Here is a 72089-nt window from a genome sequence, read left to right on the forward strand (position 1 = left end):
CATTTCTTAGCCCAGAATCACTCACTAGCATCATCTTAAGCTAACTTGAACAACTGTTGAAGTTTGAAACCACCTGCAACCTTCTACTCGATTTTACCATTGTTGACCTTCGAAGCTACAACTGAAAAGGTAGTTGCGAGTTAAATTTCTGAGAAAATGAGTTACCACACTCTATGTCTTAGTTCATTGATTAAAAGCCCTCTCTTACCTAAAATCCCTCTCCAATTACTTAGAATATTTCTGATTTTCTCAAATTTTCTTGGAAATTTATTTGATATTTTGATGCTTATTTTGAATTTTCCATTTAATTTCCATTTTAAATCATTTTTAATACCTTTGATAAGTGATAAGTTTATCCCATTGTGTTATAAGTTTGAATGATTGAAATTGATGATAGATGATCCCTTGTTATATTTTTAGTGTGCTTGATCATTTCTCCTTCTCCATCTACTCCTTTTTGTTTTAATCACTATGTTACATTGTTTTAGGAGGACGATTTTGTATCATTCCTCTAACATGTATAATAAATAAATTTCTATTAACCGACCTCATATGGGTATGACTTTACATAAGTCCACTTACAATTGCTTAACATAGCGCTAAATTGTCTCGACTTGATTGATTTTTCATTAACACTAACTCTAACATTTAATTGTATTAACTTCTAAATTTTATTTGTATGCTCTTTATTTTTAATGCCATTTAATTTCATGTCATTTACATTCATGCCTTTACATTCTTGCCATTTTATTTTTCATTTACTTTATGCTTCTTATTATTTTATTCTCTTGCTTTATTAATTCAAAAAGAACAAAAACATGATAAAAATGGATAAAACCCTAAAGAAACATTCATCTAATCTTGTGGACTTTATGTTACTATCCCTTGCTTAAGGAGTATTTTGGACCTTAGGAGTTAGTGATTTCCTTTGATTGGAGTAGTTGTATTTGAGACTTTGTGATCCATCTGGACTTTCAACTTCAATTCAAGATTTGGCTCTGCTTTGGGAAACTTTTGATCTTTATTTGAAGACTTGGGATTTCCTTTGTGGCTCTGGGACCTTGTTACTTCTCTGGGACTTAATATTCATCTGATTATATGCTTGCTTGATTTGCTTATCTTGTGGCTTAATCCAAAGAGAAAGGAATACTCATTTTGACCAATGTCAAATGCATGCTCCATCTTGTGGTTAGTACACTTGCACACACTAAGGCTTTCTCCTGGGCTACCTTACAATAAGACCTTTTATTTCATGTCATTTACTTTATGGTTTAGAATAGTCTCTTCATCTCCTGCCAACTTTTTCAATTTTCAAAACTTCTCCCTATTTTCAAAACTTCTTCCTTCAAACTTCAAATCTTTTTTCAATGAACCTTGGCTTTGTCAAGTGATCTCAAAAATATTTTTCTTCATAAATGCTAAGACACTTAAGCATACTCAAACTCCTTTGAAAAGACCTCTAAAAAATACAAACCACGTCAAATTTTTTGTGTGTCTTTGTGCACTTTTCTTTTAAAACCTTTTTTTTTTAAGATTGGATATTAGTCTATTCTTTGTAGTGATGTAAACCACTATGCTTATAAAAATTAAGGGACCAAACTAGACCCTGGGTCAAATATAAGAGACGAAAAAGAGTATTAAGCCTATTATATGTTCTCTTTGTAATCCTTATTTTTACAAGTTATATTATTTAATTATTGAAATCATAGTATCTTTATTTATCTCTTATTTTGTCATCTCACTTTTTAATATGGTATCAAGGAATAACACATTTCTTTTCTCTTTGTTATGATTTGTTTATTTTCCTATTCAATTTATTGGTCTCATTGATTTGTGTGTTGCAATTTGTTTCTCTCCAATAAAATTTTTTTGATAGTAGTTCTTTTTGGTCATGCTGTTTAATTCTATTTGTGTTTTGAAGTCTTAAAAGAGTAGTAATGTCCAATGAAAAGAATTATTCTCTTCAATCTATTAGTGTTCATCTTAATGGATAAAATTATGATTAATGGAGCTACGTAATGAAAAAAAATTGAAAGGAAAAAAGGATTTGGAGTTATGTTGATGGAACTTCAGTTAAGTCCATCTATAAAAAAAGATAAAGTTACATATGCAAAAAAGTTGAAAACCTGGAATGTTAGTAATTCTAAGATCCTTACTTTGATCATTACTTTTGTTTCTCAATCAATAAGTGTGCAACTAGAAAAATATGATGTTGTCAAGGAGGTTTTGAATCAATCTAATTTTTCAAAACAATACCAACTAGAGATTGATATTAGGGTTCTTAAAAAAATAGTATGAACATTCAAAAAATCATTTGGCCGTGATTAATTTATGGTTTTAATGGGCTCACATGGAATAGCAGAATTAAATGTCGTTAAAACATATATCGACCAAAGAGAAAAGCAATGTGTTATTCTATTTCTGATGGCTTTTCGAGATGATTTGAGAATTTTCGTTGAAGTATTCTTCATCGTGCTCATTTTCCCATTGTTGATTCAATTGTTAATGAGTCGTTGGAAGAAAAATAAGACTCAAGTCTCACTTCAATCAAATTTCAAATAAAGGAACTATGAACACTCCTTCATCTGGTTTTGTTGTTCCTATTCACAAAGGAAAATCTCAAGGGATAATTGGAGTTGGCATTAATTAATGTGCTTTTTGCAAGAAAAAATGTCATTGGAAGTCACATTGTCTCAAATTGTTAAGAGAAATAGGAAGAATTGTAATATTTTATCATCTTAATTGTTAGAGGATTGTATTAGCCTCTTGTTAACGGGGTGAATCAGTATAAACTTATTGTATTTGATCTTCTATCCTTATTCTCTTTACCATTTTGCAATACTATTTATTCTCGAGAATATTTTAAAAATTGTAAATCCAACACAATTCAACCCCCTCCCTCTCTGATTTCTTGTGTTTTTCTTACCTTCAATATGATGGTGCAAGTTCTTGTTTTGTAATTAGTGCACTAAGATTTGGTTTAGGAATCGCAACTAAATATTTTTAAAAAAGAACTGAATATCTCATCAAAGCACGTCATGAAGTACACTAAGGCATTAAAAAATTCATCCAAGACCAAAGTAATCACCAAAATGAAAGGGATGTAAATGGAAAACAAGATATCCAAGACTTTCTGAATTTTCAGACTACGAGTATAGATTTTTTTTTGAAACTCATTAAAATCATGAGTAGGAATCTAGTCCTAATGGAATTGACTTAGAGTTTGTAAGTTTTGAAATGTTTATAATGTAGAAGTTACAACAAATCTTGCCAGTAATGTGTTATGATCAAAACTCTGAGTGTATAAGTTTAAGGAGTTTTTTAAATAGATAAATGAAGAAGTTTTGTTAGCACTGCATTGCCCAAGGGATTTAGCTTGTTTAGATTTGAACTTTCTTAGGTATAGCCCTAAACAATTAGGATACTTAGAAGAGTGTGATCTAACCTCATTTTCATATAACGTGAGAGCGAGAAATAAAATATGGCTATATTTATAGATGCCAAAAAGCCTTACGCGACAAAGATCCATTAGTTAAAGAAATAGAGAGGATCTTTACTCTTTTACATGACCCCTTGTTTTAGGTCTTGTATTGAATGAGTATTTTTTTTTTTACTCTATTCTCTTAATATTATTAATTTTTAGGTGTCTTAAGGCTTTATTTTTAAAAATATTTGATAGAAACAAAAGATTTTAGTTTTTAAGATATAATTTTGAAAATAATATTTAATAAAATAAAATAAAAAATATTTTTTTCTAGAAATAAAAAAATGATCGTGGATTTTTTTTGAAAATTTTTAAAAAATGTATTTTATAATATAAAAAAATTAACTGAAAAATTAAGGTCTTAATGCCTAACTTTGATTTTGGAGGTCTTAACCTTAGGGGTTTTACTTATTTTGAGATGATTTATTTTGAAAATTTTAGACACATAAATTTTGGAAGCCTTTTAATTAAGATAAATTTCAATTTTAAAAGATCTTATAAATTGATAGCTCTAGCTACATATGGTAGGATGACCTAAATTCGTGGGTCTATCCGTACCTGAATCCGAATCAACCGGTGAAAATTCGAGTTGATTGGGTTCGGATGTGGGTTTGGGTAATGTGAAACTCACATCTGAAACCCGAAACCACGCCCATTTAAATTTGAAATTTCATAAGTGCCTTTGAATAAATATAATTCTACGTTGTATTTTAATGTTGTTGTTGTATTTTATGCCCCTAAATATATTTTAATTCTACGGTGTTTTTCCACCCGTTTGGATTGATGGAAAATTTCAATGTCGCTGTTGTATTTTATATGTTTTGCTGTGGGTTCGGGTGGAAAAATCCAAACCCAACGGATATGGGCGTTGGTGTTATTTTACCATCCAAATAACCTTTAAATTGTTAGAAATTATTAATATTTAATAATATTTAATCACCATGGGTGTGTTCCAAAATGACAAGAAAATATCTATGTGAAGTTTGAATTTTGAATATGAAAATAGGCAACACTTTGTGAAGTGTTGCAATAGGTTGTTTGTAGTTTGAATCAGAAATAGGCAACACTTCGTGAAGTGTTGCAGAATGAAAACATGCAACTCTTGGTAAATGTTGCAATAGGCCAAGCATTGTAACTTTTGGAAAAAGGAATTGTTTCGCCAAGGGTCGCTACCTTATGAAACAATATTAAAGTGGCCTATATAAATCTCATTCTGGATTCAGAAATTAATAACAAAATTGTATATCTAACAAGCCTATCATATTCACTAAAATTCCAGACAATCTTCGCTACATCCGAGTTTTCGTCGGTCTTACGCAAACTCGATAAAAGGCTGAATTATCCTGGGTATTCATGCGTTCCAACTCTAAGACATATCGAGAGTGCTTGAAATACTTATAAGGAAAGTGATTTCGTTCACGATTTAGCCTCGAACCATTTGATTGAAATTGATTTTTCCAACAATCTTATAAGTATTTTAAATAATGGCTATTGAGGCTTCAGTTTCAAGCATCAAAGAAAGAAAATCACTTTTTTTTAAAGAAGAATCGGTATTATGAATCCGGATTGCGATGTAAGTACCTATTTATATTGATATATATTTGAATTATACGAAAAAGGTACGTTGCTTAATTCAACTTGATTTGTGTCTATATGTTCTCCCATTAAGATAAATTTGGAATTAAATATTTTCTCCAATAAATATTTTCTGCCATTATGTTTATTAATGTGTAAATTTGATTATGGGTGTTACGAGCATTTAAATTCATGGTTTGCTGCAATATCATTAATATATAATTAATTTATGCATGGTCTATGTAAATTGGTCCATATACATGGAATTGTAATTGTTTTACTTAATTAACATATATACATATGATATGAGACGAGGTTTCTTGTTGCACCCTTCTGTTTATGGAGCATTGTAGTTATCACCTGAACCATTGTAACATTTGATAAATAAATTGAACGTTATTGGAATATAATGATTCAGTGTCAAGATGCAGAATTTAATACAAAAGGTACGCAATTAAATTATATTTTAAATTATGATTTTGTGATTAATTAGTAGATGTAATTTTGGTGGAGAAATAAACATATATGTTTGTTTATTCATACCCATGGTGAAACGTACAAATTAACATCTTTTATGCAAATAATTTTTATTGATTATTAGTTATTTTTATGCAATTGAATTATGATCTATATGCTATGTAAATCGTTTGTATTCGATTAAATTTATCATCATAAGGCATATAGAGATCATCTGAAAATGAATCGTGACTTATATAGACTTATGAATTTGGAGTCTAATGTGATTATTGAATCCCGGGACGTGGGATTTTGAAAACTTATCACGATAGATAAGGAATTCGAGATTTCCACGAATGAAGAACATCATGAGGAAGGCTCTATACGGATAATTGAAACACATCCCGAACTAAGGATGAGTTAGTTAGAGAGTCCAAAAGGCTAAGGATCTAGGATCGAACAAAATTAATTCTCGACTTATTTCTCTTTTTTAATAGAAGGAAATAGTGAGAATTTTGTTCGTAAGATTCCAATTATTCTTCAAGTGAAAGATGGTCCTAAAATTTAAAATGAAGAAGTATATGCAAGGGACTTCTTTTGGAAGGATATTATCCAAGACAAAATGGATTCAACAATGTCAAAGCATACCTGGGAGCTTGTCAATCAAGACTCATTGGATGCAAGTGGGTGTTTAGAAGGAAGTATCATAGTGATGGTACACTAAACACCTACAAGGACAAATTAGTAAACAAGGTTTTTAGAAAGAAAAAAAAATGTTCATTATTTCAACACATATGCACTAGTAGCAAGGATGGCGATAGTTAAAGTATTATTTACATTAATTTCTTTGCATGACCTTATAGTTCATAAAATGGGTGTTAAGACGAAATTCCTAAATAGAGATCTCAATGAGGAGATTTACATGGAGCAACCGAAAGGTTATGTGATTCCTAGTAATGAACATAAGGTGTGCAAGTTTTTTAAATCCTTGTATGGATTAAAATATGCACTAAAACAATGGCACCAAAAGTTTAATTCTATCATTGCAAGATTTACAAATTAAAAGGGAGACACCTAAGTTAGGAGGGGACTTCTAAAAAAAAGAATTCAAAAAGTTTGTCATCATCAAAAAGGGGGAGATTGTGAAGAATATATCTTATATATAGTTTTGATGAAGACAAAGGTTATCAAAGAAGAAAAAGGATCAAACGTGTCATGCACGTCAATGATGAAGTTGACCAAGAAGGTTTAACATATAAATTCAAGTGAAGATTTGAGAGAAGTGAACATAACTAAGGTACTCATTGCAATTTCTATTATACTATTTTAAATTGCTCATAATTGCATCTCTCAATTCATCTAAAAACCTTCTTGCATCATCATGCGTGATTATCTAAAAACCTTCTTCATCTAATTCTTATGATAAGTGTTTGTACACAAAGTTGTGTAAAATATTGTGATATTCCTTTGTCTCTATGTTGATTACATGTTGATCATTATCAACGAAATGAATGGAATCTTAGAAACAAAGAGGTTTCTAGCTTCCACACTCAAGATGAAAAATCTTGAAATAATGGACACTCTTTTCGATCAAAGTAAAGCGAAAGAGTGGGGGTTTAAAACATAGTCAAACACACTATATTGAGAAAACTTCCACATTCAAGATGAAAGATCTTGGACTAGTTGACACTCTTTTGGGTATCAAAGTAATGTGAAAATAGTGGGGGTTATGAACTTAGTCAAATACACTTTATTGAGAAAGTTCTTGATAAGTTCAAATTGTCACGTTTCAAGAAACTGAATATTCAATTTGATCTTAATGTCAAAATAAAGATGGAAGAGTTGTGTTTATATTATAATACACAAGTGAAATCGGTTTTCTAGTGCAATGTACTATATCCGACATAGCTTGTGCAATTAGTAAATGAGTAGATTTACTAGCAATCCAAATGGTGAGCATTGGAAGGCCATCACAGGGATTTTTTTTATCACAAGGAATTTGATTATCTTTTAAAAACTAAAATCTTGACCTCCATTATGGTGGGCTTCCTGCCATATTAGAAGGATATACCAATATGAGTTGGATATCGAGTGTTGGAGACCATAAATTTAACAACTAAATGGATATTTACACTAGTTGGGGTGATATTTCTTGGGAGAGCAAGAAATAAACATGCATCATTCTCTTGACCATGGAGCCATAGTGTATGGATCTCGCTCTCATTGGTCAAAGAAGTTAAAATGGATGAGGGAACTTCTGCCGGAAGCTCCAATGGCTAAATACAGTGTTTCAAAGGTGTTAACACAATGTGTTAGTCAAGCCAACTTATCAAGAGAATTCTGATAAGTGTAAAATGGAAAGTATGGGCACTGAGGCCTTACACATTCGTGAGAAAGATGATTAAAGATGTAATCATTTACTCGCATATATACGATCGATCTATAATTTGGGAAATTCATTTACTAAGCCATTGGCCAGAGACTTAGTAAAAGACAACCTCGAGAGGCATGGGGTTGAAACTCCTTGAGTAAGAGTTCCGACAGCTGCGACAACTCAATCTTACGTTAACAGAACATTAACCTCAAGATTTTTAATGGGTAACAACAAGTCGTTGATTTGGATAATTGTCAAACATTTCGTGGTAATGTTGGCCTTAAAACGAGGGTTGAGTTTTATTTCAAACTCTTAATGAAGTTCAATACCGAGGGTACGTGTCTCGTGGAAAAAGACACAATATGAACTTCACCTATGTGAATTTCGAGATGGTGCTGTCTCAAAGTGAGAGTTGGAGTTTCTCTCATGAAAAATTCATGAAACAGGATAGCATATGGCCATAAATAAGTGCTAGGCGAGAAATGTGGGCGAAGAAACCTCAAAGAATGTGTGTAAGGCAACGCCGGTCTATTCACATGGATTAATGGTTTAAAAGCATTGCTACCTAATATTCCGATTAGACTTTTCGTTATCCTTACTAAGATTAAGTTTAAAATCGAAAGATACTTAATTGTAATAATATTCTTTGTTTCCCTTTTTCTGGAATTGATCTTGTCATTATTAGAACAAGTGGGGGATTGTTGGAAATTATTAATATTTAATAATATTTAATCACCATGGGGGTGTTCCAAAATGACAAGAAAATATCTATGTGAAGTTTGAATTTTGAATATGAAAATAGGCAACACTTTGTGAAGTGTTGCAATAAGTTGTTTGTAGTTTGAATCTGAAATAGACAACACATCGTGAAGTGTTGCAGAATGAAAACATGTAACTCTTGGTAAATGTTGCAATAGGCCAAACATTGTAACTTTTGGAAAAAGGAATTGTTTCGTCAAGGGTCGCTACCTTATGAAACAATATTAAAGTGGCCTATATAAACCTCATTCTGGATTCATAAATTAACAACAAAATTATATATCTAACAAGCCTATCATATTCACTAAAATTCCAGACAATCTTCGCTACATCCGAGTTTTCGTCGATCTTACGCAAACTCGATAAAAGGCTAAATTATCCTGGGTATTCATGCGTTCCAACTCTAAGACATATCGAGAGTGCTTGAAATACTTATAAGAAAAGTGATTTCGTTCACGATTTAGCCTCGAACCATTTGATTGAAATTGATTTTTCCAACATAAATTTGAGTTCGGGTTCAGGTGGTGATTTCAAGTGCAGATTTAGATAATATGAACGCACCCGACGATATCCGATGTCATCCCTATACACGGCTAATGTCACAATTGAAGTCCCACGTATATTAACTGAGGAATAAAAATAAAAATAAAAATTGTAATAAATATAATAGTTGACAAATAAAAAAAATTAAAATAGAAAAATATTTTTAAATATAATAGTAAATAATAAAATAAAAATTTTAATTAAACAGATTATAAGTGGTTGCAGCTAAGAAATATGAGAAATAAAATTAAGAAAAGGTTGAAGCCACGGAATTGAATTTGATGTAGTTAATTTGCACTTATGATGATAATGATAATGATAATGATAATGATGATGATTTGAATAAGTTGCGTCCTTATACACATAGAGGTTAATTGCAAGTTGTTGCAAAATTGCTTAGCTGTGAGGATTAAGACGGTGAGAGAGAGATAGAAAGAAATAATAAATCAAAGTGAAGAAAAAATAAAAACATATGAACTGAAGATGCCCGTTTACTTCAAATTGATTAATCTAAATTTTAAAAATTATTTTTAATTGTGAATAATCGCAATAAAGGAGGAAAAGTGGTAGTCAACAACAGTCGTGGTTTGGTCAATGCTCTCATAAAATTGATCATTAAAATTATGTTTAAAGTGTGTTTGGTTCCACGTAAATGGAGAGGAGGTGATATTTATAGAGATGTTATAAAATTTCTAAATGATAAAGTTCTAACATTTAGGTCCTTTAAATGAACTTCTTATTTTACGCTCCATACATAATGAATAATTTCTGGTAATTTCTTTTACATCCATATACTTTCTTACAAATCCGCGGTAAAATTCTTAAAATACTCTTATATTTTGGAAGTGCACATTCGAATGCACTTTTTTCTTAAAAAAAAAAGTGATTTCAGATGTGCATATCCGAAGACACATTTTTTTTTAAAAAATAAGGTGACTTCGGATGTGCACTTCCGAAATAACTTCATTTTTAGAAAAAAAAAGTATACGGAGATGTATATCCAGAATAATGTCTGATGCAGAACACAAAACAGAGCAATAAAGCATCCATTTATCATAAATAATCGAAATTACAAAGATAGTTCAACATAAAATTAAAGTTGCATATTGTTAAACACAAGTAGTTGGGGACGGCACAACATTTTGATAACGTCTTCTCCCGATCTTTGAAGTTTCGCATCCAACTCGATCGGATCCTTCGAAGAGTATCGTTCAAAAGTTGTCCATATAACCTTTAAATCGTCGTCGTTCTTGAGCTCAAAAGGGGTGAACTTGACATTTTCTTCAGCGTCCAGTGAAGGTAAACGGTATCGAAGCTTAACCATCTTCCGATTTTCTGGATAATGCAAAAGAGAGTTCAGAGTCGAAATCAACTCCGTGAACGGCGTGTCGCGTGATAATCTAAATTGAAGCGACATCGGGTAACCACTGCTGAAGTAGACAAAAGCAAGGTGGGGGTAGGTTTGAGTCATTTGTGATTATGGCTTGAGATGTTGATGAAAATGTATAGAAGCATTATTTATAGACTTTTTGGAGTAATATGGACGCAAGAAATCTTATCCTGCTATCAGAGGATGTTTCGGAAATGCATTTTCGAAATAAGCCCTGAAGCATTAAATTTTAGAAATGCACTTCCGAATTATGCAAAAACAGAAAGACAACATTCTGTTTTGTCCAATTCTAGCCTCAAACCAATTAAAACAATTAAATCGGAATAGGATAAACCTTGACAACATTAAATATAGATATATTATATATGTATTGAATCAATTTGGTTTTACATTCGTCACGACAATACATACAAAAAAATGTCACACACCCGGTCAATACATACAAAAAAATGATCTGGTATAATCTAGAATGCGCCGAACGAACCCTCGCCACTTAATTCTAAAACCGGTAAATTCCTCGACTTCTCTCTATTTTCTTCCCTCTCTTGCTTCATCATTTCTTCGAACTCCACCATTCTTTCAAAAAAAGATTCGGCCAAGTGTCCGCCTCTTTTGTATGATGCGCCGTCCACTCACACGACGTGGCTGAAATAGGACACTCCGGTTTCAAAAAAGACTCGTACAAAGTGGTGCAATCTTAGATGCCCGATACAAATGATGCGGCCAGACGCGTCTAAAAGTGGGCGACTATGAAGTGGAAAAAATGTCTCTGAAAATCTAACAAAGATGACACTAGGCATATTATTTTGATCAACCAACAAAGTCTTACATATTCCCAAAGCCCATGTAAAGTTATTTTCTTTCTCACATTACAAAAAAGTGAATCCATTATAAGGACGTTTGGAAATGTGTTGAACAAGTTGATACTTTCGAGATGAGTCCAAAATATGTCACGAACATTAACTTTTTCCTCACAAGCTCTGAAACTTAAAACGTATTTTCGCAGTGCTAAGATTGTAACGTTCATTGTATACCTGCTTGATATTTAAAACACTATCTGGTATTTTTCGCTTCAAATCGGCATGTATGTTTCTCGGCGCAACTTTGATTATCGATAATTCTGAAATAGAATCCTTCTCTTCGCGATTTAGCCGACACACAATTGGATGGCCGTGTAGCTTGGTCTTCAATGCGTGATTATGAATTCCGGAGATGACGCTAAAATGCCACAAACCATCAACCCTACAAGATACACACAACTTAAATGGACATGCATACTTTATCAGTCCCGTGTCATCATGTTTTAACTTCCGATTTGTTGGAACATACTTCCCATCCCTCTCGCATCTCATCACAACAAATGCTTGCCTTCTACTAGTGTCGTTGTCGGACCTTGCTATCACAACGCCAAATCCAAGTTTACTTGCTTCACTTCGGACCCACTATAGCAAATGTTCACGACAAGTGAAAGCCATTTCATTTGTAAATTATGGTCGAACATCCACCGCAACGAAAATTGTTTTAACATCGTTAATCGGCTCTTTAGACTTAGCATCTACGTTGACCTCTTCCGAAACTTCTAACTCATCTCTGACAATGTTGTCGGGATGCGCCATACATAACGTATGCACAAAATAAACATTCTATCAAAATTGTTTTTTGAATTCTGTAATAGACCTTATTTCGGAAATGCATTTTCAAAATAAGTTTGGTGGATTTCTGAAGTACATTTCCGAGCTGACGCTGTTTCTTCTTCAACAAATCAGAATCAATGCAGTAAAATGAGAGATGCATTTACCTCAAATTGTAGCTTTCTATGCTCTTCTTGATATGATGAACCACATGAAACTTGGATTGGAGACAAAAAAAATGATTGAAATTGGTTGAGGTTTTGGAGAGGGTTTGTGTTTTGTTTGGAAGAAAATGAATGAAATAGTCAAAGAGGAAAAAAGTATATGAAGGGTTTTTTCGGATATGCATTTTTGAAAAAACACCTGACATATTAAATCCAACGTTTAAATGGATAAATGGTGATTTCGGATATGCATCTCTGAAATAGTTGATATGGGTTATTTCGGATATACATTTCCAAAATCAGTAAAAACGTGCCTTCAGATATGCATATTCGAAAGGCATTTCAAAAATATTAGGGGTATTTTACACCCTATATGAGTGCGTAAATTTTTTTCTAATTTCTTGGCTTAAACCCTTCATATTTTTGTTTTTTAAGGGGCCTAAGTAAGGGGTTAAAAATGAGATTTATTTGAAATAAAATACTTTAGTTCTTTTACAATTAAGTATTTAAAAAAATAATTTTTTGAAAATTACAAAAAATATTTTAAAATAATATATTTTTTATACAAAATAAAAAATTGACTTTATTTTTTTTTTTTTAAAAAGGAGAATTTTGTAAGGAAAATGCAAAGAATTTTCGCACATTTTATGCAAATGAATTGTTAATTGGTTTCGATGTGTTGTTTGATGAAGAAAAAAAATGTCGGTGATATAAAAAATAATATATTTTGTAGTTGTAGTGCTTTTGTTTATAAATTGAACAATGATGAGATTTTTCTCCAAGTGGTTTAGCCTATATTTATATTTATTTTACTGTAGTATAAACTAAATATTATAATCACAATTATGAGTGCAAAATTTCTAACCTAAACATGTTGGTGCAAATGACACGAAAAATCTTCTCGTGCTATATACCATTGCTCCTTTTCAAATTAAAATAGTGGATTTTTTTGAAAAAAAATAAAAAAGTCGATTTTTTTCTGAAAATAATTTTTTATTAAAGAAAACATTTTTTCCAAAAAAATTAAAAAGTCAATTTTTTTTGTAAAATACAAAATTCGATTTTTTTCGAATATATGAAAAGTCAATTTTGTACAAAAAATAAAAAAAGTAAATTTTTTCCAAAAATAAAAACGTCGATTTTTATCCCAAAAAAATTGATTTTTTTTCGAAAAAAAAAAGTCAATTTTTTCCTGAAAATAAGAAAAGTCGATTTTTTTCAAAAATCAAAATATCGATTTCAAAAAAATAAATAAAAAGTCAATATTTTTCGAAAACAAATATATCGACTTTTCCCAAAATTAAAAAAAGTTGATTTTTTTCAAAAATAAAATAAAATCGATTTTTTCAAAAATAAGAAAAATCGGATTTTTTTCAAAAATAAAAAAGTCGGTTTTTCATGAAAATGAGAAAAATCAATTTTTTTTCAGAAATAAAAATGCTGATTTTTGTCGAAAAATAAAAAAGTTAATTTTTTAGAAAATAAATAAATCAACTTTTTTCGAAAGAATCAACTGCAAGCGGGAAACGTGTTTTTTCAAATAAAAATATTTCTCAAGTTAGGTTTAGTCTTGGCATAACAACTACAAACGAGAAACGTGTTTTTTCAACTATAAGAATGTAAAGAATCAACTATGTAACCAAATGAGTGATTGATGGTTACATTATCTTCTAGTAACTTTTATAAAAAGAGATGCTCTTAGAACAATTATCAGTAATATTATTTTAACTTATTTTAAAAAAATAAACGATAGTTTCTTTAATGTTTAGCCTCGTCAATGTGTAATATCCGGATCCGCCATTCTAGATTTCAATGTTGTTTTAATGTGATTTTTCAAAAGCTAGAAGTTAAAGCAACGTGATATATGCACGTTTTAATGAATCTAACGTAAAAAGAAATATGCACTTAGTTTCTTAATTGTAAAGTATCATAAGTGAGGCGTACGCTATACTCAATGGTACAAAAATAAAGTAAAATAAAGAACCCATAATTTTGTCAATAAAAAAAAGGAAATAACCCATTAACTCTTTTAGTAAGAGCAATTAAACAAGTTTTATAGACTAAGATATTTATAGCTATTCTTTGTATTGAACACGTTTTATCTTATGTGACAAATTGAGTTATAGAATAATAAAACACGCGTTATTTAAAATATTTTATTATTACAATTTAAACTTAATTTTAATTTTAATTTTAAATCAAATCACCAACAAATTTAAAATTAACTATATTTTTATTTAAGGTATCGTCTCAAATTTAATATTTTTATCATTAAACTGAATTGTGTATAAGTATGATTCCATTGTAGAGACATTTGATAGTAATGTATAGAATTTAAACTAAAATTTGAAAGAAAAAAAATAAAAATAATAATTGAACATGCTATAAAAGTGCTCTAGTTTCTTTTCAAATTGAAAATCATAAGATTTTTTATACAAATTATTCGAAACTTTTGAGAATATATGGTTCATTACAGTTCGTAAAACATATATAATTTAACTCAATTGAATGTTTTTCTTTCTAGAGAGTTACTATTCAAAATTATATCTACAATCCAAATAAAACTCAAGTTGCATTCATATCATAGTCGAGCAAATTTTACCACAAATTGCACCTAATTTTGAACCGGGAAGTTAACGTATTTGAACCACAAATTGTACCTAACTTTCTTTTGGCAAGTTTACCCTTCTATGTTATAGATTCCAAAATTACTAGCGAAACTTGTTTTCAAGCTTCATTAACAATAGGGAAATAACTATTTTATTCTTTAAACTAGTAGAAGACCCGTGCGTCCGCACGGGTAAATCAAATCTTAAGATGAATAATGTATTACAAACGCAAAAAAAAATTAAAAATTTGAATGAGAAATGTTAAATTAAGATTCATAAAACAAAATATAGATAATATAGATGTAATGAAATTATATATAGTAGCTATTTTAAAAAAAAATGGAAATGCAATAGGCAAGAAGTTGAAAATGTTAAATTAGGTATTATGGTGATAGCGACCCGTGAAAGTAGTGAATTTCAATGATAAAATTCACATAAGAAAGATATTATGGTAATAGTGACCCGTAAAAATAATGAATATCTTAATAAAATGAATTAATGTCTAAAGAACTTGATTCCTTTAGCGCTACATGTAATTCATGTAGCCCAACTCCTATTAAAAGAGTTTCAATTGTTTTATAACTTATTTGTTGATTAGATTCAATTGAAATTACTTCAACCATTAAAAGATTAAAAACCTTTTAATTCTTAAAATATACATGAGGTCATTATATAAATGTATTACTAAATTAAATATGTTGCATCCGATGAATTGTATTAGAATGGAATCATTAAATAAATGTATTACTAAATTATATAAGTAAGTATTCATAGGCTGATTGGCTGTATTTTCTTTTAGATTTATGTTTTCTAATTTTAAAGTTCTTTTTGACCATTATCATATAAAGATACAACGAAACTAAATACTAATCTATGCTCCAAGCAAACTTGTGAAGTGGAGCTATTAATCTAAGCTCTAAATTGGTTAAGTCTAAATAATTTAATAAGTCAGACAAAAGGAATTTAGACATTTAAATAGTAGGAAAATGATTTTACATATTAGATTGAGATCCAATTCCATTGGATTCTATAAGCTTTTTCTTTTGACTGTCAAAGAATCCAACACACAAATTTTATGGCTTTTCCACTAATGAGCATCATGTTTATCACACTCTTCACAACTTAGGGAATAACCAACACCATATTTCAAAATAAAAACACAAATGATACTACATCTTTGCTTTCAATGAAGTGCTTGCTTCCTATAATTGCTTTGGCAGGAAGACTGATTTCCTATAATTGCTTTCACTGCAAGTAGTATATGTTTAGTAAAAGAGACACGAAATATGTTTAAAGCAAGAATATATGTTGTATTGAAAATATGAAGCAATCATGATTTATCTTTGAATTAGTTGTTTATTTCAGCAAGAATATATTATGTATCGAAATATCGCAGCAAGAGTTGAATATGTTTGTAGTAGTTATTATCTGATGAAGAAAGATTTAATCTGATATGTCAGATTTGTTACTGATGCATTGAAGTGGAAAAATTTTCATGCTCGGGTTGTGTTATATATGCACATATGCCTTAAAAGCATGGAAATAACACACCACAAGAATTATATGCACTCATTTGAAAGTGGTAATAGATGAACAGACAAGTGCAAAATATGCTTCTCATATCTTTGTAAGCTATAAAGATATAAAAATATAATTGAGACATTAAAAAAATACAGACCATTTATTCTTGGGTCAAAATCATTCTCCATGTCAATGTTCGAAGAGCCTTTGGTTCGACTTCAGCTTCTTTTTGTTGTTCCTCTGCTGCTCCAACATCATCTTTTAGGTTCTGAACAAAGAAAATAGAAGCTATAACTTGTATAGAATACAAAAAAAGGTAAAGAAAAAGGTAAACCTCCAATCAAAGTTAGGAACACGTTGGTTATACATACATTATACTAATGGTGGCATGTGTTCTCACAAGGGTAAGGACAATCTATGTCCTTAACACCAGCTCGGTCAAAATACCAGTCTCCCACGGCCAGAGCAATTGCCTACATATTTCCAATGCATATCGGTTAGAGATAAGACACAAAAATAATAAGATCTTAAACTTGAATCACCACTTCTGCGTAACGCTAAAACTTGAATATTTTAACAAAAACTGCATAGGCATATGTGAGAGTCACCTTGTTTCCAATGACAGGAGAGTTGTCAACAAACCATGTGTCTGGTCTCTCAGATTGGCAGTGAGCAAAGCATGAATGTATGAACAATCCATTTTAATTTGATATTGAGAACCCTCTAACAACATTCAACATGTGATTCCTGAATCCTGTATTAAGAATGAATAGAGGGGTTCTAATCAAGCGGGGTTCTGATTTACCGAGTTGTGAAATAAACAGGTCTTAAACAAATTCAAAGATGAATGGACTTACTTCAGTTAGAGTGATCATATCCGCAATGCTTTTGACATCCTTTGTGAAGGAGAAAACCCTGTCGTCGAAACCTCCCTAGGAACATGAGTTGAGAGATAATGATTGGGAAGGAGTGTGATCATGATTACCCTCCAAAAATCTGTAATGGTCAGAGCAAAATAATAATAAATTTTTTACACAATATAAGCAACATTCCAGAAATTATAAAATCCAATCATGTAGGTTTGCATTTCCTGCAAGGTCTTCTTCCAAACATCAAAGTCACGGGAGCGGGTTACAACATAGATTTGATCAGTCTGTAGTAGAAAAAAATTGAACAACGTATAAATAATGGAAATGGAAGATGATAAATCATATGATATAAACATAAAACACAACCTTTGCATCTTGAATAATAGCTTCAACATGCTGCTGGCCTTTGTGTCCCTTGACGTCCCATACATCGACACAAATAGCTATCTTCCAAACATTTTGTTCGGGTTTTAAGTCGCAAATCATAATAGGTTGTCTAGACTTGGTTGCTCAAAAATCTGAAACATAAACCACTTGTTTAGATATTCATAAAAATAACTACTTTATAAAAATCAAATCTTTAAGAATCAAAACTCACAATAACTGTATGTGTTTTGAACATCAGTACACCAAATTTGTAAAAATAAAATCAAAACATCAACCAGCATGAACAACACAAACATCAATTAGCAAAGTTATAAGAATCTCAACTTTAAGATACTTTAGCGAAATAACAAAAAAGATCAGTATAAAAATCACTATATCAGATCTTTTATAATCTTTATAAACATCACTATATTAGTAAAGATTAAAATCAGTCTAAAAATTAAAAAATCAGAAAATCAGATAAAAGATCAGTATAAAAATCACAACTTTAACAAAATTCATCAAAATCAGAAAAAGATCACTATAAAAAATACTACTTTATAAAATCATATCTTTAAGTATCTTCATAAACATCAATATATCAGTAAAATATTATAATCAGTATACAAATCACAAATGTAACCCATGAAAATCAAAACTTTAAAGCTACAAATCACAAATCATAGATGTATGAAACTATAATGTTACACAATATTTGGGAAGATAGTGAAAAAACCCATTTTGGTATAACCCATGAAAATGCAAAAACAAAATGTCACAAAAATGATGAAGAACCGAAGTATGAAGATGAAGAAAACATAACAACAAAACATGATGAAGGAGAGACAAGGAAGAAACATTGATTTAGGCGCCTTTACCTGTGGAATGCTAAGAAGAGAGAAGGGAATATCGGAGGCTTAGTGTGGAGAGAGAAGGAGGAAGCTAAATGAATTTGAAAAAGAGAATGAGAGGGAAATATTGAAATTGGGTTTGGTCTTGTCTACCGTGTAAAAACCTAAATCAAGATATCAACTATTACACAATGGTTAATTTGTTGTTATGAAAAAAACAAAAGCAAAATTGAGAATGGGGTGCCACTTGGAATAATGGATAGATATGATTGGTCCATTTAAAGTTTGATTTAGCAAATTACTAAAATGGGCAAAGTTTAGTGCAAAATTTAAAAAGCAAAAGGGCAATTAAGGGTGTTAATAGGTATATTATAATCTTAGTTAGGTAGTTGACTTATAATAATTGGTTTGCTTAACAAATAAAATGCAACTAATATAGAAATACAAAATATTTACATCTAAAAAACTAGATCGGATCTAAAAACATAATAAGCCAAACCAAAAAAAAGAAGAAACCTGAACCAAATTGCAATATCTCAAATTCTTGAAATTCAAAGTCAAACAAATTTGAAATTCGGCAAAATCCCACATTTTCTTGAAAACACCTCCCTAATGAACACTGGTAACATATCCCACCACTATAAATTTAAAATCCCAAGACCTTAATTAGCAAAGGTTATCTGGACACATGTTACTTTCTTTGTAAAATTAGCTGCTTGATAAAGCACAAAATGGTTATGATTAAACTCCATCACTATACATTGATTTTTTTTTTATGCGAAACATAACTGATATATTAGCAAACGGCTGAAACAGCCAAAGGGGATACAACATCCTCCATACAAGGAATTAAACTAGACCAGGTTCTGGATCCAACAATCTTGCCAATTCCCACCATCTGGTGGACATCAGTATTCAAGGATCTATTAACATACATAATAGTAGCAGAATTAAAAGTACATAACAAAGTTTTACAATCACAAATCAACGGGTCCAAAGCTGCGAGAAAATCTTGGCCATTTATGCAGTCTACTAGCACCATCGCGTCCGACTGGAAGACAACATTGGTTAGTTTGAAATCCTTTGCTAAGTGCATAGCCCATAGGATTCCTTGCAGTTCAGCTGAGAGAATATCTGTTACGCTTGGAAAACTTTTGCAAGTCGCCACATAAACCATGCCACACGGATCTTTGATGATACAGCCTAAGGACACTGTTCCATCGGCAAAACACCCTGCGTCAGATTGAACCGTTCAATGGCTGGAACAAAAACTCATCTGTTGTGAGTCTCCCATCTGCATAGTTCCTTTTTTCCGCTGTCCCGACACCTCACTGCAAGCATACCATATGTCTTGCGCTATCCAATGCGGTTTCACCTTCTTGTGATTATGTACCAGCTCATTTCTGGCCTGCCAGATCTTCCAGAGACCAATACAAACAACTTGACACAGGAAATAATCCTTACTCTTGAATACACCAGTCAACCACTCACCAATGTCATCTGTCATAGGGATTCTAATTCCTAAGGGAGAAGAAAAGAAAATTGCCTTGGAGACATGACACTGCAGAAATAGATGAGATGAATCTTCTACATGGGATTGACACAATGGGCAAGTAACATCCAGTGAGATGCCTTTTTTTGCTAGATTGCTTTGAGTAGGCATAATGTTCTTAAGCAGCCTCCAAATAAAGTGCTTTGTTCTCTCGAGGATTGGCGCTTTCCACAATTGCTTCGACAGAAAAGAGTCCATTGTATGCGATGGCCCCGGTTTCAAATTTTGCTTGCTACTCCCAATCATATGGTATGCTGTTTTGACTGAGAATTCTCCATCTCTCTCAAAGTTCCAAATTAATTTATCCTCCGGCAAACTACTCGAAAGAGGGATGCTGGCTACATGAGTTGAATCTCCACCTGCAAAAGTTTCATCGAGAGCCTCCAAGTTCCAGATGGCCAGTTCTTTATTAATTAGGGAGCTTACCTTTGCTTCCGCCTCAACATGAGGATTGACAGTGAGCGGTTTGAAACCCGGAATTGATGGGATCCAATTATCTTCTCTAATCCGAACGCTCTCTCTGTTACCAATTCTCCACCTTGATCCTTTTAGAACAATCTCCTTTGCACTGAGCATGCTACGCCAAGCATAGCTAGGTCTAAAACCCAACGGAGCTTCTGTAATATGGCATCTAGGGTAATATCTCCCTTTGTAGAACCTCTCAAACAAGGATCCATCACACTGCAGCAGCCTCCAGAATTATTTGCCCAATAGACTTGTGTTGAAATCGCTAATTCCCCTAAATCCCATATCGTCAAAAGACTTCCCTTGAGCCATCCTCTCCCATGACATCCAGTGGATCTTCCTTACTCCCTCTTTTGTATCCCACCAGAATCTAGCCAGCATAGTCTCAATTTCTTTGCAAACGCTCTCCGGGATTTTGTAGCAACTCATGATGTATGTGGGGATGGATTGTGCTACTGCCTTGATCAAAACCTCTTTGCCAGCCTTTGAGAGAAAGCCTTCCTTCCAGCCTTTGACTTTTTTCCAAACACGCTCGACCACTAATGAGAAAACTTCTTTTTTCTTTCTACCAAGAATCACAGGCAGTCCCAGATATTTCAGATGGTTGCTTACAGTTTGAAAACCAAGCTTGTTCCTAATTGCCTCCCTGTTGTTCAGGTCCACGTTGCCACTAAAGGAAACTTCGGATTTGTCGTAATTTACAACTTGGCCTGATGCAGCTTGATAAACTGTGAGAATATTCTGAATTCTACCCGCTTCCCGTTCATTTGCCCTGGAAAAAAGGAGACTGCCATCTGCAAAGAAAAGGTGAGAAATTGTTGGCGCTTTCCTTGCAACTTTCACGCCATGAATCTCCGACGAGCACACCGCTTGCTTGATCATACCTGATAAGACATCTGCACAAATAATAAAGAGGTAAGGTGAAAGGGGGTCCCCTTGACGGAGGCCCCGGTTAGGGGAAAAACTTCTGCTTGGCTGGCCATTTATGAGGATTCTGTACGAGACCGTGGAAATGCATCTACGAATCAGATCAATGAAACTTTGGGGGAATTCCAAGGCTTCCAAAGTACCAACAACAAAGTTCCACTCCAGGCGGTCGTATGCTTTGGACATATCCAGTTTTAAAGCCATGGTTCCTTTCTTCCCGTATTTCTTGTTTTTCATCCAATGGAAGCAATCCATGGCAATCAGGGCATTATCTGTGATCAAACGTCCTTTGACAAAGGCACTTTGCTCTTCGCTAATGATGTCAGGCAGCATTCCTTCCAGCCGGTTTGCAATAGTCTTCGTAACCACTTTCATGATGACATTGCAAAGACTAATGGGTCTAAAATCTTGGGGCCTGCCAGGAGTCTTTACCTTGGGGATGAGGGCTATAAAAGTTGAATTTATGTCAGAGGGATCCCGCTGCTGGTTGAGAACTGCAAGGGCCAGCTTAATAACATCAACCCCCACTACATTCCAGTATTTCTGATAGAACAACGCAGGGAGTCCATCTAGGCCAGGGGCTTTTGAGGGGTGCATTTGGAAGATAGATGCCTTCACCTCTTCCTCCGAGAACGATTCCCCACAACACTCTTTCTGACCATCCGTCAACCTATGCCGTATATTGCTACACACTTCCGTGATATGCTCAGGATTAGACGTGGCAAAAATACTAGAGAAATAACCAACGAGAATGCGTTCAAAGTGACTATGGCCTCTCCACCATATACCCCTATCATCCTTCAATTTTTTAATGGTGTTTGTCTTCCTTCTCTGGTCAGCTTTGCGGTGAAAAAATTTTGTGTTTCGATCCCCATCCATCAACCACACTGCACGACTCTGCTGACGCCACAAAGTTTCCTCAATCCTAAGCAATTTGGCTCTTTGTTGTTCTAAGGCTCTGTATTTGCGGATCTAATTGCTTTCCTCAAACCACCTACTTTCCTCTTCCAAAGAGGCTTCGATTCTTTTTATCTCCTTAGCCACACTCCCAGCCCGATACTCTTTAAAGGTCTGTTGGAGACTTCAGATAGCTTTAGTTTTTTGCGTAAAATCCACCGGATTACTTGACCATATCTGCCTTATGAGTGGTTCGCATCTGGAGTCCTTGGACCAAACTTCTTCAAACCTGAATAGATGGCTCGTTCTATTCTTTCTCTTCTCCTGCTCAATTTCTATTCTCAGGACAGCATGATCAGACCCATGTCGGTGAAGGTGAGCAACACGGGTAGCTGGAAAGAGATCCAGGAAAGATGAAGTAGCCAAGCCCCTGTCAAGCCTACATTGTATGTTCTCATCATTCCTTCTACCATTTGACCATGTAAACGGATAGCCAGAGAAGCCCAGGTCTTTAAGCCCACACGAGTCCATAGTGTTTCTGCTCCAACTGAATTGAGTCAAGGATCTTTTATTTCCCCCTTTTTTTCTCATTATCCTGAATCACATCATTAAAATCTCCTACGCACAAAAGACAGTCCCCTAGCTCCTGGTAAATATTCTCCACCAGCCTCCAAGTATCCCTCTTTTGGTGTTCATACGGGAATCCATAAACTCCTGCGAAATTCCACACTTCCTCCTCACCATCAATACAACACTCCCCTCCAATATGGTTCTGAGAGTGTGTAGTAATATTGGTCTGGACAACATTATTCCACAAGCAACAAATCCCCCCCGCACGCTCCTTCCCTTCTCCCCTGCAATCAACAATAAACCAATGTTGGAAACCAATATTGATCTTAAGTGTAGACGATCTTGCAATGTCAATAAGTATTCCACAAAGCCCATATATTTGGAGAGTTCTCATTTCTATTGTTAACGTAAATGTCTATGAAATTAAGTTGCTTCGAGTATCAATTCAGAACTTGAGTAATCAGAGTCATAGGCTTCAACATAAAAATCTTAGAAAATTTCTTTATCCACCTCCCTATGGGGTGACCCAACGAAAACCCCAACTTGCCCCTACTTCGGAGATACATCTCTGAAGTATTTTTTTTTCTAAATTTTCTCAGACTTCGGAAGGGCACTTCTGAAAACACTAAATGGGGGTATTTTCGGAGATGCACTTCCGAAAACACCTTTTTTCACATTTTGGGGGGTTTCGGAAATACACTTCCGAATTATGCAGAAATTGTATTTTTTTTTTATGTTTTTCTTAACAGTCCCGTATTTTTAATTAAACGAAAACGGCGAACAAAATAAACGACATATCAACATAAAATACTAATATGATAAATAAAATCCAAATAATATATATATATATATATATATATATATATACAAAACGAGTAATAGTGTGCGAAATAAAATCCGAATACAAGAAAAATAAACCCGAACCCTTACTGGGTATGCCTAACCCTCAATCCCTGGGACCTCCTCTACCTCCTATATGCCGCCGCACGTCCCGCGTCACCGACGATCCTCTCCACCACGGCGACTGCCTCTGGACCGCCCTGATCAATGATACCTCGGTCCAACGCGTTCCGCCCAAGCAGCTCTATCCGCTGGCAGATCGGCAGGAGATCAATGGCATGGTCATCCTCGGCCTGCTGGTTCTCCAGGAGCTCCTCGTATGCTGGCCTAGGAGCACCGGGAGCGTCGGATGTCATCAGATGGTGTGACACCCGATAGAACCATGTGACATACCCCTCCATACTGTGCCAGTCCTGGGTGACCTGCATGCGACGATACTCCTCCGGGACCACAGGACGCTCCCAATCTGCAAATATGCCAGTGAGCTGCACTCGGGTAACTGGTCGGGAGCAGCCTCAAAAGGTGACCTGGGTATCATCTACACAAATCCAAACTTCCGCATGCACTGCTCAGGGAGAAACCTCACCATGGTGTTGGTCCCGCATGCCAACCAGCCAGAATATAACGTGATGATGTCAAAGGCGACAACAACAGTGTAGTCGCTGAATGGCCTCCAAGTGATGTCATCGTGAGCTGTGCGGTCGAGGTACCCACGATATGGTCCCACTGCATTATTCCCCCTTTGGAGAACGTATCGGGCGGCCCTGGGCATGTCGTCCTCGTACGCCAGATCAATAGCGAAGCCGTGGATGCGGGGGAAGTAGGAGATGATCCAGCCCTGAAACACAAACACGATAATGTATTAAAAATAAATACGAACTTATGTGAAACCATTGAAATGAAACGTACCGTCAGGAGTGTGGCGGATCCGGTCAACTGCCTGGTCCTCCAGTTGGAGGCCTCATTCAGCTTCTGGTATAGGTATACCAGAATAGCTGACCCCAGTTCCACTGGTGAACGGTAGTCAAGTCCATGAAGTAGCGGAGGTATGTCACGTCGACGTATCTTGCACTCTTATACACAAAGAGTGCAGTGCTCACCAAAAACATAAACCAGCACCGGAGAGCGCAGGCACGGTGATACTTCATAAATAGGCCGTTCTCCACATCCTCGGATTCGACTGCCGCCACCAAGTGGTGCTCATAATAAATACTCAATATGGAGAACCGGATATGAGGCCCATTTGTCGTCCGACACTCAAAATCAGCCATATTTGGCTCCATACCCAGATAGATCGTTTTCCACTCGATCGCATCGACCCTCTGATTGAGAAGCTTTTGAATGTAGTAGAGCAAGTAGAAACAACCTTTGATGTAGCCTCGGAACTTGGTTTTGCAAAAAATCTCTTTGAGGAAGTGTTGATGGTGATTTAGGTTAAATGAATTAGGGGGAGGGGCTGTTTTGCTAAATCTGCAAAACGTGCAGTATTTCGGAAATGCACTTCTGAAATACTGTTTTCGGAAATGCATTTCCGAAATAATACAAATTTTGAAAAAAAAGCGCTTTCGGAGATGTATCTCCGAAAACAACATTTTTTTGCATTTCGGAAATGCATTTCCGAAACAGAGGCATTTTGGGGTTTTCACGAGGGGTCACCAAGAAAATAGAGGGGTGGATAAAGAAATTTCCAAATATTAACGGACAACCTAGTGGGTAGATTGATGGTTCCTCTTGCATTTATGTAGAGGACCTTTATGATTAGTTTTTAATGCTTCCACCTTGAGATTTAGTGTTATGTGTGTTAGAGATATTAGACCTAATCCAAGTTGTGTAACCTAAGCCCAAGCTTAATTAGGGTTTGTTAGCCTACTTAGTGTATAAGTTAGGTGTATATAAATAGTCATAGTTTGTATCATTATTTGTACAATTCAAGTCAATAATATAATTCTTATTTCTTTTACTTTATCTCTTTCTCTCCTCACTAAGAGTGCCTCACGCACTAACAAATTGGTATCTAGAGCTTCTGATTACTGTTCTTGATCGTATTTTCAAGAACTTCACGCCAGTGGTCATGTTTCTAGGGAACATAGATCAATCGCTGCAAAGATGAATGGTATTAATGGCATTATGAATTCTCTTTCAATGCTTGACGGCAAGAATTGGATCCGATGGAGAAAACATATGCAATCTATGTTTGGCTTTCATGAAACCCTAGAAGTGGTTACTTCATAGAGGTACATTTGTCTATTGGAAATATTATGCAAATAAAATGAACAAGATAATATAAAAATGAAATGCAACCCAACCAATCAAACATAAACAAAAATGATATAACATAAAAATGGTGCAAGTTATTTGAATGGTTTTGATTCTTGAAAGAAATTTGATTTAAAAAAGGGTCAAGTTACTTAATTAAATCAAAAAAATAACCAAGTGGAGTGACATTTTATATTTAGCAAAATTAATTAAAAATAAATTGAAATGATTTTTTTATTGAATTTTGAAAAATTTGAAAATAAAATGGTGGGTGCATTGATTAAAAAGGATCTGAAATTAAGAGAAAGTAAACCCAATGCAATATAAGGTCCATGTTGAATTAAGTGGATCCTGATTGACAGACGGGCTTCTGAATTTCACAAAAATTTAAAAAATAATAAATTATATATAAAAAAAGAAAAATTATGTATAATTTATATTATTATCTTTCATTAATTATATAAAAAGAAAATTTTAAATAATAATAAAAAAAGAAATGTAATAAATAATAAAGGTATAAATTAAAAAATATTATATTAATATTTATAATTTTAACAATATTTTGTTAATGCCTATAGTAATGAGTAGGTAGTAGTATTATATTGAAAGAAAGAAAAATAGAAAATAGTTATATAGCAATAAATGTTTTGAATGCAAGTAATAATGCGCTACCATGTCTGTCTTAATCACAACAAAAGGATTTAGAAAAGCAATCATCGATAAGGGCAATTACGTAATTAACCATATCCTCTGGCTTTTCTTAATTGTGCATTGAATAATCATTAATGTTATTAATTTCATCAATATTAGTTTCATACACAAGCGCGTATTTATACAACAAGGAAATAGTGTAGACTCCAAATCTAAATCTACCTAGATTTCGACTTCACTTCCAACTGTTTCTCTTTCAAGTCTTCTTCTTTTGTTCTCATTCTCTTGACAATTTGTAAGTTGTTTCTTACTCTCAGTATGTTTTTTTTTTTGAATTGTTTTTATTGATATAAGTTATGCCCCATTTGATGTTTTGGATTTTGTTTGTTTAAAGATTTGAAATTTGTGCTAATGGGTAGTTTTGGTGATCTGGGTGTTGCTTCTTTTTGTTGGATCTGTTGTGATTTTGAAGGTGATGATTGATTCAAGTGAAGTAAATAATTAGATCTGTGTTGAATTTGTTATGAATTACGCTAGGGTGGCGTGTTGTTTGGAAATTTCATTGCATTTTGTAGTGTTTTGTATGGAATTTGATTCATTGCTTTGAAAGTTTGTGTTTTCATTGCTTGGGTTGATTGAAAGAGAGTGTAAAAGTATAGCTTTAATTTTGCCTTTTTTTCCTTCTTTTTCACAGTGTTAATGGCTCTGTTGCACAACACCTCTGAAAAAAGTTGTGTCTGTATTGATGGCTGAAACTACACTTGTAATTATGTTAAATTAATTAATTTTTTCAAATTCTTACTGGTATCGATGTGTTAGTGTCCGATGTGTCGATGTCCGTACTTTAGTAAGTTAATGGTTAGATTTATATTCTGTAATTCACTGGTAAATGATAAAATGAATTGATTTTTTTTTTTTTTTACTTGAGCAAATGAATCAAGAAAATACTACAAGTATGTTGCTAAATGTTTTGACTTTTTTTATGGTCTTTGAAGTCGAAGGTTATTTTGTTTATTATGAGACTAACAGCTTTTGAAGAATTCCATGTTTTAGTTTTAGTTTATGTGATTATTGAGTGAAAAGGAAATGTTTTTTGATTATATTTTTCAGTAGTTCTAATTTGTATTTGTTATCGGCAATTTTTGTTATTGTAGAAGTTGGTTGATATGACTACGCACACCCCAAAAAATATCCTGATTACCGGGGCAGCTGGATTCATTGCATCTCATGTTGCCAACCGGCTTATCCGGAAGTATCCCGACTACAAAATTGTTGTTCTCGACAAACTCGATTACTGTTCGAATCTGAAGAATTTACTTCCTTCAAAATCGGCCCCCAACTTCAAGTTCGTGAAGGGGGACATTGGAAGTGCCGACCTTGTTAACTATCTTCTCATCACTGAGGCGATTGACACGATTATGCATTTTGCTGCTCAAACTCATGTTGACAACTCTTTCGGTAATAGTTTTGAGTTCACCAAGAACAACATATATGGTACTCATGTGTTGTTAGAAGCCTGCAAGGTAACTGGCCAGATTAAAAGATTCATCCATGTAAGCACTGATGAGGTCTATGGAGAGACCGATGAGGATGCTGTTGTTGGAAACCACGAGGCTTCTCAGCTACTTCCGACAAATCCGTACTCTGCAACAAAAGCTGGGGCGGAAATGCTTGTCATGGCATATGGTAGGTCGTATGGATTACCCGTGATCACAACACGTGGAAACAACGTCTACGGCCCGAATCAGTTTCCTGAAAAGTTAATTCCAAAGTTCATCCTCTTGGCATTGCAAGGCAAAGTTCTTCCGATTCACGGTGATGGTTCGAATGTGAGGAGTTATTTGTATTGTGAAGATGTCGCAGAGGCTTTTGAAGTTATCCTTCACAAGGGAGAGGTTGGACATGTTTACAATATTGGGACTAAGAAGGAAAGGAGAGTTATCGATGTAGCTACCGATTTATGCAGACTCTTCTCGAAGGATCCAGAGACTAGTATTAAGTTTGTAGAGAACAGACCGTTTAATGATCAGAGATACTTTCTTGATGACCAAAAGTTGAAGAATTTGGGCTGGGCGGAGAGAACTACTTGGGAAGAAGGCTTGAAGAAAACCATGGATTGGTATATCAACAATCCCGATTGGTGGGGTGATGTGAGTGGTGCATTGCTCCCTCATCCGATGCTGGTGATGCCTGGTGGCATGGAGGAGAGACATTTCAATGGATCTGAAGACGAAAAGTCGGCATCATATGTCACAAATACGAATACTCGAATGTTGGTTCCAACAACCAAGAACGTTGGCTCTTCGCAGAAACATCCTCTCAAGTTCTTGATCTATGGAAGGACGGGTTGGATTGGGGGTTTACTGGGAAAATTGTGTGAGAAACAAGGGATTCCTTATGAGTATGGAAAAGGACGCCTTGAGGATCGCTCATCACTCGTGGCTGATATTCAAAACGTGAAACCCACTCATATTTTCAATGCAGCAGGAGTTACCGGAAGACCTAATGTTGATTGGTGTGAATCTCATAAAACAGAAACAATCCGCGTCAACGTTGCTGGTACTTTAACATTGGCTGATGTCAGCAGAGAGCATAACCTTTTGATGATAAACTATGCTACCGGGTGCATATTCGAGTACGATGAAGCTCATCCTGAAGGTTCAGGCATTGGTTTTAAGGAGGAAGATACTCCTAACTTCAGCGGTTCTTTCTATTCCAAAACTAAGGCTATGGTGAGTTAGCTAACATCTGTTATGTTTTTTTTCCTGAAATAGTAAGAACCTATGGAACAGATCTTGTTCAAGTTAGGTCGTTTTCCATTACAATGTTTATTGATTATGAATATGAATATCTCTATATAACCTGTGAATGTTTCTTAGGTTGAAGAGCTCTTGAAAGACTATGACAATGTATGCACTCTCAGAGTTCGCATGCCGATTTCATCCGACCTAAGCAATCCACGCAATTTCATCACCAAGATTTCACGATACAACAAAGTCGTTAACATTCCAAACAGCATGACTATTTTGGATGAACTTCTTCCCATTTCAATCGAGATGGCTAAGAGGAACCTAAGAGGTATCTGGAACTTCACAAATCCTGGTGCAGTGAGCCACAACGAGATTCTCGAGATGTACAGGGATTACATCGATCCAAATTTCAAGTGGCTTAACTTCACACTTGAAGAACAAGCCAAGGTGATAGTTGCTGCCAGAAGCAACAATGAAATGGATGCATCCAAGCTGAAGAATGAGTTTCCAGAATTGCTTTCCATCAAAGAATCACTTATCAAGTATGTCTTTGAGCCCAACAAGAAAAGTGCCTAAAACATAGTTTCACATTTCAGGATATTATTTGCTACTAAATTTTTGTGTTTGGCTACTTACATTATCACTCATGATTTCATTGTTATCTCCATACTGTTATTGTGTTTAGAGGATGATATTTATAAGTATTATAATTTGGGGTTAGTCATGGTTTCTAAATAAAGATTCATGAAGCTTTAGTATAATTTTTATTGTACTATTTTAAGAGCATTCATAGGGTTTTATTACCCTGTAAGCTTTTTATTGTATTCTTTTATTTTATTCATATATATCTTATTTTGTGACTTATGCTTGTGACATGTGTTTTTAGTTATTTTGGGGGACAAACTTAACATGTGTTAGACTTATAGCCTAAGAAAAGCTTGAGTCTTGAACTCAAAAATAATTAAGGAATATAATAGAGAATAGAGAGATTGATTAGAGACTATCTTTCGGAATTTACTAGATGTATTAATTAGAATGAAAAATGAATTACAAACTGTTTATATTTCCTAACTACCAAAACCAATTATATTATTAGCTATAAAAGAATGTCTAACTGAATTAACAATGTTAGCAATCTTTGGATATGAGGAAAATCAGTAATATCCTAATCCTAATCAGAGGTAACAATATTTAAGAATGTCACCGGTTGATGTAGAATCACAAGTAAGGAATGAGATATGAGTACATAGAGGAAAAGTTGATTCCATAATGGTTGCATTTTCTTAGTGCCTCAAATGTCTATAAAAAGGACAAGTTGGTTACAAGTCAACCAATCATTGGCAATAGATAATAACAAATTTGACACCTCATCATTCTAGGATTCCAAATTATAAATTTAGGGAAAACGACAAAATAAAGAAAAGACAATTTTATAGAATCCTTAAATCCTTATGACAACCTTCCCCTTAAGCATACCCATGTCTTCATGGGTGAAAATCTTGAAATTTTTCAATAAATAATTATAAAATTTTCAAGTAGCTTGATTAGGAGGAAGATTCTTCCATTGAACCAAAACCTTGGTGGCTGCCATGCGCCCTCGTTTGACCATATTTCTACCAAAATATTGACATGAATTCTGCCAACATGATTACTAGGAGCAGGTAGGTTTTGAACCGGTTGAATTTGTGGATTTGGACAAAGCTTTAATTGAGAAACATGAAATACATTATGAATGGCAACAGAACGAGGAAGTTGTAATTTGTACGCAGTAGCTCAATGCGGTCTACAACTTGAAACGAGCCATAAAACTTTGGTAAAAGTTTATGAAAACCATGTGATTTCATAGACAGTTGCCGATATGGATGAAGCTTGAGATACACGTAGTCCCCTATATAAAAAACACGGCCAATTCAATATTTGTTATCCTGTTGTGTCATCCGGTTCTGAGAACGAAGGAGATGAAATTTGAACATTTTAATTGCGTCTTCTCTTGCCATCAATGATCTGTCCACAGTCAGAGTTGTAGAAGAATCAGGAAGATAAGGTAAATGTATTGGTTAAACGGGGTGGTGTGGATGGAAGAATGGTAGTTAGTGTTATACCACCATTCAGCCAAAGAAAGCCTTTTTTACCACTGTTTTTTTGGTTGATCTGAGCACATGCTTCTCAAGTAAGTTTTTAAACATTTATTCACAATCTCAATTTGGCCATTCGATTGAGGATGGTAAGCAGAAGATTTGTGTAGTGCGACTCCTTGAAGTTTGAAAAATTCATGCTAAAAAGTACTTAGAAAAACAGGATCCATGTCGCTAGTGATTGACTAAGGAAGTCCATGCAATTTGAAAATATTATCTATAAATACTTGTGCCACATCAAGAGCACTATACAGATGAGATAAAGCCATAAAGTGGGCATATTTGCTAAGCCTATCAACTACAACAAATATCACTTGCTTAGTTGAAGAATTTGGAAGACCCTCCACAAAATCCATGGTATTATGAGTCCATATTTGATTTGGAATAGGAAGGGGCTGTAAGAGTCTAGGATAAGCAGCAACGTCAGGTACTTTTTTTTTTTTTTACAAATGCCACAATTTTTTATAAAAGTGACAATATCTTTGGTCATGCCCTTCCAATAGAAAAGCGATTTCACCCTACTGTTAGTCACGTCTCTACCCGAATGACCCCCAACAGCTGAATTATGTAACCACTGCATAATGGTTTCTTTGATAGCAGGAGCCAATGACCAACTTGCATTGCTCAAAACCAATGCTAATAGTTCTGACCTGTCCTTCCTAGAAGTGCTACAAGCACTCTTTTTAGAACTCTCTCCATCACTCATTTCTCTTAAACATAATATTTGTAATAATTAATAAATTATTATTTGCTCATACTTTTATGAATTGTCCATTCAATTACTTGCGGAAAAATAACCTAGCATTTTAGAGGAAAAAAAATTAATGTAAAATAACCCATCCAAAACTTTAGTAAAAAACTTCTGAAACTACTTTTAAAAAAAAAAAAAGACCATCGAATACTACTATTCTTTCTTACAAGGCCATCCAAAACTACTTGTCCACAACATCATCAAGTAACTATGAAATTATTGGCTAGAGAAATATACCAAATGACTACATTACAAGGAATTACGAGACTAAAAATGGCTAAATTATTTATTTCTCAACATGAGGAAGCAGCATTGCTCGGATGAATCGAACTATGAAGCTAGAGTTGCAAAAGCAATTAATCTTATAACTCTCAGAAACTCAGTTTTTACGAGAAGATTCAAGCGCAAGTTTCTTCAGAAACTCAGCAACTTCATCAGGTGATGGAAGTGTAAAGCGAGCATTTGTTTGAGTTCTGCCAACAGCGCATGAGAAGTAATTCTCTTTCTTGAGGTCAAGGACATTCCAAGTGATCTTTTCGGGAGCTGGCTTTCGTGCTGCTCGGCTGAAAATATTAGTTGTTTTCTTCGGTGAATTTGAGACAGGTCGTTGTCCCTTGTTTTGATTTGTTGACTTGAATCCATTTTTAACCGATGGGATCTTCGAAGGTGATACCTTCTCATTAGCAAACTTAGTTGCTTCTGTTAACTTGCTTCTTTGAAGACTCGCACCAAAACAGGAAGGCTCTGGCTCAAAAAAGTCGTATATATCTTCATCCTGATGTGATCAATTATGTTAAATTCAAATGTGTATGCAAGAAAGTGCTAATCAATCTTGAATTATATGGAAAGAATGCAATAACGAATTTCATATATGCAATCATGCTTGATAAGAGCACTTTCTCTTGTTAGACTGATAAACATACATATCGAATGAAAATTTATATCACCTTTGCCAGAAAATGTCCTATACACAGAACATAATCAATAGGTGTTGTCATGGATTTACAGTGAACTATCTCCCCCAAGATGCGGTCAACAGCTGCTCCCTGATGAAATTAATATTTTTTTTTGCAAACGTTTAAATCACTATGAAAATTTTCATGTCAAAACCTAACGAACTAAACTCAGTCATTAGAAAAGGGTCTAACCTTTGTAACACCAGCAGCTCGGACCTCAACTGATCGGCTCCCTTGAACGACTTCAACTGATGCATTTGAAATTGGACCTGTGCAAAGATGTTGTAGCAAGTCTCTTGCTTGAAGTTTTCCAAACTCAACATCTACGATCACGTGATAGAGAATTTGTAACTAGAGAGAAACAATATACAGATGAAAACCAATTCATGTTAAAAACAGCTTATGTACCTGCATGTCGGTAGTTCCATACAAGTGAAGCTTCCCTTTCTTCAAAATGTGAGCGAGGTGTTCTTTCAGTAAAGTACTCAAAAATTTGCTGAAAAATACAGAAGCACTAATGTAAGTAAATATGAAAGGCAAAGGGACAATCAGAACTCAAAAAATAAAACTTCAAATAAGAACCTTCACGCTGTCAACCCATTCCATATTCAGTTGTTCTGGCATTGTGGTCATCCATTCTCCATTTGAAGAGTTCAAAAACATCCCATTCTCCGCTGCTAGCCAAGTGTCATATTCTTTAAAATTCTGTAATGACCATAAGTTAGAAATGGACCGAGTAATTTGCAAAGACCGAAGTAATGTATAGAGAATTACTTCATCTAGAATTGTTCTATCACTTCCACTAAGCACGACAACTGTAGTATTTGGGTCACTGCAAAGTTTTGTCAACGGTAGTTTCAGTTCTGGATGCACCGAGAGTTCCATTTCTTTCAGCTGATCACCTTTTTTCTCAACTGGTTCAGTTAATGTTCCATTAAATCCCTACAGTGTATATATCATCAATGTCAAGATAAGCTATTAACTAATACAAATTTATGATAAATAGTACAGTTCATGATTAATTAGGAATGAAACATCGTTAAACAACAGAGTCAAAAAGTAATTTAAGAATTTTTGAATGGTTAGTTGGATCTCAAAAGAAAATAAGACTGTCAACACATCCCCTTTTACCCTTAGGACTAGACATATAGAACGTGATCAATGGATCTAAGATAAACTCTGATAACATCTTCAAATTTTGGTTTGATCTAATTCAGCTTTTCAAAACCGGCTTGTATATTGAGAGATGTCTCCCGTTTATAAACTATGAAGCCCAATTACTTGAACAAAGATGGAGATACGTGGAAATTTTAAAATTCAAGATAGGATATGGCCAAGATACTTTAATAAGAAATAAATTTAATATTGAATATATAAATGTACAATATATAAACATAACTAAAAAAGATAACATATAAACATTCACATTACTGAAAATGATCAAAGCGAGCGACAAAACAGCAGACGTGAATAAAAAGAAAGTAAGAAACGCAGGGATGTGTATAAACGGAATCTCAGTAGAGAGGAAAAAAACATTCAGAGAAGAGATGAAACAGAGAACACCAAAAGAGATAAATAAAACTAAAAGGATGAATGGAGGCTGTAAGAACCGGAACTGAGAAACAGAAGGATGAATGGACAAATTTGTTATTGTGAAGGTGAAGGAGGTTGTGGTGTGATGAAAGAATGTATAGAAACAAAATCCGAGAGAACTGCGAATTAGAGAAAACAAAGCAAAACCGTGAGGGAAATGAAGGGCAGGACTAGAAAAAGTGAAAGTGTGACCGCTGGAAGTGAAGGACGTGTGTCTGACCACTGGGAATGAAGGGATGAAGGTGAACGGCATGGAAGGTTCGCACGGAAGTGAGAAGAAGAAAGAATATGTAGTTAACCACTTTGAAAAGAAGAAATGATCCATATCAGATTATTGGCTTTCAAGTTTTTTTTTTTTTTTAACTAAGCGTTTTAGGTTTTTTAACAAAGGCTTTTCAGTTTCTGTTTAACAAGATTTTAAAAAAATTTATTGAAAAATGTATCCTGCACCGCTATCCGGACGAGCCATCCGTTTCCCGTGCACATATACGACGTATTCCAAATGTATTACCGGCCACATTTTCAAAAATAAAATTTATTTACCGGATACTTCCTCAATACGTATCGGGATGTATCAAGCACGTACCAATGTCGGACGCGTGTCACACACCGATACTTTGGCAATTTTGGAGCATCAGTGGCTTCACAGCTTATAAATACTTTTTCAAGTGATATCAACATCAAATGTGACACTCTCAACAAGTCCATATTTTTTTTTAAAACAAAAAAGTGTTTTACTGTCTTTCTAAAGTATAGTAGGAAACATTTAAACAAGTACTAAAATACTTGAAGAAAACAAAAGAGTTTAAAAGGTTTCCCCAAAAATAAGTACTCAAAGAAGTCATATGCTTTATGATAAGACAGCATACCAAAATAAGTAGCCGATTGGTTGACGTCATATATTGTTCAATTGCCTCGTCGGCCGGGAGCCGTGGTGGAATTTGCTTTGTCCTCAGTTGTGCTTCAACAACAGTATCATTCAGATCACTGCAAATATTTAAAGATAAGGATAGTCTATTGTAGATCAAATTTGAAGTTTTTAAGTAAGGCATCTATTTGGGCTCAAAATCAAAATCAGGCATGCACATGTCTCTCTATTATTCCTTTAAGTACCAACTCTACAAGTAAATAACCATCATATTTATCAAAAATTTATATGCATAGTTTTACGGGATTTTCCAAAGACAACATAAGCCTTAAGATACACTCAAAGAGAGGACTTTTATTGAGAAAATGAACCATATAGCTACCAGTAATATTTAAGAAAGCCTCCAGACTTACAATTTAGAGTCTTAACTGCAGACCAAATTATGAATCACAAGTACAAATTTAACAGGCTCTAATAAGATACATCATCCTCATTATATACCAACAATTTATAATGTATAAGAGCAGATATTGAGAATACTAATATAGCTTACTTTACAAAAGTTTCTGCCCACTGCTGTGCAGTGTGTGTTGTTACATGATGAAAGTTATGCCTGTGTCTCTTCTCTCTCTCTGCAGATGGCATGTTCAGAGCTTTGGAAATTGCTTCAGCAACTTTTGTGATGTTCCAAGGGTTGACCAGAAGTGCCCCAGCACCAAGAGATTGAGCAGCACCAGCGAACTGCAAGAATACCAAATGTCAGATGTTAGATCAAGAGAGTACATGTCCAATGAAAATAACAATTGTGCATCATCCCATCAGTTAGCTTATAACAAACCAACTAGTTTATCAGTCATCCGCAATTGACTAGCTTATTTGCTAGTTGCTACCCACTACTTTATGCCAATCAAAGCCCAATATAGACCAAATAAAGATATTAATATAAAAGATAATTATAGAAATAAGTTGTAATTACTTCACTAAGAATGAGAACCCCCTTCTTTTTTTCCTGGCAGGCCACAAACTCGTAACTGACAAGATTCATTCCATCCCTCAAAGACGTGACAAGTGCTACATCTGGATAAGAAAGAGAGAATGAATATGCAATAAGCAGGAAATTCCTAATAATTTTTTTGAATATAGCAACAAACAAATTTAACACTTAAAAGACAATTGAGAATTCAGGGAAATATGAATAAAATAGGATTTAATAGTCTTGAGGCTGAATTACTGACAAATTAACAAGTTTGACAAAAATAAATAGCAAATCTATGTATTAGACGTCAAGGAAAAACAACAAAGTCTGCAAAGAATGTATTGCATTCTTTTCTATTTTTTTTTAAAGTCATACTGATCAAATCAAGATTATTAAAGATGTTTGTAGGAGCACCTATTGAACAAGATTATTATCCGTGATACTTATTCAACAAGAGCCCCAAACAAAGTATTTTCCTTTTTTGGCGAATAAGTATGCTTTGAAAAGCACAAAAATTGACATCCAAAACACAGGCTATGTTTGCACATACTAAATATTGGTAAATTTCAAAATAATATCAAAAGTCATTCACAAGATACATTATTCAAAGGGAAAAAAATTCTCATAGAACATAAATTTTACCTGTAACAGCGTACAAAGCACATAGTCCATAAAAGTCAAGAGTGCGATCCTACAGATATACCAAGATTAATTTATAGCACATTCTTTAAGCCATCTAGCATGTAAGTTTGATTAATAATAAATATAAGACATAGAATGCAGCAGTTAATGTAGCATTTGGAAGTTTGAAATAGGTTTTGTGAATTCAGAAATTCAATTGATTCTTTTTTATTAGCAATTCATTCTTTTTCTTTCATTTCCTCAAGAACCTATTAGATACTGTGCACATATTACCATAGAAAGGAACAAACTTATATGCATCAGTACTAATGATTAGATGATTTCGGATATTTAACTAAGATTGACAGAAAGGTAAAGTATGGTATATAGGATGGAGAAATTAGCATCCTTATAACGATCATTAGATGGCGATCTTTATAAAAACGAACCAGGTGATGTATAGGAACAGCAGTCAGTGATCCAAATCTGCCATTGATGCGACCAACAATTTCATGAACCTGGCTTGTAAGCTTTTGATCTGTAAATATGCAAGAAATACGAAATAAGAAAATGTGACATATGACAGTTGTTGAAGATATAAAATATTTTTAGGCTTCCACAAAACAGCCTAAATTAATAAGACAGCGATTAGGATTTTGATCCTTGCCCCTACCTAATAGCTTAAGCTTTAAGGAAAGCATGTACTCAACAAAAAATCAAAAAGGAATATCTTTATACATGAACTTGAAAATACAATCAAATATCAGCCTATACACCCTACTTTATAAGTGAAAAGACTTTATTTTTGTTTGTCCAACAACATAGTGTAATACAAACAAGAAACGGAAAATATAAAAGAAAGCGTATCTTCGAGTTGTCAAAAGTCAAAGCAACAGGGAAAAATTGAAACATCATAGATTATTTACTACTGGAATTATTAAGGAAATGGAATCATATAAGTAGAACATACACTCGGGAACATCTGTTCTTGTTGGCACAGCAATTTGAAGCAGAACTACTTTATCTCGCCAATCAGCATTCTCTTCCAAGAATTTTTCAAAAGCTAGAAGTTTTTGAGGAATTCCTTTAATCATATCAAGGCGATCAACACCTAACATTACCTGTCAAGCCAGAAAAATGATTAGGTGAGGTCAGATGATAGAACCAATTAAAGTAGCATTTGACTTGAGCAGAAGAAAAAACACAAATACAACTTCTGTAGTGAAAACATCCTTATAACAAAGTCACTTCTGTAGTAATGTCCAATTTTATTGAAAGAGTACAATGTGAAACTAGATAAAAAATATTAAAATAAAAAAGTCAATTAATCTTTATATTTGTCAAATGCAAGTGTGGAGCTGTGAAAACTCTAATGAGGAGAAGATCAACAGGCATACGCTCCGGTCAGAAAAGCAGATGAAACAAAATATCATCTGATTAAAAGTGGTAGGGATAAAATGATACTAGTAACTTCCACTAGAGAAGACCATGGTCTAAATAGTTGGAAAATATGGTTTTTGATAGAAAAATAAAGGAATAATTTGATGCGTGTAGTTAATCTCGTGCAGTGGGATAAGGCTGGATTTTTTTGGTTATATTAATATGAGAAAGACACAACAAGCAACTAGTTCATAACAGGTAAACATCACAAAGATGCACATGCAGCAAATATTCTCCAAAACAAGTTAAACTGGCTCTATCAAGTGAGTTATAAGTTGAAAGCAGAAGCCCCATAACCAAATAGTGATAAAATAGCATAGTGCATTAATTGTGTGGTGTATGGATGAAAGAATATAAGGTCATGTTGCATTTTCCCATATTTTATTAGACAATAGATTACAGGATGATCAAGCAACAGTCGTCTTGGCCTTGATGTCTTTGTTTTTCTCGCTTTCCTTTCTGTCAATCTAATTTTAATTCAAATGGAACCAACTTACTCCGGTGGACAACATCACCTCCTTTCCCATTTATAATCCTTAATAGTTTTTATGTTTTCCAAAATTGTCATGACTCTAATCTATAATTTGTAATAGGAAGAAATAACATTAAAAATCTGAATTACCTTCGAAATCCATAGGACAACCATGCACTGAATACAATTAGATTACTAACCACAAAAGCAGTTAATGCAAAGTAAAAGGAATACCTTTCTGCCTTTAAATCTTTCTTGTAAGTCTTTGATGGGACCTTGAACATCAGAAGAGCCGAGTGCACGTATAAATCGATCTGAGTCTATACCAATTGGAAACTGACATGCAAGAGAAAAAGAAATAAATAAGTAGTTCTTATTTTAATCCCATGTTAATTGCTTACGTCCTAAAAACAACAGTTTCATTCAATATGTTTTAAGCCATTTTATTTTCAAAATCTTTGAAAGTATCAATAAGATTAGAAAACAATCGTGACCACGTACTGCAGCAACTCGGGTCATTTTCCCTTGATCTTCAACCCCTTCTGGTGTTGCCTCAAGTCCGAGAATACGAGTACATGCACTAACAAAGTGTCGTGCATAATCATAGGTGTGAAAACTGCTCAAAAAAATTATACTTATCCAAGTCAGAAACAATGGCAATAATATAAGAGATAATGAAAGTGATTAAACTATAAAGGAAAATCACAAAGCTTAGGACAACATATAAAAGAAAAATCACAAAGCTTAGAACACCATATAAAGGAAAAATCACAAAGCTTAGAACCCACTAAATATTACATGAGTGAAATTTATTTTTTCCTCCATTATAATATCTCCCCTCATCGAGCCAAACACAATGCATTAAAAATCCTCCCCGTCCCTCCATTAAAAAAATTCCTCTCTTCTTTTCCTTCAAGTTGAATAAAACATACCCTAAAACTCACTTCTTTGTAAGTAATTAGGCTAGACAAAATATAGTTCCCGTACATCTCTAGCCTCTATCTTTAGTTGAAAGGAATTTGTTTTCTAACAACTGTAGTTTTGTTAGATGAATCAACGCCACTTCATAAGCTGATTATGGCTTGATTAAGCAATGAATTTATCCCATGTAAGAAATCCACTCATTGACAGATAAGAATACCCTAAATATTATGAATGCACAATTTCCCTTTCCCAAAAATATAGGGGTAACATGAAAATGTCTTATTACTAAATCAGCATGCCCATATTAAACATATCCCCTAATGAAATAAATGAATAGAAAATAAAGTTAGAGCAAGAAAATAATTTTTGCCTAAATGCAGAGTCAAATTGCAACTTACCCAACCAAGTCAGCAGCAAGAACTGCACGCAGGAGCTCTGTGCGAGATGGCAGAGTCCTATGAATTTCAGAAGATGGAAAGGGGGTATGGAGAAACCAGCCAACTTTCATTTTGTTGTTAAATTTCTTTAAGCATTGTGGTAGAAACATAAGATGGTAATCATGGCACCAAACAATATCTCCCTCTTCATATACCTCGTTTACAACATCAGCAAACATTTGGTTTGCCACCTGGTACGATTCAAACTGAGATTGAAAACCACGAGTTGTTGCTAGACGGTCTTCTTGCGGAAGTCCAAGATAATGAAAAAGGGGCCACAAAATATTATTGCAATAGCCATTATAGTACTGATGAACAATCTCTTCAGTAAGAAATACTGGGATACACCTCTGCAACACAAGTAACAAGCAAAAGAAAAATTTTAAGGCCGAAAACACTAAAATTCACTAATGCAACACCACAATGACAAATGTAGAAGTTATTTCTAACATTTTGAGGGAGAAAATATAGTACCTTTTCAGCCAATGCTTCGGTGAGTGTCTTCTGTCCAACTGCGTCTGGCACATTGACTCCGGCCCAACCTATCCACCTCGCTTCAAACTCCTTCACACCTTTATGAAAAAACGTAGTCTCGTTAGAAACCTCTGTCAGCTAGGGGCCAAATCATGGTTTTAAATTACAGATGCTGTTGTAGTTGCAGTAAACGTCACACTACGCTGCAAACCAAATGATATTGCGGCAAAATGTAAAATGCAGGCAAATGTGGCCACAATTGGAGTTGAAATGACGTTGCGGAGACCTCTAAAACCTATATTTTGCTGCCACAATTGTGTTTGTGAACAACAATTTAGATATATGGGCCAAATTCATTTCAAAATGCAACAGAACTTACTATGAAACTCATCTTAAAAAACCAATAACAGTTAAATTCATATGCAAATTTCAAACCAGATAATAAAAAAAAAAACGAAAAAACACAAGAACAGATACTTAAATACCAATAACCATTCACCACATACCTAAAAGAGCGCTCACCAAGCCGCCAGCACTGATCTCCAACGACCAAGAATCCTCCCCTTTCCTAACAGCAGAAACTGGCAGTCTATTAGCCACAACCAAAAGCCGTTGTCGAAAAGGCTTTCCATCTTCCCTTTTATATCCATTACTAAGAGCCTTTGCCGCTGCAGCAGCACCTTCCACGAATCGTTCAACAGAGGAAGCACCAGAGTTATTATATTCTTTTAAGCATATGTCATGCTCAAAAGGTTCAGTAACCACATGTTTATTGTTATTCATGCTATTACAATTATTATTATTACTATGATTACTACTATTATTGATATTGTTATTATTAATAAGAACACTTTCGGGAGATGATGATCCCTTGCTGCTTTTGATTAATTTTTTTCCTCTCAATGGTCGTTCAACACTACCTGGACAACTGTTATAATCACCATTATACTTGTTGTTCCCAGGCATATGGTCGCTCTGGAATCCAACCATGGCTGGATATCAATATCTTTAATAGCTAATTTCCTTCTCCTGCATATTAAACACCGCAATTCAGGTCGATATATAAAGCAGAGTATAACAGTAGTAAAAGGGAAAATGGTTGATAATAATTATCAAACATGTTTGATGGCTACAAATAAATTGGAAATCACACATTCCAAAGCTTACCTATGAAAAAGGAATCAAGCGTATCGAAAGTGTAGTACATTGAAAAAAGAGAGGAAGCGCTAAAAGATGTAAATGCTGAGGAGCGCAATGATGAAAATAACGAAAACTGTGCATCTGATAGAACGAGTTAATAAAATCAGTGAAAGGGGTTAAAAGTACAGCTCAGGGTGAGGGGAGACCTCGAAAATCAGCTGACGCTGAAAGCAAAGAAAGAGACTAGTCTTGTTCAATACGATAATTAACAGCTGGGTGTGTATTTATGTAGAGAGTGAAAATATGCAGGAATCTCAATGGCAGAGAATTGATAAAGTCAGAGAAGAAAAGGAGTGAAATGCAGTAGAATCCTCGTGTAAGCTTTATAAGGCACCCCAAACCTCAATACCATGCAACTCACACCCAATTTTGTTGTTTTGTAAAATGAAAAGAGGAAAAATTATTTTTTCAACCTAAATTTATATAAAGGTAATTAAATTTTATTTAAAATGTTTCTTCTAAATTCATTTAATACTTTATTCTCTTTTTATATTTTTCTAACCATCATTAACATAGTATACTTATTAAGAAAATATTTTTTTCTATATTTAAATGAAGTGTTTGTAATATTTATTTATTTATTTATAATTTATTTTAGTTTGCGAAAAATTATAAAGAAAATTATTTTGTAAAATTAAAATTATATTTTAAATTGTATTTGATATTTAAAAAAATTTAAAATTCCATAATTCTCCCTGTACTTCCAACTTTATTGAAGAGAAACTCTTACCCTACTTGGTTTTTTTTACTTAAGTAAATAGACAAAATCAGAAATCAGAAGGTATAGTTTAAATTTCGCCAAATAACTGAGAGAATAAAGATATAATAAGATATTCACTTATTGAAAACCTTCTAACAACCAATGATAGAATTGCTCCATGTCATGCATTTTAATAGTACTATATGAATAGTCTAATTAAAATCATATCGTTTAAATTTTAACGGCCTTTTGAACCACCAATGAACTGTCCATTGTTAGACATATAAATAGTTCTATGAATAATATAAGTGGATCCTATAGTATTTTTGAATTTAGTTGGATATTAGTATTTTTATTTTTATTCAATTAAATATTATCATTTAATAACACATCATTTTTTATTATTATTTTATTTTAAAATAAATTAAAATTTTAAATCAATTTATATTAAAGATAGTGATATCCAATTACTTAGATTAATTAAAATTATATATATATATATATATATATATATATATATATATATATATATATATATATATATATATATATATATATATATATATATATATATATATATATATATATATATATATATATATATATATATATATATATATGTGTGTCACAATTTAATTTAACACTAAATTTCAACGGTTAATTTTGATGAATTTTCTTTGGATATTAAAAGGTTATTTAAAAAAAAATTAGAATCTCTTTTTATAAATTTTTAAAAATCTGAAACTAACTTTTATTGAATATCATAACAACTGAAAAAAAAAATAGATTTTGAAAAACATATTAGAATAGCTTTTCAATTTAAAATTTAAAATGATTTTTTAACAAAATAGTTAAGAAATCTTTAAAAAAACATTTTCAAATTAATAAAATGATGGGTATGGTTGTTCAACATTACATGCAAGTTGACTTAAATTATAATAAGTATGTCGGCAATATTTATATATTAAATTTTGATATTTTAAATTAATAATTTTTTTAAAAAAATTATTAAAAAAGAAGAATTAATCTTTTAGTAAATAAAACTATAACAAACACATATGTGAACATTCGCTTTATTAATAATCCGAACCGCAAGAGAACAAAGTGTGCGGTTCGGTTTGGTTTGGTTGGCTTTTAGAAATAAAATCAAACCAAACCAAACTAAAGCAATGCAGTTTGGATTGGTTTGGTTTTTTCTTACAAAAATTTATTGAGCCATACATAGACATATTGATGACAACATAACTTTGTATTTATTCATTTATGTGTTATCAAATAACAACAAAATTCATCATATTTGAATAGCAGTTTTCCATTTAATATAAAAAACTAATATTTGATAAAAGTGGAATAAAAAATATAAATAGTAGTATAAAATAACATCAAAAACATTATAATGAAATAGAAAAAAAAGAGAGATGAAATATTAGAGATGATGAAAAAAAAGAGCAAAAGAGATGCAATTAGATAATAAGAGGAGCATTAAAAACGTAATAGGAAGAGATAACGGTACAATATAAATAATAAGATGGAAAAGAAAGAATTTAAGAGATGAAAAACTAGAAAAGAATATGTGATATATATTTGGAAAGAAGATGAGAAGAATGTGCAATACTTCTAAGAGAGATTTGAAAAGACTTAAACTAAAACCTTAAGTGTGAGGAAGAGAAAATCATTTGTGATCGTAAGACTAAAACATTATAGGTTTAAGTTGGATATAAGTTAATTGAAATTTTGGGGTTGTAACATAATGCGGTTTGGTTTGGTTCGGTTTGTAAAATACAAACCGCAAACCGAACCGAACTGCGTGGTTTGTTAAAAAATGACCCAAACACATTCGAATCAAATGCGGTTTTTTGCAATTTCGATTTGGTTTGGTTCGATTTTGTAGTTTTCTATTGGAGCGGTTTGATTTTGAACATTCCTAATTAATATTATATAGTTTATTCAGACATGGAACTAAAGAACTTCTAATGATGGTGATAAAATTATAGAGCAATTTTCATTAAGATATGAAGTGTAATGCTTTTATTTTGTGACATGGAATTGGTTTATTACATATTATTTATCGTATATGCAAAAGTTCATTTGTTAGTTGATTATATTTTGTTAAGTTGTTACGTTTTCTATTGCAAATTTAGTTTTTTTTTTCTTAAAGCAAAAGAATTCGTCAAGCCACTTCAAGTTCAAATCATTTGAAACAGATCCAAACTCTTGAATTTTATGAGAAAAAATGGAAGATGTAGTGCGCTACTAAACATTACAAATTTAGTCTTTTTAATGACAAATTGATCCTAATTAATTATTATACGTATTTATACCGTGAAACTTAAATTTAACCTTAAATATTTTTTAATCTTTAACTTAATTAAGATCGTAGAATGGATTCGATCCATCAAGTATATCCATTTTATCAGTATTATTTAACAAATCATATTAAGGTTTTAAGTCTCCATTCTCTTTAAGTTTTAACATGAATTTTGCAACTGTTTAATCCTTAAAGATGCAGAGCTAGTCTAGTTCGTCCCATCCACTTTGTCCTGTTTTTTACTGACATTTATAAGCCAGAAATATTTGTTTGTCATCCCTAAACTCAATTAATTCAAGCTAATTGATCTTTATATGTATTGTTTTGATATGTTTGGTTACCTTCTAATAAAATTGATTATTTTATTTATGACCGGTTGTCCTTGAAACTATAATCCATAAGTTTTGAGTTTAAATTTGATTTTTACATCAACTCACTTTTAAAAAAAATATTCAAATATAAATTATTTTACCTTAAACTTATTTTTAGTTATAATCATTTTTACAAAATCCTTTATTCAAAATTAATTTTCTTCATCGTCACTTGTCTAATAAACTAAACTAATATCATACCAATAAACAAATAAAAAATCATTCATAAAATTTAAAGTTAATTAGATTACCCATAAAATTTAAAGTTAATTAAATTAATATTAAATTATTTCGTATTTTCTTCACAATTATATCATATTCGATTTATTTATGTGACGTTTAATATTTATGTATTATTTTGAACAATTCAAATTTATATTATATTTAAAACATGTTATAGTATTTTTTTTAAATAATATAATAGTTACAAATGCATATTATACTAAAAGTAATATACTTTATATATTACAATGATAATATTTATATTAAATATTATGAGATTTTTTATTTTATTTTGTGATGAAAAGATAAATAATAAATAACTCATTAAGATTTGGTAGCACACAATAAATTTAGGATCGAACTCAAATAATATATTTCAAATTTATTTTAATAGTTTTTTTGGCTTGATAATATACATCACAAAGTCCATTAGGATCGGCTCGATTAAGTTCGTGTAATCTATTTTAACAACTCTATCAATATTTTAAATCTCTGTAATTTACCATGTTTCTTTTAGCATAAAGAGATAAATTTTATCCTTTTTAATCTAATAGTTTTTCAAACTGGTCAAATAACTATTAAAATCAATCAAATTTATATCTTCAATTTAGTAAAGAGTACTATAGTCACTAACACACAAGTTAACACACGTGTTAACCTTCATTTTTAAACGCAGCATATGAATATGACCTCTTCCTTCGTTTCTACTGCTAATCACATTCAAATTGTCCACACTTCACACCAAATAAACTAAGAATGATTCTAAATGTTTTTTCTATATGTCACGCCCAAGCATTCATTTTGCACTCTTGTATAGTTCTCTCTTATTTCAATATTTATTTAGATGTTGGAGTGTTAACAACTTATATATCTATTCACCAGAAAATTATGATCACCATATCAAAAACTAGTGCATTAATTATCTCTAACCTTTCATCTATTTATGATTTTATTACACAATAGATTTAAAACAATATTTTGGATTTTTTTTTAGAGTAATATGGTGCAGTTAGCGGTTACCATTAAACTATAGATATATAATAATTGATATCTCTTAATCCAATACTCTATAACATGAGTCTTTTTGTCATTCATAGGAATCTTCTCGACTCAAATAATTAATATTTGAAGTTGCACACAAATATACTTAATTTATACTTAAAAAATACTATAATATATTCTAATATTATTAAAGATAAATAATTTATATTCATTGATATAATAAATAGATAGTTTATGTCCCATGATTCAAAGTCTTAACTTATATACACATAAACCTTAGATGTCCAAAGCCCATTATAATTTAATCCAAATATTATAGGGCCCGGTCATCAGTTAACATTCGCTCAGTTTTGGTACAAAATATGATATTTAAAAATATATCAAATATGATAATAATTTTTTTATCATAAAAATGAGAAAATTAGATTGTTCAATTAACATTAAAACTTTACAACAAAAAATTAAAAGTTAAAATTATGTTAAATTACAATAATAATGAAACAATGATATAGAAATGAGAATCGGATGCATATTTTATACGTTTACTACTTTATCATTTAAAAAGTATTTATACTTAAGAGAAGTTTTAAAACTAAATTTTCTAGACGTGTACAAACAACCACTACTTACAATCACGAGCAAAACCAATAATCAAATATAGGAAGAAAACACCAAAATAAAACTCCAATCGATTTTTTTAAAAAGATAAGAAAAACATGTGACTAGTTGCTCAAAAAGGTCCATTGATTCAGCGAAAAGGCGTCAAAAGTAAATCAAGCAAAGATTTCCAGAATTTTCCTAGCAATATCTTTTTTATTATATTTTGGTGCATTTTATTTTTCTGTCCATAGAAAGGTAAGGGGGGTCGCATTATTGAGTTGCTTCTGCCAGATACGTGAAATCAAACTTCTAAAAGGAATGGACCCTAAGAGCTAAGGTGGACAGGGAAATCCAGTAAATCAAAAACTTGTCATAAATTCAGGTATTATTGTATGGTTACCACATATTTTAAGGACACATTCTAAAATATCACATCTGTCTTTTGAAGTGTGTTTTTAGACAACATTATTTGTGCAAAAAAAAGTGATTTTTGACAAAGTTTGTGTTTTTTTTTTTTCGAATTCGCAAAGACATAATTGGGGTTGGGAAAATTTGAAAAAGGTACTTTATATAATTTTGTGGACTAAAGTGTCACTTTGTTGAGGTCAAGCAATGACCACTTGTTAATGTTAAATTAGATTTCATAACAAATATATTCGTAAGATATTTTAAGAAATTTTTATTCAATAATATTATAATAAAAATTTAAATAGAAGGCTTTATAAAAAAGTTTTAGACATTGATTAAACAAAATAAAAAGTTTAGAAAAGTTATGCATGCAAAAGTGTATGAATTCTAGTGTGCACGATTAACATTAAGTATATAATATTATCATTGGAAGTTTGACTCAGCTTGCTATTAATAGATTAAATGTGCCGTAAGCACACTTTTCTGCTATCAATTAAACAATGTGAGACCAAAAATTACATGAGATCTCAGAGTAAACAAGACATAAGAAGAGGTATATTTGTGAATATAGTTTAAAAATTTATGAATTGGTATCATATTGTAATTGTATATATAAAAATAGTTACAATGTTCATGAATAGAAATGAATCTCTATTTTTATTATTAAAGTACATATTATTTTGATAGTTTTAGTAAATATTATTTTAAAATTTTAATAAATATAATAAAAAATAATAATTTAAACATATAACATAATTAAACACTTTATTTTTTTTAATCAAATGACTAAAATTTTAGCTGAATAAATAGAATGTTATAAATTCCAACTGAACTATTTAGTGTTAAAATTTTATCAAAGGTAAATAAGTAATCTTGTGGGTTCGAACCCGCCTATTTGCAGTTTATGTGCATACAAAAGAACCAAAGTGAGCTGCTTAATAAAATAATTAAATAATTCTATTAAGGTTCTTCATCATTCATGTGTACATGTTTAAATATTAACACATGAGAAAAGTCACTTTCATGGGCACCACCAGAGTATCTGTACCTTACCCTGAAAGTTCTGGTCCAAAAGATTCTACACTCATGCATGATATTTTATTTGACCCTACAATTTCCTTGTTTGCTCTCAATACTAGTAGTCTATAAGGCTATGTTTGGGAGTTTGGAGGGGAGGGGAGGGAAGGCTTCCAAAAACAAAATTTTAAAAAAGTATAGGAAATTATTTGACATTTTTAAAAAAAATGATTTTGTTTAGAATGATAAAAGAGTCATTATAATTAATAAATTTTTAATTTTTATAATACTATAACAACCTAAAAGATATTTGTAAAATTTATGTAAGCCCTTCAAAACCCTCCAAAACCCTTCTACAATACAATTTTTGAGTTCCCCCATTTTATGGGGTTTTTGATGTTATGAATAAACTCAAATCCTCCAAAACCCTCCTACCCAAAATCTTTTTAGCCTTTTCACCCAATTCTTCCTATTTTTTAAAGCCCTCCCCTCCCTTCCCCTCCAAACTCCCAAACATAACCTAAAGATGCATTAGGAATCACTCTCAAGACTTTTATTCTTGCAAGCACCATGTTCTACATCAGGTGCCTTTTTTAACTATAATAATGAAGTATCTTTTTTAAAGTAAACGCAAAATAAAACAGAACATTTAAACTCTACGTAGAATATTAACCTAAAGGGGCAACTTAAAAAAACAGAGGCTTTGAGAAAGTGTAATACACTATAAAATGTTTGTTGAATTATTCTATTACGTCAGCAAGAAGCACACGAGGCATAACACTTAAAAAAGGAGAACCATTTGCACTGACTTTGTATCATCCAATGAGGCATAAGATCCAAAGTTAGATACTTACAACCAGGGGTTTGTTAAAAGTTCAGGACCCACAATCTAGACTGCAACTTGAAGATTTTTTATTTATCGCAAACAGTGAATAATTTCAAGACTTCATCAACTTGACTACAATTCTTCTCAACTTTGATTCTTTAGTGGATGTAAGGAGTTTAAACTCTTCTTGAGGTGTAATCTTAAATGTGTGGTTTTATGCTTGTTTAACAACTTCCAAGAATGTTGTAGTTGGACTGAGAAATCATGGTTTGCCAGACTTATGGGAAAGGTGTTAGTGCTTTGGTTAACATGTGCTGTGAATGTGAATGGTTGTGTAGTATATCTTTCGGCAAGTTCCAACTCACATGGGTTTGTTGTTATTGAAACTTTTGCTTGTAGTCAGAATAAAGATAATTACTAGACCACTAAGATTTAGAGCATGAGTATTCTCGTTATTCTTACCATAATCAACTGAACCAAATTTATTAGCATTCCAAATACAACTGGACAGGTTTTGGATAAATTCAACACATGTTTTGGATAATGATGACATAGAGTTTGACTTAGCAAACACACTAGTGTGTTAAACATTAGTACTAAGAAATTCAAACTTGTCATAATAACTAACTTAGCTTTTATGGAGGATGAGAGAAACCTCATGCATATGCATAACTCTTCTAGGGTCCATCATTCCTGTCATCCACAAACTCTACCACCACATGGGTGCCTGAGTAAGTCACATGTGATACTAAATCTACATAGATGAGAGCAATCTTTAACCTAAAAGCCTGTCTTTATAATATCTATGGACAGAATTCATTTCAACAGCTTCTTTTCATCATGATTCTATAATTATTCATCTTTACTCTTTACTCTTTTCATGCTCCCATTCCCCTCCATATCACTTTAGAAAATGTTTCACCGACTAAAACTCCAAGGTCACAAAGAGAGTTCAAGACACTAATTAAAGGATTTTGAAGCAGTGTTTCTAAATGACGGTTCGCAAAAATGACCACGATAAAACGGTATCAGAAGGTGCCCATACAAATACAGGAAGGATTTTGAAGCAGTGTTCTAAAAGACGGTCGTCGCAAAAATGGCCGCGACAAAAAGGTATCTGAAGGTGCCCATACAAATACAACAAGGATTTGGAAGCAGTGTTCTAAAAGACAGTTATCGCAAAAACGGTCGCGACAAAACGGTATCAGAAGGTGTTGATACAGATACATAGTAAGGATTTTGAAACAGTGTTTTCAAAGACGGTCCTCGTAAAAACTGTCACAACAAAACAGTATCAGAAAGTACCGATACAGATACAATTATTCACTGTTTTTATGATGAAAAATAAATTGTGGTTAATACATGCCATGACGTTTGCAAACAAAACTGCAACACTTGTTTAGACGGAAACCGCGAAAGCCTTTACGCAACCGCAAGGTGTACCCGACAGTTATTTAAAACAAGAAGGTAGTTTTCTAAGGCCCAAAGAAGCAAATTAACAAACACATAGGGGACCACAAACGCATAAAGATATGTCACTACTCGAAAAATGCAAATATACCAATATCCACTAGAATACTATCTCCTGTGAATAATCAAACGAATTTTGACCATAATTGACTTCTAAACTTTCATTCTTCTTTCCACAAGAATAGAATAACGCGTCAACGATTTCTCTTTTCCTATCCACCGAGTAACTTTTTCATTCTACAAATTCTCTAACAAACTAGCATAATTATTATAAACAAAATTTTAATCACCTTATAAATAAGAAACGAACTAAAGGATTTCGAAGCCGCAAACCAAAAACGGAAATTCAGCGAAACTAAAGACGTAGCCGTTTTCAATTTTGAGCTACCGTTTTCGATTTTCCACATGCATCAACTTGTATATATTCAAAAACTTAAAATCAACGTCACGAAATTCAGAATTCAGAATCTAGAACACAGGCAAAATCAAGCGGTTATACAGATCTAATCTAATCAAACAGTTCGTTTCAATTTCAAAATCAAAATCAACCGAGTCAATAATTAACTGCACACAAACACTAATCACAAATAATCAAACAAAAAAGCAAGAAAACTAACCTGAACGAAGCCAATTTTCACGAAGTCTCCACGCTACCGCTTCTTACTTTGTTCCAGAGTTTCGGTACGAATGAACGAAAATGGAGGTTTGGAATTTCGCCACGAGAGAGAAAACTATTCTGTTATTTGGATTGTGAGTTGGGAAAGAAAAGAGAGAAACTGAACGGTTTATATAGAAATGTTAATGAGAGAGAGAGCGAGACAAAGTATCTTAGAGAAGGTGTATTCTTTTTGGCGGGTGGGGGACGAGACCAATCAATTGGAGGGAATTTGTTCTCTTTTTAATATTTCTTTATAAAGTTTAAATTTGAGTGCAAGTGTATACTGGAAAATTGAATGGGCCATATGTAAGATTTTGCTTAAATAGGATTTTTCATCATTTTCATAATTTAAGGATTAACTTTTGGACATGTTAGGCTTTATGTCAAATCTTTTTGACATCATAATTTGGCTTTCTTTGTTTGTCTTAAATTATACAGCAATGCTATGTGTACACTAAAGTGTACACCTACACCGTATTGGCGTATGTACGGACGACACTGTTCATGTACGGACGGTACTATTCACTGTCCGTACATGAACAGTGTAATATTATATTAATATTTTTTTTTACGTTATTTATTTATTTTTTAAAATATTATTTTTTAAAAAATATTATTTTTATATTTTTTAAAAAAATATTTGACAATACCTGCACATTTACTTCCGGATTTACCTGCATTTGAAATTACCTGCGGATTTACCTAAATTTGTAGGTAAATTCGCAGGTAAATCCGCAGGTATTGTCAAATTCGTAGGTAAATTCGCAAGTAAATCCGCAGGTATTGTCAAATCCGTAGGTAAATCCGCAAGTAAAATCCGCAGGTATTATCAAATCCGTAGGTAAATCCGGAAATGAATTCGCAGGTATTATCAAATCCGTAGGTAAATCCGCAGGTATTGTCAAATATTTTTTAAAAAAACATAAAAAAAAAATTTTTTAAAAAAATAATATTTAAAAAAAATGTAAAAAAAAAATTAATATAATATTGCACTGTTCATGTACGGACGGTGAATAGTACTGTCCGTACATGAACAGTACCGTCCGTACATACGGTGTAGGTGTACACTTTGGTGTACAAATAGCATTATTGTAAATTATATATAACTTTAATATTTTTATGATCGAGTTAAAAAATATATTTAATATAATATAAAAAAGAAGTTTTGAGCTATTTTACAAAAGTTATAATTCATTAATGGTTTAAGCACATAAATTAAATGAATATAGAGTTGTAAAAATTAAATAACATAATAGAAAAATAAACATTAATAATTAAAATATATTGTAAAATGACGTATACGTTGAGAACAATATATTTTATTAGAATGACATATAATTTAAAATTGACAGTTTTTAAAATATTAATAAGTTTAATTATAGTTTTGGTCAACATATTTTACATCATTCAAATATTTTTTATTTATTCTCGCATTTTTTGCATTGAAAATTAATGCGTTGTTCGCTTTTTAATAACGTGTAACTTAAATATTCTATTTTTTTTTTTTTTGCCTTTTTCTCACATTTTTGTACAAAAAGTTAATGGTATGACTATCTTTAAATACATGGAATTTGAATATTTTATCTCTAAAATACTACAAAAATTCATATACAATCATTTCATGTGTAAAATGAACACGTACATGTTGTTTAGAGAAAATTCTTTTAGGAAAACTCTTTTGTAAGATATTTTATGAAGTGTAGTGATAATGAATAGTCGTTATATTTAGGGTGCACAAATTTTACACGATTGTCAGTGGTGGTAAGATTATTTAATCTGAACGCAAAAAATGGATGGACGGATAAAATTTTCACTGAATTACTGAAAGAAATGCTTCTAGAAGGTAACACGTTGTCGAGGCGTAATTATGAGGCCAAGAAAATATTGTGTTCAATAGGTTTTGACTATATCAAAATACATGTATGTCGTAATGATTGCGTATTATATAGGAAAGTATGAAAAATTGAATCATTTCCCAATGTGTGGAGAGTAGTTTTAAATGTTGAAGGACAATGGTGCAGATAATGATGATGTCGTGAGCAAAAAAGGTCCTTCTGTTAAAGGATTATGGTACATACCAATAATTCTAAGGTTCAAGAGATTGTTTGCTAATGTAAATGACAAAAAAAATTAGATGACATGCAAATGAATGAAAATATGATGGAAAAACTCTCCATGTAGTGGATTATTTGCAATGTAAGAAAATTGATTCATTATTTTCGGATTTGAGCCATGAGCCAATAAACTATAGGCTTGGACTTGGCATTAATGGAATGAAACCCTTTGGTAATATGAGTACAAACCATACTTCATGGCTTGTTCTTCTCATAATTTACAACATATCTCTATTCTTGTGCATGAAGCGCATATATATGATGTTTCTATGATGATTTTGGGGTCAAGACAACCAAGAATCAACATAGATGTTTATCTAAGTCCATTGGTTGAAGATTTAAAAGTTTAGTGGAAGGAAGACGTTAATATTGACGATGCGTATTCGGGTGAAACATTTAGGATGTGTGCCATGTTATTTTGCACAATCAACTACTTTCTTGCATATGGTAATTTGTTTGGGTACATTGTCAAGGGACATAAAATGTAACACCCTTCTAAAACTCCACGATTTTCACGAAAAATTTAAATAAATTAAATAAACGTAAAACAACAGCAAGGATGTCACATCTTCACATACAGTCATATCCCCAATTGTTCCTGCTCTGTAACACGGGTTGCAACATAACTATAACGTGATAGCATCTTAAATACTACTAATTTAATTCACTTCAAAACTTTGCAGCGGAATATATATATATATATATATATATATATATATATATATATATATATATATATATATATATATATATATATATATATATATATATATATATATATATATATATATATATATATATATATATATATATATATATATATCAAAAACTCCAATAAATTTCATCTACCAAAAAAGGATAGTTCAACTATCAAAACATCATAAATCGAAATAGAATAAACAATTTGGAATTAATACATAAAACTCCAAAATAAAATAACATAAAATGTTCGCAACGTCAAATGATCTCACCTCTCCCTTTATTCTACCGAAAACAAATAAACACACTCTGAAGTTATCCTCTAAGCTTATCGCACTAATTCTCATTATCTGCGCGTTACCCACGTAGAGGTAACATTCAAGCAAAAAGGGTGAGTAAATCATAATCATTATAAAAGACATAAGAGAAAGATATAGTAGTTGCAACATGTGAATAACAACATCATAACGTCACAAGCTATATATGTATAATCATGACACAATCACTAGATAATCACTAGATAATAAAAAATAACGTTCAACATAAAATCTTGTCACTTAATCATGACACAATCACTAGATAATCACATTCTATAATTCATATTATTTTAATAGAGTGTAAATCATTGTGTTAGCTTTCTAATGCTTCAAACGACACCTAAAATAGACTCCTGGTTCAAAAGTTACGGCCATTTTAAGAAAGCTGTTTTCTGCTAACTATTATGACGAGTACCACAACTCCATGCCCCTCGCCACGACCTCCCAACATGCCATGACGATCGGCATACAGTTATTTATTCATCATGGTTATCAATCTATTATAGCATCACACTACCAATTCATCAATTCTCATCACAACATTGCATTATCATGAACAAAAAACCCCCAACACAATTCCTACAATTACCTAACGCTTAGACCAATTATAATAATCAAGGTAGACTCCCCTTACCTTAATTGAAGCTTGATTCCAATTCCTCTTCGCGTTCTACAATTCCTCTTTGCCTCTCTGTGCCCTAACTCTGTTTTGCTCTTCTCTCTGCCTCCTCTTTCCACGAATGTACATAATGAATTTTTCAACTTCCTTCTCCTTATATAACCCCTACCCCTAATGTGGTATTTCCAAATCTACCCTCACTTATTCTCCGCTAAAGACTATATTTGCCCTTAATTTCTCTAACATCAAAATAACTCTTATTTATTCTAATTAAAATAATTCTGATTAATTATCGTAACTGTTTTAAAATCTCCTTAATTTCCTGAATTCATACGAACATCACAAAATCACCGAAATCATCAAGTTGTCACATAAACCACCAAAACGTCATAAAATCAAATAATTCATACGTTCATGATAAATTAATTAAATAACTAATTAAATAATCAATTCAGATTTTTGTGGTGTTACAGCATAAAATGTGTCATATATGTGAATCTAATACATGCTCCCACAAAATATAGAATGGAAAAAAGGATTATTTATCTTGGACATTCGAAATTTCTAAGACTCGGTCATCCATATCGTAGATTGTAGAAAGATTTTAATGAAGAGCAAGAGTTTGATATCGCTCATAAGGTCTTAACCAGGGAGGAAATTTATAAACGACAACAACGCATTAATGTTATCTTTGGAAAGAACCAAAAAGAATATATTTTCTCTCAACGCGTCACACACTATCTAGAACAGAAAAAAAAAAAAAAGAAACTTGTCTAAATGAAAGATCCTAAATTAATTGTCTTAAAATCTCAGGATTGACATGTCTTGATGCAACAACTTGTATTTTAGGCTATATGTGACATCTTACTAAACAATTTAAGGATAGTTATAATCAGATTGTGCTTATTCTTCAATACTATATGTAATAAATCCTTTTATCGATAAAAATTTGATGAGTTGGAACATGAGGCTACAATTATTTTGTGTGAAATAGAGATGTATTTCTCTCTATCATTTTTAAGCATTATGATTCACTTAATTGTTCATCTAGTCAGGGAGATCAGATTTTGTGACTCAATTTATTTAAGGGGGATGTATCCAGTAGAGCGATACATGAAGATCTTTAAAAGGTATCCCAAAAATCATCATCGCCGGGAAGGTTCAATCATTGAAAGGTACATCGTAGAAGAAACTATTAAGTTTTGTTCAAACTATTTGTCATAAATAGACTTTAAAGGGATTCCCAAGTCTCTTCATGATGGAAGATATAAATGTCGAGGTACTCAAGGTTTAAATGTTAATTCAATGGATCAAAATATAGTTCTTCAAGCACATTTGTATATATTGAATAATTTTGATGAGTTTCAACCTTATTTATCCGCTCACAATAGACTTATCAAGGAAAATTTTCCACAAGTGAGTGACAAGTGGTTATTGATAGAGCATAATAAAAATTTCATAAATTGGTTTAATGAAAGGATTTATAATGATGAGAGTACATCAAAGACGATTAAATGAATGTAATACATGCATAAATTTAATATAATAGCTTGGACTGCATATGAAATAAGTAAATTTTCATTTCATACAAAATCAAAGGAATGTCAAACTACAATGCAAAATAACAGGGTTATGACTGAGGCAGAATCCATGCATGTACTTCTCTAGTTCCAAAGATAAGAATCATGTAATGGCATCTAGATCGTACTTTGGGGTCGTTGAGGAGATTTGGAAGATTGATTATGTTATATTTTAGGTTCCTTTATTTAAATGCAAGTGGATTGATAATAACACTAGTATACAAACTGTTGAGTTAGGATTCACACTAGTTGACCTTTGCAAGACAACTTATATACGAATCATTCATCATGGCATCTTAAGAAAAACAAGATTTTTATGTCACTAATCCTTTTGACAATAGATGGTCAATTATTTTTTCTAGAAATACACATTCCTCCTAGTGATGAAAATCAAGATTGATCTCTTGATATTCCTAATAACTCAATCCTTTGCAACACATGTGCATACTTCATATGAAGAAAATAATTCAAATTATGGGCATGCTATTTTTTATGATCTTCAAGAATGGATATAAGAAAACTAACAAGTAAATATTTTTTTTATTGTTTATTCATAATTTATTTTTGATTATTTCTAAGTGATTTTACATGTGTTCTAGCAAATGTTATACTAACAAGTGTTATTATTTCAACTTATATGTGTTTAACAACCATACACTAAAAGACTCCGGTCACGTTGTGCATCTTACTTATTTTAAATTTATGAGTTAAGTGCATACTAATTTTGTATGTTGGTTGTTTCTTTATTTGATGTAATAATATATAAAATGTGTGTCAATGGTCCATAAATTTTGTATGTTCTATTGTTGTTTTTATTTTATAAAAATACAAGTTATAATGAAAATTATGTAAATTTAAAAAATTTATATTTAAAAAAAAACAAAGTATTTTTCCCACGGTTGGATCTTCCAACAGTGAGAAAAAGTGACCCCCTTCAACCTATCTCCTCATGTTAAAGTCACAATTATGGTGGAAAATTGAACTTTTCGCCTTGGTTACTATTCTAACCGTGGGGAAAAGTTAGTGAAACACACAATTTTGGAAATGCCAAAAATACTGTTGTTGGGATTCAACCCATGACCAAGCAAATTTTCACCCCGATTAATATACCAACTGTGGGGAAAGTGGCATGTTATCCAGTTTTCACCTCAGCCAATGGCCCGAGGGGAAAATTATCCCACTTTCTATGACACCCTTCGTTACCATGGACAACCAACTGTGGTGAAACCTTTTTCCCAACCGAGGTGATACGTTTTTTTCTAGTAGTGTAAGTTGAGTCCATCATGCAAGAGTTTAAGTGTAGTTTAGTAAATATTCATGCACAAACACAAGGAGTTGATCACCAAAGGTGGTAGAGTAATCTCTATGTCTTTTTTTCATCGCTTCTTCTTAATGTGAATAAGTTAGTTTTTAGTTTTTAGGCATGAATCAAAGGAAGACACACTCAAAATTACAAAGAAATAAATAATAAAGACAAAAGAACACGCTCAAAGTGAAACACTAATCGTCTTAGAGAATTTCTTAGAAATTTTTTGAGCAGTTAAGGAAATTTTTGCCTAAGCGAAGTCATGTATCAGACATGTAGTCTAAATTGTTTATTTAAATAGTGAGATTCGACTCTAACATAAATGAGTTCATTTCTTGTAAATCATTAGCTCATAAGATGCCAATATCCGCTCTTTTGAAAATTTTCCGAGACAATATATACGAAGTATGTTACTCAATTTTAATTCTTACATTAGTTTTTTATTGTACTTAGACACTTTTCTCACTCATTGCTTGTATTTCACTAGTAATAGTCTTAGTCTTATTTAAGCAACCCTCGTTGATATTTCATCAATTTATCAATGCCTAATAATTCGACAAGAAATTTGTCAGTCCAAAGATTTAACCTGAATTGTAAATATTTCAGCAAATCTAATTGTTGATTAAAACCTAATTTGCTCTCAACACATAACATAACAATCTATAATAAATAAAATCAGGAAAATATAAATTAAACTTAATATTATTGAACTTAATATTTTTTTGATAACTGGGCATTCATATTAGAAAAACCAAGTAGAAAACGGGCGATTACATTAAGGCCCGTCATTTAACTACGGAATGTGGCCTAACCAAGTTTTGCTCCCTAGGACTTTACCTATACTCACCATTTAATGAGAATCAACATTGCACTCTCTAATCCAGTACAAAATAGAGGCAGAAGTAAAACTATTAAGCAGGAATCTACAATTAGCAACTAGGGTTCCAACTCCGCCGAAAAGGCACAACCATTAATATAATCAATAACAAAAAGCGAATCTGATAAAAACACAACATTATCAATAGAGAGATCCTTAGCTAATTTTATTTCCCATCTTAACGTCATAGACTCTGCAATCAGGACTGGCCCCTAAAAGCATTCACGATTGCTGGATGACATCAAGATGTCTTCCCCTCCCTTTTTGATAACACATCCCATTGAAGTACATCCATCTTCAAAACAAACAGCATCAGAAGATACAATATATGCCTCAAGACTCACAGATGATCAACATAACAGTCCCACTCTTCTACTTAGGCTTAGCCTGAGGAAAAACCTTGTTGTATTCTGCAACTACATCGAAGAAGTCACCAGCCAGTTTCATCGGGTCATCCAATCTATTCCTAAAAATCAAATTGTTATGGGCCTGCCAAATTCTCCACAAAGAAGTATGATGGAGCTGCACTGCTAGAACGTTTTTGTTGTTGAGAATACTATCCAACCGGTCCAGGAAATCTCCACATTGATACAAACAAAAACCCAAGGGGGTGAAAAGAAAACTCTTTTTGTAAAATCGAATTCCAAAAAGAGATGCACATGGGATTCTGAGGCAGTACCACAAAAAGGGAAATTTGGATCAAGATCCTTACCTTTTTTGAAAAGGTTTCTCCTAGTGGGAAGGATGTTCTTTCCTGCTCTACAAACAAAGTTTTTTCTTTTTTCCTCCAGGGGAATCTTCCATAATTTCTTCCACATTCCATTCCACTTGTTAGAGGACGGGCCAGGGGCTTTTGTGCTATTGAGGTTCTTCAGGTAATGATGAGTTGTTTTAACGGAATAGTCACCATCCTTCTCAAAGTGCCAAATTAATTTATCTTCCCAGTGCGTGAGAGAGGAATACTTGCGATTTTTAAGGCTTCATTATGGTTAAAGATCTCATTAATAGTTACCACATCCCACTTTCCCAGATCCTGATCAATAAGGTCACTGGCAGTAGCATTTGCATTCAGAAGGCATCTGGGACTCAAAGGTTTAAAACCAGGACTGGTCGGGATCCAATTATCCCACCCAATTCAGACCTTGGAGCCATACCAATTCTCTAACGGGAACCACTTTCCACTAAGTCCTTCTCACTTAGGAGACTTTCCCATGCGTAACTAGGGAAAACCCCAACTTGGCATCAAACAATTGACTCCTAGGGTAATATTTTTCTTTAAAAACTCTGGCCAAAAGAAAGTTTTCATCATTTAGCAGTCTCCAATACTGCTTGCGCAACAAACTTTTATTGAATTCTCTGACATCCCAAAATCCCAACCCTCCATTGCATTTGGCTAGGGATAGTCTCTCACAACTCATTCAATGGACTTTCCTCACTCCATCCTTCGCACCCCACTAGAATTTTGCAAGCAAACTTTTTATATGCTTACAAATCCCTTCATGTAATTTATAGCAGCTCATAATATAATTGGGATTTTCTTGGGCCACTACTTTAATAAGGATTTCATTTCCTGCTCTTGAAAAAAAGCTTTTCTTCCACCCTTTAATTTTATTCCAAACCCGATCCACCACCAACCCAATAATTTCCTTTTTCGATCTTCCAAAGATTACCGAAAAACCCAAATAAGTCCTATGACTAACAACAGACCACATACCTCGCGAGTTACGTACCTCTTCATAAAATGCACTCCCCATATTCTTTCTGAAAGAAACCTCTGATTTTTTCACATTTATAACCTGACCCGATGCTTGCTGGTATCTAGAGAGAACCTGCAGAATACGCTCTGCCTCTAACGACTTGGCTCTAGCAAAAACAAGATTGTGATTTGCAAAAAACAAATGAGATATAACAGGGGCCTTTCGCGCTACTTGGATATAGTGAATGTTCCTTGCTTGGATCTCTTACTTTAATAAACCTGAGAGCACATCTGCACAAATAGTAAACAAGTAAGGAGATAATGGGTCTCCTTGACGGAGACCCCGCATAGGGTAAAACAAGTGGCTAGGCTGACTGTTGATTAAAATTTGGTACGAGATCGATGAGATGCACAACTTAATAAGAAGAATCATATAGACCAGGAATCCCATAGCCTCAAGGGTACCAATCACAAAATCTCACTCAATCCTGTCATAGGCTTTCGACATGTCAAGCTTCAATGCCATCATCCCTTTCTTCTCATTCTTTTTCTACTTTAACCAGTAAAAACATTTCATTGCTATAAGTGCAATATCCGTTATAAACATGCCCTTAACAAACACACTTTGCTCTTCATTGATAACGTCTAGGAGCACCCTGTTCAACCTGTTTGTAATCGTCTTTGTAATCATCTTCATAATCACATTATAGAGACTGATAGAGCAAAAGTCCTTCGGGGAGGCTGGATTCTTCATCTTTGGAATCAGGGCAATAAAGGTATTGTTCAAAAAACTAGGGTCATCATGATTATTTAGAACTTCTAGCACAAGTTGGGTAATTTCAGGCCTAACTATGCCCTAGTACTTCTGAAAGAAAAGTGGTGGCAAACCGTCTGGACCTGGAGATTTAGTGGGATGCAATTTCCAAAGCGCCTCCTTAACTTCTTTCGTTGTATAAACTAAACAAAAACACTCTTTATGATCCTTAGAAAACTTCCCTCTAACAATATTACAGACTTATGGAATGTCAGTATGACTTGACGTAGAAAATAGGTCCCCGAAATAATCCATCAAAATCTTTGCACAGTTTTTGTCCCCTCGCTTCCAAACGCCTTCGTTGTCTTTAAGCTTTTTGATGGTATTTGTCCTCCTTCTCTGATCATCCTTACCATGGAAGAATTTGGTATTACAGTCACCGTCCTTCAACCACAAAGCCCTACTTCGTTGTCTCCACATGGTTTCTTCAATTCAGAGAAGTTTGTTCCTTTGTTGCTCCAAGGCCCTATGTTTTCCAATGTTAGACAGATCCAAAAGCCAACAACTCTCCTCTTGTAATAATTCCTCCAACCTCTTAATTCTTTTGCTATTACTCCAGTCCTGTATTCCTTGAAACTAGATTGTAGATTTTGAAGGGCTACCAGCTTCTGTTTGACACTCCGCCCCGAAAACCTCCAGCATCTTCTAACCAGATCTTCACATCGCGGATCCTTTGACCAAGCTTTTTCAAATATAAAGATGCGCCTTCTTTTGGGATTGTTCCCCACCGATTCCACCAAATCTAGACGTATAGTTGCGTGATCCGAACCATAGCAAGGAAGGTGAACCAATTTGGTGCTGGGAAAATCTCCAGCATGTACGGATTTGTAAACCCTCTATCCAATCTGCATTATATATTCTCATACTCCTCTATACCATTCGACCAAGTAAAACGGTATCCCTCAAACCCCAACTCGGACAAACCACAAATATCCAGAGCTTGTCTGCTCCAGGACAATTGAGATTGAATTCTAGCATTACCTTCTTTTTTGTCTCTATTTTGAGATATGTCGTTGAAATCACCGAAATAGATAAGTATTTCCCCATTGTGATTTATGAAGCTCCTCGGCATCTATCATGTTTTTCTCTTGTTATGTTTCCCCGGTAGTCATAAACACCAAAAAAAAAGTATTGAACTTAATATTATTATCTACTCCCTCCGTTTTTTATTATAAGTCGTTTTGGAAAAAAATTGTATTTTAATATAAGTCGCTTTACAATTCCAATGAATAATTAATGCTATTTTTCCTATTATATCCTTAAATATTTATTATTCTCTCTCCTTTCAATTATATAAATTTATCTTCCACATGTCATTAATTAAGGATAATTTTGTAAAAACCTTCATAATTTCTCATTTTCATACAACAATTATTATTTTTCTTAATCTGTGCGAAAAGTCTAAAATGACTTATAATAAAAAACGGAGGGAGTATTAAATAACAAAATTTATTAAATAGTGTCAATTGTTGATAAACTTAATAGAGAAAAAGGGATATGCACTGACAGTGTAAAATATTTTTACACTGTCAACCAATCACAACCATGTATCCAATTAAAACACAATTTTAATTTTAAAAAATTAATATGACATAGCAAGTGTAAGGGTTTTGATTGGATGTATGTGTAAAGTTTGTTTGCACTGTCAGTGCACTATCTTTAAACTCAACTTAATATTATTATCTATTTTTTAATTTTTATATTTTGATGAAAGAGATTCTATACGAGAACAAGAGGTGGTATTATTGAACAATAAAACAAAAGTTATCTCAAAAAAGCCCCTTTCCCCACTCATATAATTCTATGTATTCTCCACCATCGAGTCTCCTGATTATTAGCAGAGCCGTCTCAAACTTTTGAGAGGCCCTGTGTAAGAAGTTGAAGTTATCATCAATTAAATTGTGAAATATTTTTAAGAGGCCCTACTTAAGCGTAAATTAGCATTGGAATATATAATCGGAGGCCCTTTTTGCCATAGCTTAAACATGAAAAAGTGTGAGGCCCTGTGCTGTAGGTCGCCTTGCACGCCCTCAAAGACGGCCCTGATTATTAGTATAGCGTGAGTGGAGGGATGAAATAAAAATAATTGGTCATCCTATGCAAATATAAGAGGATAGCCTGGTGGGGGCTATATGTACAATTTGCTTAGAAAGTACTACTATATTCTTTGCTTTTCAACTTCGGCATCTATTTTTTTGTGAGAGGTGTATGGGTTAGAAAATATCGTACGTAGCATCATAGGATATTGCACTAGTTGGAAGATTTTTGATCATGATTTATGCGTTTTGATAATGATTCTACTAACCTAATATGTTTGTGTGTTTTGATAATGACTCTTCTAACCTAACACTTGTATGTTTGTCTATATACAGTGAAATTTTATGTGATAAATAGAGCTAGTTTATAATCGTTTCATTTTGTGTAAAAACAATTATTTTGATGCATAAACGTGTGTGACACTGTAATAATTTTTAAATTATTGAAATTATAAAGACATGAAAAGATATCCTTTTAATTAGTTATTTTGATCATCAAATATATTTTTGATAATTATTTTAATTCTCAAAGCCAAATATCTTTTGGGTTGATAATTTGGCAAAACAAGGTATATTGAAGTTTGGTGATTGAATATTATTCTTGAATCTCTGATTCATGTAAAAGCATTACAATCACAATTTACACTCTGTGTAAAGTTTATTATTCACTCCTACTATTCCAATGGAATAGTGCAGAACTATATAATGAAGTTGATACAAGAGATGGACTAAACGAGTACATTCTTATTGGGCCTACACAAGGTTGGTTAACTAAGTTAACCCTCCTTATAAAATATACTCTAACACCCCCCCTCAAACTGAACAGTAGTGCTTAACATGAACAACTTTCAGTTTGTTTCGCAGATCTTGAAAAGCATTTGTGCCTAGAGGTTTGGTGAGGGTGTCGGCAATTTGTGTTGCAGCTGGGATATGTTGTATCTTCATATTTCCAGCTACTACTCTTTCTCTAACAAAGTGGATATCGAGCTCAATGTGCTTTGTTCTAGCATGAAGAACCGGGTTGTGTGAAACCATCACTACACTGAGATTGTCGCATAACAGAACTGGAACATGAAATGGAATCCTGAGCTCATTAAGAAGAGATTCTAACCATGATAATTCAGCAGTAGAGTGAGCTAGAGCTCTATATTCAGCTTCAGTGCTTGAACGAGCCACAAGTGTCTGCTTCTTGGAACTCCAGGCAACGAGATTTGAACCAAAATAGAGGCACGATCCTGAGGTGGAACGTCTGTCATCTGGGTCGCTTGCCCAATCTGAGTCACTGTAAGCACGAATGGAAAATTTTGGAGCTGAGGCAGATGGTGATAGAAGCAGACCATACTGAAACGTGCCACTAAGATACCTAAGAAGCCTTCGAACCATAGCCCAATGAGTGTCCAGAGGATTTGCCATGAATTGGCAAGCTTTATTCACACTATATGCGATGTCTGGTCTTGTTAGAGTAACATATTATAGAGCTCCTACAATGGATCTGTATTGTTGAGGATCTGACATGAGATCAGTGCCATGTTTGCTCAATTTGCAAGTGCTAAGCATGGGAGTAGGTACTCCATTGGCAGCTGACATATTTGCTCTTGCTAGAAGGTCTTGAATGTATTTTGACTGTGTCAATATCATAGAGCCATTGTTGCAGAAGAGAACTTCAATGCCAAGGAAGTACTTGGGTTTACCAAGTTTCTTCAGTGAAAACCTGCTGTGCAGTTTACTAATAAGATCGTGTATGAGAGAAGAGCTGGAACCTGTAAGTAGAATATCATCTACATAGACCAGAGCATAAAGAGTAACCCCTTGCTTATAGTACACAAATAATGAAGTGTCACATTTTGAAGAAGAAAAACCAAATTGAAGTAAGGCTTGAGTAAGCTTTTCATACCAGGCTCGTGGTGCTTGTTTAAGACCATAGATAGCCTTATTCAGTTTGCATACCATGTTCTTGTCACTACTCACAAAACCTGGAGGCTGTACCATATAGACATCTTCTTTCAGACTACCATTCAGAAAAGCATTATTGATATCTATTTGTTGAATGTCCCATTTGTAGGTGATAGCTAGAGTAAGAATTACCCTGATAGTAGTTGGTTTTACAACAGGAGAGAATGTTTCAGTGTAATCAAACCCATGCTCCTGATGAAAACCTTTTGCTACCAACCTGGCTTTGTGTTTAAGTATAGAGCCATCTGCATTTTCTTTAATTTTGAATACCCATTTGCAGCCTACAGGGGTTCTGTCAGGTGGTAATTTAGTGAGTGTCCAAGTGTTATTGATCAGGAGAGCATTGTACTCATCTTTCATAGCTTGAAGCCATTCAGGTTTGGACATTGCTTGTTTAACACTAGTTGGTTCCACTTCTGTGTGAGCAAGAAGGGCTTTGGGTTTGGAATGCCCTGTCTTAGCTCTAGTGAGCATGGGGTGAGCATTCTCCACAAGAGGCTCTATAGCTCTACTGGACTTAATTGAGGGAGAGAGAGATGAAGTAGACACAGGACTGACTGAAGCAGGAGGTGTCTTAGAAGTCTATTGACTGGTTGTGAACTTGGGGATGTGAGGGGCATCAAGGGTTGAGTTACTTGAATTTTGGTTAGTTTGTAGATTTGTCTCACCTTGTGGTGATATAGCTGTGGGATAGCCCTCTGAATGGTGCAGTACCTATGGTACATGGGGGTTTTTATTTTGATCCACAGAATTATTGTGTTCAGAGGGACTGAAGTTCTGGTTATTGTCCAGCAGTACATCTCCATATGCTGAGATAGTAGCACTGGTAGGAGTACTTTTGTTTGTAGACCTTAATGCAGTACTTTGGGCAGACTGACCAATAGCATGACTGGGACTGGACTGGTCATGATGGCTAACCTGAGTTTGATTGTCAGCATCAATATTGATGTGTTGTTGCTCAGGGGTATCAAGTATAACCAAAGGTTCATAGGTGGTGTTTCTATTTGACTGCTGGACTGAAGACTGCTTGGGATTTTCAGTAGTGACACTAGGAGGAAAAGAGAGAGACAAGCTATTTGCTGGACTGACAGAGAGTTTTGATGAGTTAGAGCAGTTGGATGTGGGAAAAAGTTTAGAAAAGGGAAACTGTTGTTCATTAAAGGTTACATCTTTAGAGATAAAGATCTTGCCTTCCTTGCTAAGGCATTTGAATCCCTTGTGTTGAGGTGACAGTCCTAGATATACACATTCTTGACTTCTCAACTCAAATTTATGCTTATTGAAGGGCCTGAGTAGGGGGAAATAGGAACATCCAAACACATGCATAGCTTTCTAATCTGGTTGGGTGTTATATAAGGCATGGTATGGAGAGTTAGATGTAGGGAGAGCTGAGGTGGGTATCCTATTTATGATATGAACAACTGTAGAAAAACTATGGTCCCAGTATGTTAAGGGAATTGAAGCATGAGCAAGTATGGTTAAGCCCATTTCCACTATGTGCCTATGTTTCCTTTCAACAGACCCATTCTGGTGTGATGTATGAGGGCAAGTCAGTCTATGTGTGATGCCTAACTCAGTTAGGTATTTAGTGAATGGTCTATATTCTCCTCCAAAGTCTGATTGAACAGATTTAATGGTGACTTTGAACTGTGTTTTGACAAATTGGTAAAACAGTTTGAAAGCATATAAAGCCTCTGACTTTTGTTTGAGGAAATACAGCCAGGTGTATCTTGTATGGGCATCTACAAAGGCTATATAGTATCTAAACCCAGACTTAGATGGATTAGGGGTGGGTCCCCACAGATCAGTATAGACCATGTCAAAGGCTTTGTGATAGATAGTATTAGTAAGTGGAGCATGTATTCTATGTGCTTTACCAATATGACAGGAATTACAAAACTCAAAACTTGATTTATTAGAAACATCAATATTACACAATTTGAGAACAGAAGCAACTGAGGAAAAATTAGCATGTCCTAGCCTATGGTGCAAGATAGTACTACTGCTACACTTATTTGGTGTGTGCATTTGTGAATGAGAAGCTACATAGGTATGTACTTTAGTACCAGTTACAAGGCTTTTATTTGAGCTGGTTTGAGTTGCTGATTCCAACTGAAGCTGGGGGAAGCAGTAGAGACCACTAGCATCTAGGTTTCCTTCAACAAGTACTTGCTTAGAAGCCTGACATTTAATGTAGCACTTGTCAGCCAGAAATTCAAAATTGACATGATTATCAGCAGAAAATTTGGAGACAGATAAAAGATTCTTAGTTATAGAAGGGACATGTAGAATGTGTGACAGTTTGAGTTTGTGACTTGAATTAAATTGTGAGTGGAACTTTGAAGAACCTATAGACTTTATGGCTAGAGTTTGACCATTGCCAACATACACACATTTTGAGCCATCATAGGGCTTTTTGTGTTGCAACAGAAATTCATGAGGAGTAAGGTGGTGGGATGCACCTGAATCTGCAAACCAAGATTGAGACTCCAGTTCTGTTGGGAGAGAGTACTCTTGAGTGTATTCAGCTGGATGTCTTGTAGTTGCCATCATTGCCATTGCCTTTGAGTTTTGAGCTCCTTCTTGTGTTGAGGCATGGTTTTGAGAAGAGTTGGTGTTAGTTCCTTGTGAGTTGTCTGAGCTTTGAGGTGCAAAATTCTCATCGAACCTATGCCAACAAGATAACACAGCATGGCCATATTTGCCGCAAAGTTGACAAGTGGGACGATTACCTGTGGTGTCAGTGCTGCTTCTGCCTCTGCCACGGCCACGACCTCGAGTAAATCTTTTCCCTCTACCTCGATTGCCATAGGAACCTCTAAAACCTTCATCTCTTTGGCCAGCTTGAGCTACATTGGCTGAGACTGTGGTGGCTGCTAGCTCTTGACGAAATTTGTCGAGTTGTGCTTCTTGCACATAGAGGAGAGCTTTGACATCACAAAGCGTTGGAGGAATAGGACACCCATACATCTGCATCACAAAGGGGCTGTATTCTTCCGGAAGGCCATTGAGGATGGAATCAATCTGATCTTGTTCAGTGATGACATCTCCTACTGCAAGTAACGAATTTGCAATGGCTTTGATGCGTAGCACAAACTCAGTGATATTCTTGTTACCTTTCTTGGTTGATTTGAGTTCAACCCTCAATTGACGTACCCTAGCCTTCATCTGCGCATTGAAGTATTGATGAATGCGGTCCCAAACTTCGAACGCATGTTTGCAGGCAAGAACCCTAGGTAGAACTGCTTCAGAAATTGTGGATAGGAGCCATATGAACACAACTTGATCTTGAACTATCCAAGCTTCATATTCTTCAGAAATCGTACCTGTCATACGATCTTGATCCGTTTTGTACTTCTGTGGAATATGAGGATTGACAACGAGCTTATGCATCTTCTGAGTGAGGATTACTCCTTCTACTTGCTGATTCCAGAGTAGGTAGTTGTTTTCTTGGAGTTTGATTGACAATTTTGGTCCAAACATATTGCTTGTTTTGGTGGAAGCAAAGATGGTGGAGACTTCTGTATCTTTGAAACCGGATCCATCACTTTCAGGGGACGCCATTGATGAACCTTGATGCGCACCAAATCTTGAACGCAGAGAGAGCTTCGAGGTGAAGACGATGACGTGGTGATGAATCACTGATAGCGGAAGCGAATTAGATCGGAACACGCGAATGATACCATATTGAAGTTTGGTGATTGAATATTATTCTTGAATCTCTGATTCATGTAAAAGCATTACAATCACAATTTACACTCCGTGTAAAGTTTATTATTCACTCCTACTATTCCAATGGAATAGTGCAGAACTATATAATGAAGTTGATACAAGAGATGGGCTAAACGAGTACATTCTTATTGGGCCTACACAAGGTTGGTTAACTAAGTTAACCCTCCTTATAAAATATACTCTAACAAGGTTTATTGAATTATATTTCATTATCATTACTTAAATAAATATTGTAAATTAGTTATATAATCAATTATGAATTTAAAGGTAATGCATAAACAATATAAATAATATTACATATACAATCAATCAAAATTCTTATATTTATCATATCATATTAGTATTTTAAAATTAAAAATATGTTTTAATTGAATACATGTTTCTCATTGTTGACATTGTAAAATATTCACATCGTCAATGCATGTTCCTTTTTCGCATTAATTATTAAACTATCAACTTTTTAATCAATTAATAATAAAATTAAATAATAATATTAATTAGATTTTTATAGATAATTAATTATACTTTTAGCTACTTAAAATTAAACAATGATTTTGACAATATGCTTCACCCTAACGCCTCCTTTCTCTTCTTCAACACATCGTCAGTTAATAACTTGATCTCTTCTCCCATTTTTTTATTTTAGTTTTGATGGTGTTTATTCAGGAGTACAATGAGTTTGAAACCATCATAAAGCCTCAAATCGTTTCATAAAGAAATGAGTTGTGGAGAGGATGCGTAAAGGCCTCTGAACAAAACACGGGGAAGATGAATTAGGATTTCTAGAGGAATTTAGACGATTATAGCGGAATTTCAAGAATCTCATTCACAACATCTAACCTAAGAGCCATTATGCATATATCAACAAGAATCAAATAAAATATAAGACTATATACCTTTGATGCGTGAATCCATAAATGTGCTAGCTTCCAATAGAGATCTTCGAGAACGTCAAGCGTCGCTCCTCTAGTGTTGGTCCACGAGCAACAACCGGATCACCATGTATGCTAGTACGAAAGGATATAACAAGTTTTTCTCCTTACTTTTGTGGGTATGGATAACCTAAACATGGGAGGAGGATAATGCAAAGAGACATCTCCCTTAGTTCTTCTAAATATAGTAACACTGACTCAATGTCTTCTTCCTTAGGTTCGGTCGAGATCACAATAGAGCTTTCCACCAACCTTTTCAACAAAGAGGTCTTGAGTTTCAACTCAATTTGTCTCGATTCAGAGCTTCTTAAGGTACTCAATGTCTCCCCTTCCTAATTGTATCCCAACAGATGAGCCTTTGTTAGAGGATTTAAGAGTATTTGTTAGGACCTCTACATCACACCTATAATTGGCATCATTATCTCCTTTTACAAAACTAAAGGCGTGGCTAGGGTGGTTGGGTTTATGTGAGTGTCATCTTTGGTCGTGCTCGAATTTCTCCATATTCCTCCAAATATGGGAAGCGCCCATTGTCCTGAAGTTATTTATGAGGATGATGGGTCTCACCAGGTTCCCGTCTATTAGACTGGTTAGTCTATTAGAGATAAGGTATCATTCTTTTGTTTGAGCATATATATTCGTGTGTATTTTGAAAAGGCATTAACAAAGGCTAAGAGTATCCACTACTAGAGGGTGCAGGTGATGCCCCCATAAGTCAGTGTGAACTACCTCAAAAGGACTAGTATACATGGTATTGGACAAAGGAGCATGCAGCCAATGTGATTTACCAAGACAACAAAAGTTAAAAAATTTAATAGAATCTTTATTTTTCAACTGAATATGACACAACTCAAGTATTTTGAATGGCTCTAGGTCTAGCATGACCTAACCTAGAATGTCAAATGGAAAACTTATATGCAACTGATTTTTCATTATTAGCATGACTAGATGCAGTAGTATTATGTACAATAGGAGACAAATTTTGAGACTTATGATTGAAGCAAATTTTTGAAGGTTCCACAGCTAGATTTATAAAGTAGTAAGATCCACTCCCATTAACAAATCCTTGAAGTAGTACGATCATGTGATTTTACATAGCACTTGTTCGAATGGAATTAAAAATAAATAAAATTTGTCTTTGGAAAATATTGACATAGAGATTAAATTTCAAGTAATGTTAGGGACATAAAGTAAGCTATCAAAATGTGACATAGGGTTTGACATAAGTTTGGACTTGAACTTAGACTGACCAATAGACTTAACTACCATATTATATCTATTACCAACTATACATTGCTAGGGAATGCTTATGAAATTTTAGTTTATAAAAAGAGTCACTAGAAGTGATATGATATGAGGCCCTTGAATCTTCAAACCAGGCTTGGGATTCAAGATCTTAAGGAACCTGCATCGGATCTTGATGAGCAAGGCAAATGTTTTCCTATGTTGATGATAAGGCTTGATGCTTTTGACTGTCTTGAGCAT

At 33.4% G+C, this 72089-nt stretch overlaps 3 protein-coding genes and 1 long non-coding RNA gene across 5 annotated transcripts; 1 reads left to right on the forward strand and 3 right to left on the reverse strand.

The window, feature by feature from the left end:
* Positions 1-11552: 11552 nt before the first annotated feature.
* Positions 11553-12197, reverse strand: LOC131650959 (uncharacterized). Its single transcript, XM_058920652.1, has 3 exons — positions 12081-12197; positions 11911-12023; positions 11553-11823 (listed from the first exon to the last, which is right to left on the reverse strand). The coding sequence occupies exons 1-3, from the start codon at positions 12195-12197 to the stop codon at positions 11553-11555; spliced, it is 501 nt and encodes a 166-aa protein (XP_058776635.1).
* Positions 12198-15989: 3792 nt separating this feature from the next.
* LOC131647747 (uncharacterized) lies at positions 15990-18749 on the reverse strand. The gene is made up of 7 exons (XR_009297930.1): positions 18620-18749; positions 17742-17893; positions 17364-17659; positions 17115-17260; positions 16878-16979; positions 16664-16774; positions 15990-16233 (listed from the first exon to the last, which is right to left on the reverse strand). It is a non-coding gene; the product is annotated as an uncharacterized LOC131647747 (long non-coding RNA).
* An 8137-nt stretch (positions 18750-26886) lies between these two features.
* LOC131653378 (trifunctional UDP-glucose 4,6-dehydratase/UDP-4-keto-6-deoxy-D-glucose 3,5-epimerase/UDP-4-keto-L-rhamnose-reductase RHM1) lies at positions 26887-34285 on the forward strand. The gene is made up of 3 exons (XM_058923505.1): positions 26887-27045; positions 27905-29482; positions 29630-34285. The coding sequence occupies exons 2-3, from the start codon at positions 27917-27919 to the stop codon at positions 30074-30076; spliced, it is 2013 nt and encodes a 670-aa protein (XP_058779488.1). The 5' UTR covers positions 26887-27045; positions 27905-27916; the 3' UTR covers positions 30077-34285.
* LOC131653377 (alpha,alpha-trehalose-phosphate synthase [UDP-forming] 1) lies at positions 32508-52093 on the reverse strand. Of its 2 annotated transcripts, none has more exons than XM_058923503.1 (18): positions 51889-52093; positions 41654-42176; positions 41148-41245; positions 40635-41023; positions 39814-39928; positions 39547-39648; positions 38371-38521; positions 37850-37938; positions 37422-37470; positions 36780-36880; positions 36357-36544; positions 35805-35922; positions 34117-34284; positions 33925-34047; positions 33751-33838; positions 33535-33665; positions 33334-33432; positions 32508-33161 (listed from the first exon to the last, which is right to left on the reverse strand). In XM_058923503.1, exons 2-18 carry the CDS (start codon positions 42135-42137, stop codon positions 32766-32768), a joined length of 2889 nt encoding a protein of 962 aa, XP_058779486.1. In that variant the 5' UTR covers positions 42138-42176; positions 51889-52093; the 3' UTR covers positions 32508-32765. The 2 variants fall into 2 exon arrangements, with proteins under 2 accessions (XP_058779486.1, XP_058779487.1); XM_058923504.1 differs by lacking the exon at positions 51889-52093 and adding an exon at positions 42315-42786.
* Between the last annotated feature and the right edge of the window lie 19996 nt (positions 52094-72089).

The sequence above is a fragment of the Vicia villosa genome, linkage group LG2 (assembly GCF_029867415.1).
Source record: "Vicia villosa cultivar HV-30 ecotype Madison, WI linkage group LG2, Vvil1.0, whole genome shotgun sequence".
Classification (NCBI taxonomy): domain Eukaryota; kingdom Viridiplantae; phylum Streptophyta; class Magnoliopsida; order Fabales; family Fabaceae; genus Vicia; species Vicia villosa.

What these genes read in the sequence shown, in the direction of transcription:
- LOC131650959 (XM_058920652.1), bottom strand. Translation starts at nt 12,197, where the DNA reads ATGGCGCATCCCGACAACATTGTCAGAGATGAGTTAGAAGTTTCGGAA. An exon ending in CAATTTTCGTTGCGGTGGAT is followed by an intron (nt 12,024 to 12,080) that starts GTTCGACCATAA and finishes CATTTGCTATAG; the next exon opens with TGGGTCCGAAGTGAAGCAAG. An exon ending in AGATGCGAGAGGGATGGGAA is followed by an intron (nt 11,824 to 11,910) that starts GTATGTTCCAAC and finishes TGTATCTTGTAG; the next exon opens with GGTTGATGGTTTGTGGCATT.
- LOC131653377 (XM_058923503.1), bottom strand. Translation starts at nt 42,137, where the DNA reads ATGGTTGGATTCCAGAGCGACCATATGCCTGGGAACAACAAGTATAAT. An exon ending in CCGAAGCATTGGCTGAAAAG is followed by an intron (nt 41,024 to 41,147) that starts GTACTATATTTT and finishes CTTGTGTTGCAG; the next exon opens with AGGTGTATCCCAGTATTTCT. An exon ending in TGCTTTGTACGCTGTTACAG is followed by an intron (nt 36,881 to 37,421) that starts GTAAAATTTATG and finishes TTTCTTATCCAG; the next exon opens with ATGTAGCACTTGTCACGTCT.
- LOC131653378 (XM_058923505.1), top strand. Translation starts at nt 27,917, where the DNA reads ATGACTACGCACACCCCAAAAAATATCCTGATTACCGGGGCAGCTGGA. An exon ending in ATTCCAAAACTAAGGCTATG is followed by an intron (nt 29,483 to 29,629) that starts GTGAGTTAGCTA and finishes AATGTTTCTTAG; the next exon opens with GTTGAAGAGCTCTTGAAAGA.